The sequence below is a fragment of the Lolium perenne genome, chromosome 2, assembly GCF_019359855.2.
Source record: "Lolium perenne isolate Kyuss_39 chromosome 2, Kyuss_2.0, whole genome shotgun sequence".
NCBI lineage: Eukaryota > Viridiplantae > Streptophyta > Magnoliopsida > Poales > Poaceae > Lolium > Lolium perenne.
This window is the reverse complement of record NC_067245.2, coordinates 25453857-25524459: the sequence shown is the minus strand read 5'-3', so window position 1 is coordinate 25524459 and position 70603 is coordinate 25453857. Positions and strand designations below refer to the sequence as shown.

The 70603-nt window shown below is 51.5% G+C and overlaps 3 protein-coding genes and 2 long non-coding RNA genes across 37 annotated transcripts in view; 2 read left to right on the top strand and 3 right to left on the bottom strand.

Moving 5' to 3' along the window:
• LOC127331516 (uncharacterized) overlaps window positions 1–751 on the bottom strand; it is an 11102-nt gene extending 10351 nt beyond the window's left edge. For 5 of the 17 annotated variants that reach the window (XR_011751456.1, XR_011751453.1, XR_011751454.1 and 2 more), the window contains exons 1-2: window positions 431–751; window positions 134–341 (exon numbers count right to left, since the gene is read on the bottom strand). This is a non-coding gene — a long non-coding RNA (uncharacterized lncRNA). The remainder of the gene's footprint in view (window positions 1–133; window positions 342–430) is intronic. The other 12 variants (XR_011751445.1, XR_011751446.1, XR_011751447.1 and 9 more) reach the window with 5 other exon arrangements.
• A 405-nt stretch (window positions 752–1156) lies between these two features.
• Window positions 1157–3637, top strand: LOC127328295 (peroxidase-like). Its single transcript, XM_051354904.1, has 2 exons — window positions 1157–1174; window positions 2667–3637. Exons 1-2 carry the CDS (start codon window positions 1157–1159, stop codon window positions 3420–3422), a joined length of 774 nt encoding a protein of 257 aa, XP_051210864.1. The 3' UTR covers window positions 3423–3637.
• Window positions 3638–11432: 7795 nt separating this feature from the next.
• On the bottom strand, window positions 11433–22112 carry LOC127331517 (uncharacterized). Of its 17 annotated transcripts, none has more exons than XR_007869820.2 (15): window positions 21919–22112; window positions 21039–21130; window positions 20807–20959; window positions 18479–19685; window positions 18304–18383; window positions 17642–17749; window positions 17365–17536; window positions 17134–17248; window positions 16724–17026; window positions 15804–15917; window positions 15027–15363; window positions 14120–14220; window positions 13380–13555; window positions 12737–12875; window positions 11433–12458 (listed from the first exon to the last, which is right to left on the bottom strand). It is a non-coding gene; the product is annotated as an uncharacterized lncRNA (long non-coding RNA). The 17 variants fall into 17 exon arrangements; XR_007869823.2 differs by having other exon boundaries at window positions 12737–12872; XR_007869829.2 differs by having other exon boundaries at window positions 13433–13555.
• An 829-nt stretch (window positions 22113–22941) lies between these two features.
• LOC127328293 (peroxidase-like) lies at window positions 22942–25422 on the top strand. The gene is made up of 2 exons (XM_051354903.1): window positions 22942–22959; window positions 24452–25422. The coding sequence occupies exons 1-2, from the start codon at window positions 22942–22944 to the stop codon at window positions 25205–25207; spliced, it is 774 nt and encodes a 257-aa protein (XP_051210863.1). The 3' UTR covers window positions 25208–25422.
• A 2291-nt stretch (window positions 25423–27713) lies between these two features.
• LOC127329809 (uncharacterized) lies at window positions 27714–38369 on the bottom strand. Its single transcript, XM_071825276.1, has 4 exons — window positions 38060–38369; window positions 37838–37943; window positions 37648–37754; window positions 27714–27782 (listed from the first exon to the last, which is right to left on the bottom strand). Exons 1-4 carry the CDS (start codon window positions 38360–38362, stop codon window positions 27714–27716), a joined length of 585 nt encoding a protein of 194 aa, XP_071681377.1. The 5' UTR covers window positions 38363–38369.
• Window positions 38370–70603: the final 32234 nt, after the last annotated feature.

Below are 70603 nucleotides of genomic sequence, written 5' to 3'. Positions count from 1 at the left end.
TCAGGATCCAAATCGTAAATATCAGTAGAAGCTGAGCAAGATGGTATTTCTCTTATTACACTCCGGGCAGCGTCCTGCAATAATTGGTCTGGCCTAGTAATAGGGAGAAAAAGAGGGGTGAGAGATGGCTCACCGGCTGTGGCGGTTGCGGCCTTTTTCCGGCGAGTTGGTCAGAGGAGACGGCCAGGACGGAGCGGCCTCGTGGTGGATGGCGCCGGATATGGCGGCCAAGGAGATGCCTCGCGTGGAAGACGAGGGGATGTGTCCTAATGTCTCCCTCTGTCCGCCGGCGAGGTTGAGGGAGTGGCAAGCCAGCCGCCTGTCTTGGGGAGCAGGCAGAGCTGGGATAGAAAGGAGAAAATTGGGGGTTAGGGTTTGTTTTCTGACTGTGCGGAGGGAGACGAAGCGTATTAGGAGGAGGAGGACTGACCGAGGATGTAGAGGTCGTCGGCTGCGTGGACCTTGGAGGCGGCCGGTGACCGGGGAGTTGGAGGGACCCCACGGCTGGTGCATCGCCGGCACAGATAGGGTTAGCGGCGGCGCATCGATAAATCATTTGCAGGGGAGGCGCGTGGATGCATCTTTGGCGAGGTGCGCCGGCGGCGGCGCCGGCGCCGGGGAAGACAGGGATGCATGCGATGCGAGGGGAAGCAACCCAACAGTGTCAGTGTGGTAGAACTCACTCACAATTAACGCACTACTAGTACTAAACTGTGCGTCTCTCTCACTCACAATTAACGCAGCACCAAAATTTCATTGGAAATGTAAAAATCACTTGGACTTCTGCCGCCGTGATTACTCCCTTTCAATGAAAAAGAGAGTGCCCCGTTCCGAGTTAACTATTCGCGGCGCCCAAGACGAATAATTCCTCCTTTTCATCCTCATCATATGTAAATATATATAGCATTCACATGATATAATCGATGGGCAGAAGTATAGTCCATGCTAAAATACATTTTTTTAAAGAGAAAAGGAAAAAGCCAACAACGGTAGACTAATGAGGCGAAAACAAACCGTAACGGTTGCATCCTCCGTATTTGTCCCACCACGGTCTAATGCTTTTGAACCGTCACGTACTAAGCAACAGTTTCAAGAAAGAATGCGATGACGACATCGTTTTTGCCCAGACTGGTCTTAGGGTTTCCCCCGGTACTCGATGGGGAGTGAAGAAGGGGTACACCGTACACCCAAAGCCCTTCTGGAAAGACCGGCAGCACCCGCATCTATCGAGCCGACGGGGATTTCTCCCGACCCCCAAGAAACCACTACCACGGCCGCTCCGAAGCGGTGCATCCAACTTGCCACCCACCATCATGCGCCACCACGATCTTGCCGCCACCTTTGATGGTCTCCCTGTGGTCACGAGGCCTAGAAGGCGGAATAGGAGAGCACAACAGTAGTTGGAGACGGCAACGATGCAGTCGCACGGGAGGGAACTGCCTCCACCGCCGTCGCGGTAGCCAACCGGACGCGGCAGTATGGGCACATTAGGCCCCGATGGGCCAGGCCGAGCCTAGATTAGGTCCACAAAGCCCCCGTCGCCCCACTATAGCAAGCTAACTGTTAGCGCCGCCGTCCTAGTGAATGTGGCTGCTCCACCTCCACCTCTAGGGCAGCATTATGTCGACGGTAGGAGAGCCACCGGCCCAGCCTAGATCTGGAACAAGCGGGCACCGTCGTCGCCTTAATTCTTCCCTAGCAAGCACCGAGAAACCCCATCGGTGCTTGGGAGCACCACCTTGCAGGAGCTCCTCCGAGAGTGGAAAGTCGAGGAGCCGGCGACGCACGCCAAGTTTCTTGCGGGGGGAGGCGACGCGGATAGCGAGAGGGGCTTTGTGTTTCGTCAAAAGTTGGGTTGATCGTCCGACTCATGTTACCTCTTCTTTCCAATATTTGCATGATCGATCATCAAATACAAGAAGTGCTCCATCCGCTTCATAAAAGGATATATGTCGGGGTTACCTAAATTCGGATGTGTATCTATATGATAATTTGAAGATGCATCTAAATTTAAACAAAGTTTGGGATGTCGTTTTGTAGACAGAGGTAATATTAGTTTAAGGAAGGAAATTGTGCCATACTACTCGTGACATGTGGGGGCGAGCTCACGGTAGAAACAATTTGACTTTCTTCCCATCGAAAGGAGAAGTTGTTATTTTGTTGTTGTTGCTTGAAATTACCTTTCGCCTACGCATCGGTGGAGGTCGTACCCGGAGCAAGTAGGTCCGGCTAGCTTGTTTTTTATTTATTTTTCGAGCCGACTGTGTAAATTTTGTTTTCTTAAAAAAAATCGCGCGTGTGGTAAAGAAAGAAAGTAAAAAAGGAGGCGATGGAACAAAGAAAGGAGCTAATTAATCCATCCATCCATCCATCGGAATGCGCGCGCGGAGCCGTCGGGTCGCTTCGGTTATATTGAGTCATTGATGAGCAGCGAAGGAGCCAAATTCAAGTACGTACTACTAGTACTACTAGTAGTCATGCATGCAGGGAAAAAAAAAATCCTCAACTTAATTTACCGATGAAATTCTTAGCAAGAGGGAAAATAAAAGGATCGATGGTGGAGAGAGAAGAATCGATCTGAATGAGCAAATCAAAGGCAGCCATTTATTCATTCGTTCCGATCGATTTCATACTCCCGGAGCGTTAATTAAATTGGCTGGTGCCAGCCTGGCGCGCGAAATATCCGGGAGCGTGCGTCCGTGCGTGCAGAGGTATGGTGCGACGCGTCTTCTCATCCATGCGCGCGTCGCCCACACCGTACCGTACGTACCTGGGACGCGTACGTGGAACGGTTCTTCCGGGGAGGAGGGACTCTACCACTTGCAAGCAAGACGCGGCGTGACTGCCGGCTGCACTTCCACCACTGCTTTGTTGACTGTCATGGACAGTACGTTCCTCTCGGCAGACGGGACTCGACGAGCGCAACCGGGAATACCGGGGACCTCCCGGGCCCTGGCTCCAGCCTCGCACAGCTCCAGGCCGCGTTCGCCAAGAAGAACCTCAACACCGTGGACATGGTGGCGCTCTCCGGCGCGCACACCATCGGCCGGGCGCAGTGCCAGAACTTCCGCTCGCGGATCTACGGCGGCGACACCAACATCAACGCCGCCTTCGCCACCTCGCTCAAGGCCAACTGCCCGCAGTCCGGCGGCAACGGCAACCTGGCGGCGCTCGACGCCACCACCGCCAACGCCTTCGACAACGCCTACTACACCAACCTGCTCTCCCAGAAGGGGCTCCTCCACTCCGACCAGGTGCTCTTCAACAACGCCACCACCGACAACACCGTCAGGAACTTCGCGTCCAGCGGGGCGGCCTTCAGCAGCGCCTTCGCCACGGCCATGGTCAAGATGGGCAACATCTCGCCGCTCACAGGGACGCAGGGCCAGATCAGGCTCAGCTGCTCCAAGGTGAACTCGTGATCAGCGTACGAGGATTATACGTCACGTGAATGAATAAGGCCACAAAACCGACGGCCAATTCCACTCTACTATTAGCAGTTCAGCACTAGCTAGAACCGTGTATATATATACGTGGTGCAGCTCAAAATTATGCATGCACCTCTACACATGTAACTATCGAATTCTCTCATGCAAAGGCATAAAGAATTATACTACTTTAATATGTACAACTACAACTACCATTATTGTTCTACTAAACGTTGGCACATCTTATCTTGAAGCAGAGTTTTTTTTTTCTTTCGAAAACGAGGTCGAAACCTCTAGCCTCTACATCGAAATGATCCATAACTCAACTCAACATGACATGTATAGTTTCGCGCGTTGACAATTAGACGCAGGTCCCATCATCAGCCCGGATGGAACTAATAACAGAAATCTACACTCCATCAACTCGTGTGCCACACAAAATATTAAATCTAGAAGTAGATCTGAAGTATGAACCCCCCTGTTCCTCCTGCGTAGCAGGGAGTTCAAAAGCCATTGGACAAGAAATTAGAGGCCAACACATTGTTTTATTATAACATGGGACAACGGATACATGTGCTTTTAGTAAACTGGGCTTGGCTCTAGTGGTCAGGTTTCTTGTGGTGGAACCATTCAGATTCAAGTCCTAGACTTGGCATGGGTATTTGCATTTACCTGGATTTATTCTATGATTTGATTGTCGTTATGCTTTCAGTGGTAGGTGACGTACCCGTCAACAGCGAGACACCAATGGTGACTTCGTTAACCTCAAAATCTGACGGCTCAGTCCCTCGAAGGTGCTCATAGGGGTGAGTGTACATGCGTGTTTGTAAGTGTTTGTGTTGTACTATGTACTACTAGGAAAAGGCTTATTGTTGGCGCACCAAAAAGGCAATTGCCGGCGCACTAGAGCCCGCCGGTGGGAACATGCCGGTGGTAATTGCTTATTGCCGGCGAACCGAGTAGGTGCGCCGGCGGTAACTGCGTTATCCCGACGCACCTGTCTAGTGCGGCGGCGGTAAGTTATACAAGAAAACAAAAAAAATCCTATATCTAGATCTAGCTCATCAACTGTGGTTGTCTTCTCTGCGCCGGTGTAGGAGGTGCAGGAGGATGCCGAAAGATCCCGAGGTTGCCACGCCGGTGTAGGAGGATTAGCCGGAGGTGGTGGAGGAGCCCGGAGGTGGTGGAGGAGGCCAGAGGTGGTGGAGGAGGCCGAAGGACGTCGAGGAGGCCGGAGATGGTGGAGGAGGCCGGAAGACGTCATGGCCATCGGTGCAGGAGGAGGCCATGCAGATGAGTTTGTCGCGGGAGTAGCTCGCCGCAGCAGCCGGAGAAGGTTGTGGGTGTAGAAGAGGAGGAGGAGGAGGAGGATGAGGAGGAAAAGAGGAAAGTGAGGACCACGGGCTGGTTTGGAGTATATATAGCATAGGTTACCGCCGACGCACCAAATATGGTGGTGCGCCAACAATAAATTTTTTCTTTTTTTATCCAAATCTAAAACCTGAAAAAGTCATGTTTCTGTTTTGAATTTGCCGAATCCAACTTTTGTGTTCGTTGAATTCGGATAGAAAATTTCGCGTAGATACATTTTGATATAAAAAAAAGTTTTTCAGTCATATGCAACCAGAAATCCCATTTTTCCGAAAGATGATGCCGTTCTCCATGATATATCAAAATTCATGTTTTTGAATTTTCACTAAAACTAGATGACATAATACATGGGAATTTCAAAGAATTTATTTTTTGAATTTTCTATCATTTTCTTTCATTTTTTCAAAAACTGAAAAAGCAGTCCACGGGAGGGGGGTGTGGGGAGGAAAAGTCACAGCAAATACCACCGACGCACCGACATGGTGGTGTGCCAGTGGTAAGGGGGCTCCTATTTTCAGCTTTGCCCGGACCTGGTTGACACTTATCCCCGTCGCATTAAATTTTTTCTGCGCCGGCGGTATTGGGTCATCACCAGCGCGGCGGAAATATGGTGCGCTAGTACTATTTAGCACCGGCATGCACAGTTTTTGGTGCGCCGGCAATAATGTTTGCGGCTATGTGCCTTTTCCTAATAGTGGTGTTCTAAAGAAAAAAAAATACATCTGCTTTTAGAGTTTGCTTCGATAAATTTTCATGTGCTGATGGAAATAGACATGAACATGTACAAACCTGTTTTTGTTTTTGCAACTTAACAGGGAAATTTTGTCCCAAATTTTACTTTTGCGAGTGGTCTGATTTTATCAAAAATTGAGTACGTAGTTCCTGTAAAATAAGCTGAGACATAAAATAACATTATAAATGCTGATGAAACTATCAATATGTATGAATATGTATATAACTTTACATTTGCATATCTCAGTGTTTTAGGTTGTATGCAGCTTTTCGATGCAGAGGCTGATAGAATTTTTAACGGGCACGACCAAGTTCTTTTTTTTTTCCTTTGAGGGGGCGCCAAGTAAGTGGAATTAGATTTTTTGTACGACGGATCAAAAATAGTCTTCAGGTCAGCTCACATATCAGCCCAAAGGGCCGTCATCTCATGTCCCATGCGGCCATTCGGACAGTGGATCGGCTTGCACTAGCAAGTGAAACCAAAGTTGTCACCGTACACAGTTTTAAAGAAAACGCTAAAAAGTTAAAGAAACTGTCAACGTCGCTTTGTCTTGCCAACGATTTATCTTACCGAAGACGACTGAAATGCAAAATGACTGCGAAGCGGTCAAAACGAGATTGAATATTCGTGGACGGCTGCAGATGATCAAATCCTTGCAGATTTTCTCTGAAAAAAAGTGATGCCACGTTGCTTTCTTTCATTATCTCACTGAAGTCAAAATGGATGTATTTGCATTGTTTGTTCGGTTTTCTAGTGGCGGTGTATTTTTTGATAACGGAAATATTAATATCAAGAAGATAAAATAATATCAAGGTATTAGCTGGCTGAGGCATCATGTGTGCACACAACTAAAAGGAAAGGAAAACAAAAAAGCCCGCCAATGAGATTGGTAACCCGTAGCAGTACTAAACATCCACCACCATGACAACTCTCCGATTACAAAAGTGGTTCTACAATGGCAACATCTTTAGGAATAGTCAGTGGCGGAGCCAGAGCAAAACTAATCAGGGTGCACAACTTTTGGCTAACCTAAAATTATAGCAAATTTAAGACACATGGGTGCACATGTGAGTATGGAGAGGGGTGCACGCACTAATTTTTAGATTAATTGCAGGCTTAAATTTTTTTCTACCCGGGTGCATGTGCACCCTGGTAGCTTCAAGTAGCTCCACCGCTGGGAACAGTACACAAGTGTTGTTGTTCCTCGATGCATTGGGTTGAGTACTAGGATGATATAGTCATTCTGTTGATCTTTGATAACACACAAGCAAGACGAGTGACCGGACCGTGTGACAACGTGAGGCAACCTTTGATCCCACCAAAGGAAGTGTGAGGAGATCTCTGATCTCTCTATTTTCTTGCCCTTCAAACATTGTAGTGATAATGGTCCACAAAGACATCGTTCGAGTTGGGAACGTGTATCCTCGAGAGTTGCAACAAGTGTAACGAGTACTGTCACAACTTAAGTTGGATGCCAGCATAACTCTGGTGTGAGAGGCATTTTTGGAGTGCACATTCACGATAATACATTCACATCATGAAACATGAGAGGGATCCAAATTATCGTTCTATGATGTGCCTCACAATAAGGACATGAAAAAAAAATGAGGATGGAAAGGTTGGGAGGGTACGCATTACTGGCGGCTCGATGAGTATTCAACAATTAATTATGGAGTTTGAATGGTTAGTTCTGGGTGATCATCAGTGGGATATTACTCCAGCTGGTCATGATGTTTTCCGTGTGGTTTTTCAAACAAAAGCAGATTTGGTGAGGATGAGAAGGCTCAAACCAGTGTACGTATAAGGTACAACCATTACTATGCATTTTGAGGATTGGACATCTAGGAAGTTAGACAAATGGGAAATCTATGATATCTGGATAAGAGTTTTCGGATGCCTGGATACTTTATGCAGAGATTTCTTAGGCTTACTTGATGTTGGGTCTCTAGTAGGGAAAACAAAAGAGGTAGATATGAAATTCACTTGGGAGCATGGGATCGCTCGTATGCGCATTGGCTGTACCAATCCACATCTTATTCCAAGATATTTGGACCACTTCTATGATGGTAAAGGTTTTGGTATCGAGTTCATGTGGAGGCTCTCGATGGGTCAGTGGTGCCCGCTGGTTTTGCTGATCAAGACGAGAATGATGCCGGTGATAGTATAGATAATGAGGAAGATGCTAATGGAGATGATGATTCTCTTAGTAAGAACAAGGGAGAAGATGAAGAGAAAGAAAATCATAACAATGTAGATGAACAACTAAAAGACAATAGTTATTCTAAAGAAATGGTGGAGATGGTGGAGCACATTCAGTTTGGGTCTGGTCTGGACCACCACTGTGGGTCTCCAGTTTGTCCAAGCTTGTCTCCTTCTCTTAGAGGCTCTAAGTTAGCTCCCTCCAAGAGATGGTATGAGATCGTTGAGGAGGAGGAGGAGCCTGAGATGGCGCGGTCGGTGCCTCAGCGTGACAACAGTTCATTGGGCAAGAGGATGTCAAACCGAGAGAATGGGCATATTCCTAGATCAACTACCGCTACAAATTCCGCTGCCATGGCAGGCTACCGCAGTGGAGTCTCTAGCAGTCGATGCCACGACAGGATATCGCAGCAAAAGTTCTGGAAGTTTCGCTGCCAAGCCCGGAGGCATCTCTTTCTCATGTTTCAACTTCATTTAAGATCACTGTGGATCACCGATGGCTTCACAGGTCTCGCAGAAGGTTGAAAGTGCCAAGCAAGTGGATGGGTCTGTTACACCGGTGCGAGCGTCTCCATCACATTCGGAGACCCTAATTTCTTTGAATAATTGGTTCGACTCATACTCCACAAGGGAGCATGCATAATCGGGTTGTTTCTGTATCGTCGTCCCATGTTGTTAATACTGACAAAGAGTCTGAGTCCACAAGGGGCACTGGGGTTTTTCTTGGCGGAAGATATTCGAGGGAAGAAGTGACCTCTTTTGGAGGAATTCTGGAGTCGGCGGTGCTTGGTGTGCGTATAAGTGAGCGTATCAAGGCCCAATCAAATGCCGACGCAACCCAGCTGGAGCGTGCTCAACAACATGTGCAGGCTCGTGATGATATCTTATACTCAAGTAATAAAATAACATCTCATTTTACTATTGTTGCCATTCCTAATGAACTTCTACTTGCCCGGTCTTGTTTTGGACATTTAGAAAGGTTAGACATAAATCGTGGTAGTGAGAAAAGTGATTTAGATGGATTTTTTTTTGGTAAGAGGAGTCGAAGTAGAAGCATGATAGACCACAGACCACCCCTTAATTATTAGATATGGAATGTAGAAGTTGTATTAATATGAGTACACAAAAAAATCTTGAGCCGAGGCCCCTAGGGATGGGAGGATGCATGGAGTGGTGGACACCTCATGTTGGACATGCTCAGCGACCTGTACCGAGCACCATACCTTGCCATGGGAAGCCCGACCCGGCCCGAAATTTCCGGGCTTGGGCTAGCCCAAGCATGCCAGTGGGCCGGGCATGGGCCAAAATATTGTATCCTCCTATTTGCGCCTCAACTACCAAGGCAGCATGACCTGGCTTTGGGATGGTCATCGTATACATTGTACTGGACGGGGCAAAGCTGAGCCATCGTATCAACAGAACACCACGGTTAGTTCTCAAGACGCGGCAGGCTGCACTCAGGAACCTCGTTGTGGCGTTCATGAGGCCATGAAGAATGCAAGAGATGAGTAAAAATGAAACAGCTCGTTCATACGTACATATTGGACCGGCCGGATAGATCGGAAGAAGACCGCAATCGCGCCAAGAACCACGCCTTGCCCCTCCATCACCAAGGCACCACCCCTTCTACTTCCGCCGATCTACCAACTTCGTCTTTTTCTACGCGGGGAAAGCCATGACATCAGATAAGTTTGTACAGGATTCATCAATCAGAAAAGAAAAGAAAAAAGCTCAATCTGGAGTGTGTCGCACCTCAGTTTCCTTGCTCCTCCCTCGCGGGCCAGTGTAACCAGAGATGGTGCTTGGCTCCATAGTGATGCATAACAGCATGTCCTCTCCTCTCCTCTCCTCGCCAAAGTCCAAAGTCACAAGTCACGCACGCGTTCCCGCCCGCGGATTTGCCATGGCCTCATATTTGTAGACTCGACTTGGAGGGAAAAGAAACTCGAGTTTTGAGGGAAGCAAGCAGAATTTCAATCCATCGGTTCTCCTCCTCTCGTGGCAGCTTCCACCGACGGATGTGATGGATGTGATGAATAGCCCACGGATCACTGACTTGGCTAATTGGAGCGTTGAGCTGATCAATGGTGTGCTTAATTATTATGGGATGGAATCCTAGTAGTCAATCAAACACATGCGGGCGTCTTGTTTTCTGCATTAAACATGAGCTGGCTGGAGGTCATTCATCTTCCCTTAATTCCGCTCTGCATGCATACACCTACCCAGTCAATCGGGTCAAGCTGGGTGAGGAAGTACATGGAAATAATGCCTGGAACATTAGAAAGAACATGGGGCATTATCATTGAATTCTTACATCATATGACTGGAGATTTTACAAGTTCTTTAAAATTGATTGATATATCTACTTTTTTGCATCAGATTTTGATTGTTGGTTTTGCAAATTTTGGTGGCGGTGCCGGCGCTGGCTAGGCACTATGCACCCCGAGGAGGATCCAACCGACACACGCCTCAGAATGGCCTTGTAGGTGTGTGCCGACAAGGGCGGTGGCGTGGCACGGCGGCGGCACGGCAAGGCAAGGAAATGCAAGGCACGTTGACGCGAAGGATAGTCCGGATACATGTCAGGCGAAGTAGTTGCCTAACTTGCTGTCGCACAAGTATGACGACAAAAACAATTGCCGGACTTGTTGCCGGACATGTCCGGCTGCTTGTCGGGCCGGCGGCGATGGGCGATGACGATGCGGCTAAGGAGACGCCAACCTGCTCGCAGTGAAGAAGCACGGCGATCGACAGCGGCGAGGTTGGGCGGCTCAGGGTTGTGTGCGGGACATAGATTGAAGGCTACATCACGCCTGTACATGGATATAGATAGTTTTGAATATGGGCTTGGATGGGCTCTGCAAGTTTAGGGGGAGGGGGATGTACCGAAGAAGCGTTGTAAGTTTATCCTTAGAAGTTTCAGCCGAGACAGAGCAAATTAATAGTCCCATATGTGGTTATGGACAATAATTATTTGCTCTATACGGTTGGAGCTAGTTTTATGAATGGCATTGCCTTTTCAGCAGTGTTTTGAGCTAGCTAGTGTCATTCAAACAAGGTGCATGGACAGAAATCTCCGTATAACAGCATCACATTTCAAGCAGTCTGAATTTCCGTACAAAAACTTGATCTTAAAATTTGAAATTTCTATACTTGTTGGTGGACTCATGTAGGTGTAGTTTGGAGTGAAATAGGAAACGTTCGTTTCTCTCTTTGATCTGCTTGCTAGGAGGAAGAGATCTGATAAGAATGAATGCTTGCACTGGCAGTTCAATAGGTTGTTTCTTTCTACACAACCTGAAGAGAATAACATTAATAAATTTCTAGAAGCCTGGCCAAAAATGCCTAGAATGATTTTTTTAGCCAACAGCATGTGTGCTACAAGGCGTCCCACCGCCAGCAAGCCCGAGAGGCCACCTTGGCTGGAGGAATGGTGGATCCCGCCTATGGAGAAGACCAAGCCCTGTGATTCGTCAATACACCAAAATGTTTCGTTTTTAACTATGTGGACTCCTTGATGCTGTCAGGTTTGTAATACAAGGACATCAAGAGGCCAGATCAAAACGAAGCAATTTAATAAAAAAATGTAGAAATGTGATACCAAGATGCCAGGTACAATTAACCATCAAGCAAGAAATATATCGACAAAAAATATATATCTAGGTTCAAATTTCTGCACCAACATTGCACAACAAATTCACTGAACTTGTTCAAATCAACAGCTAACCAAATGCCAGCATCCAACATGCATGTTCTTTTGCAAGACCAACAACAGATAGGCAGCAACAATTCAACACCTGGTGGCATCTAGACAATACAACACTATGCATGCAGGTCCACGACCAGGTTCATTTTATCGAGAAAACGCAAAAACCCTTTGTGTTTCATTTCATTGAAAAGAGAGATAGAGTTGGTTGTTACATGCCTTGTAAAACACAAAATGCAACTGAGTGCATATCCCAAGTCTACGGCAGCATGCCACGAAGGATCTTGCCCAAAGGGCAGCTTCCTCCTTAATGGTGGACACGACTCTGTTTACAGAGGGTTGAGCTCCTCTAGAAACACAGTCATTGTGGTGCTTACATATTAGCCACGGTGTCAGCCGAGTGATGGAGACGAGGCCCTTGCGCAGTGCCAGTCCTGGAGTGTATCGTCCTGCTTTGGTGGTCTGCAAGTTCCCGTAGCCAGGAAAGAACCTCAAACCAGACCTGGCGGCAGAAGCAGCAACCCGTCATCTGGTGTTGGATTTTTTCCATCTCCTGGTCACGGAGGACTCAGCTAGGGTGGTGTTGGAGTCCCTGACGATGCAGGCAGGTGGCGGTCCAGCAGCGGCCCAGCAGCGGCCCATGTTCGCTAGCCCCAGTGGAAAAACATGATAGGCTGTGCAGCTCAGATTTTCCGGATCAGGCACCAAGCACTGCAATAGGTAGAACCCTGGAACGTGGCCTTGTTGCACGATCTCGCAATGTAGGTGCCATCGCTGCTCCACCACCAGGTTCTCAACTTGAATATATAGCATGCCGTTTGCACTCCACATCAACTTGCTCTCTCGCAACACCACAAACGAGTTCCCGGTGAAGCTTCAGACCAGCCAGGTTATCTCCAGCTCATCCTCACTCGGCGCCGCCGCCTCGCCTACAACCATGCGCGAGGCGCACGAGGCCACAACGACCACAACAGCAACACCAACGGAGCGAGCAGGTGCAGATACCCATCATTCCCGTCCCCTGACATCTCATGTACCAAGAGGGAAAACAATCAAACTATTGTAAAATAATCAACAACTCACACAGTTATGCACATTGGATACTTAAATGTGGCATACCATCATGTAGGTATGTTTTTAACTCTCATCATACTAGCAGAGTACGAAACAAAGCTATTTGACATCTGAGCTGGACAACAACACCAAAACAAGGTTCCAACATAGCTCACAGTCCCCGAGGCATGGTACTACATCATTTACAACGTTCATCACCATATATGTTACAGAAAAACGAGGTACCTTTGGGTTGCCGATGCCGTGGAGATCCTGAACAATGGAGTCGAGGTTGCTACGGTGGGCTTCAGGCGACATGGACTCGCCTCACCCAGTATACAGATCCAACAAGTAGTATCAGAATAATAAAATAGTGAACAACCTGCTACAATTCCCAATTGGAATAAACTGGTCATTGGCAGAAATGGATTCACCAGATTCATATAATATTTCCAAGAAAATAATCTCAAATCTCCAATGAAGACGAATTGGGTAGGGATAGCACAAGCAAGTAAGGAACCAACGGGGAATACATCTGGTTAACATCTAGACTCAACCATAATAGCAGTAGTTAAATGTTAACTTAAGCTACAGCTAGATTGCACTACAAGCAACAAGCTTAGTGGCATCGTCTAGCTATATAACAGTCATTCATGTTTAAAAAGCATTTTCTAGAACTGGAACAAGTTACCGTATCTGGATGTTGTTTTCCATCAAGTTTTCATGCATCTTCAACTTTTATGCTAATGGTACCAAACTAAAAAAATTAATTTCTGAAAAGAAAAGCAAGGAGATATTATTATTTTCACTTGCAATCACAATCTCCAAGAGAACCAGCCACTGACTAAGCAAAGCTCCGGTGGAGTGCCTAGTCATAAGCAAGACTCACTAGTCAGTGTTAGCATCCAAGACCAAACAACCGTCCTAACTTCTGGCTGTTACCGGTGGCGATGACCTTGGCATGTGAGGGAAGCACCATGGGCAGTGGGCTTCTCATCACCGCTCTCGTGCAGGCGAAGAGCACATGTCCCCATCATCATGCCGCTTCGCTGGCTTGATCCCTCCCTGGTGAGAGGTGTGGCACCAAAATGCAATCAATAAGCAGCCAGCTCAATACAAGGAACATGTTATATGATTAACTCTCAGCAGCAGCAAAACACTAAAAACATAAAAACTGCAACAACCTTAAATATTTAATTAATAGGTCCTTATGTATAGCAAATATTCTTAACATATCCTGACACATGTAACTTGTTTTGCTGTTACTGAAACTGAAAAGTACTACTACTCATTGGAAAATGCAATTTTCATAAGATCTATCTGCTTGACACGTCTATCACTTAAATGCAATTACTACCAGAAACTTGGCATCAGAGAATGAAACTAGTTAACACATCAAAGTGTTGCCCAAAATAACCATGAATAAATCACTGGAAGCTTGGAATACATTTAGCCAATAGCTTGGAATAACCATGAGAGAAAACAAAATTGTATTGGCATCCTTGATCGAGTACACATTTTTGTTCAGACTCGACAAAAAGACAAGACACAAAGCAGTGTTTATGATGGTATACTGTCTATTGGATAAGCCCTTGGCAGCGTTGATCAGCAAATCAGCAAGGCACTCACCAATGGTCTTGATGTTCCTGAAGGGGGGAGGAGGAGATCCGCACTTTATCTCCTTACAACACAAGTAGACCCAATAAGGGTGAGCATCATCATGTGGCCCGCTGCAACAGGGTGATAAGCACCACATCATGGAAAGTTTGAACTGAATAACAAAACAACAAGAACATGATGTGGCTAAAAATATTACTAATAAATCACTCTTCGAACACTATCATATTCAAAGCTCAACTAACCATTGACTCGCAACTTCAAATAGAAGCTAAGTATGTATATAATGCCAGCGAAAACAAGTGGAGGAAAATATTGTGAAGTTAATTATTCCCTATAATTATCTCACATCAGTGCTCTTAACAATTCAACAGATGATATTTCATGAGATATATCGATTTCCTATTGATACTCCCGTGTATGTGGGTCTGTACAAGAGCTAAACACGACATCCACGTACATCCATTGCAAAAAGACCTAGAAAGAGGTAATAAATTGTTAATCCTAATACACATCAATAGGCAAGAAATAAAGTAGTAAACTAGTTGCCCCTAATACATATCATCGTAGCAATATTTAATTTGAAACATGACAAGAAAGAAAGTAATAGACTCATACATAGCACCAATACATACAACAATGGGCCCCCATGACGTGTAGCTACCATTTCAATCAGACCTATCAAACAAAGCCAATAACAATACTGCCACAAATTAAACTGATGTTGTTCTACTACAACAACGTCCAGGATCATGGCATAGCAACAAATAGTGCAATAAACTTCACCGCAACACATTATCCTGAAGATATCCATTAATACAACTGACATGATCTAATAATACTAATCTACAAGTGCGCGAAACAAGCATCACCAGGCAAGTAGGATTGCAGAGAAAATCTCGGAACTGAGAGAGGCTACCAGCGCAGCTACCGATGATGGCATCGACGATGATCTGGGTGTAGTGGATGATCTCTATGGTCTTTTCCCGTTGTTGCAGCCATGCATCATGAGAAAGTTGGCGAGATGCTCGATGATGGGGAACTGCACCTTGCGGAAGCGCTTCGCCGAGTAGCATCAGCCATGTGCAGAAGGAATATGTGGTGGTTAGTCGACATTACTGCGAGACCGAAGAGGTATTCGAAACCTAGGACCAGCCGAGCCTACCACCACAGCGAGCCTCGGGAGGCCATCCCAGCTGTAGCACGGCTACAACCACACCAGATCATGCCAGACCGATACACCTAGGGCCATTGGTCTGCACAAGAACAACATAAACAACCATCTGTTTAGCTTGTAAGAAGACAATACAAGGAAAAGTAACTATCCACGATTCTGACAAGAACCACGTCTCGATCATAGTACTTTTCCGAATCTCAAATCTTGATGGCACATTAAAAATTCAACATAGACTACAGAAAATGGAATGAACAAGAAACATTGGGATTTTTACGACCATTGCCTAATGGTATCCAAATTGTCATGGCAGTCAACTAACGTAGCTATACACTAGCTAAACAGTAAAATGGAAAATTGGATCATGCCATCATGTTTTAAACTCTTATCATACAAGCATCGAATATGAAACAAAGCTAGATACACCAATACAAAAACAAGGTTCCAACACGCAGTATTCACTGCACAACACTACAGCACTGAAACTAACGTCACCATATATGTTACAGAAAAAAGAGGTACCTTTGGATGCCAGTGTTGACAAGCTATGAAGCTACTGAACGGCGGCGGCTTCAATGTTGCCTCGTTGGTCCTTGAGGACGAGTTCATGGATGACATGTACTACCCCCACTCAGCCTACAGATCCAACAAGTATGTGTTAGAATAAAAAAATTGTAAACAGCCTGGTGATTCTCAATTGGAATAAAATAGCCATCAGAAAAAATTGAACTGGGATATGCCAGATCCATAGAAATCTCAAATCTTCAATAAGAATGAAATGGATTCAATATACAATGGCCTTGATAAATCTCTTTGATAATTGGAGATGGCATCCAAATTTTGGAACAAGAATCAGGATATCTAGAATAAAAGTAACATAATTTTTCTAATGCAAACTTTACAAATGTGCGCTTCATGCTTAGTAAAAATTAATTTAGTTACTTTCTGGAACTTTTTTTTGGTTACTATCTGAACTATTTTCTTAGTTAGTTTCACATCACCAGTACAATAGAACACTAGAATGGATCATGACAAAAGAACTACATGATGTATTTGTCAAACATAATTTAAAACGAGAAAACGCAAAAAAAAACATGTGTTTCATTTCATTGAAAAGATAGGACAATGTTGTAACCTCTTTAAAGGCGTGTAAAACAAACCCTTCTGTCTGTCGAACATAATCTGGATACATGACAAGGCTTTAAGTAAACCTAGAAATGAGTGGTGTTCTAAACACTGTATCTTACATAGCAAAGGAACAACTATTCTAGTTTATTTGTCAATGATTATACGGTAATACTATGATGAGTCATATTTTAACATAAGGTAATAAACAACACAAGGGGAAAATATTGTAGCACGGGTAAGATAAAGCATTTGACTGACTCAAAAAAGAGAGCTTTTAATTTACATAGTCCAAACCTAGCAGAAAGTAGTCTCACCAGTGACAATTGCAATGTCTTGAAGAAGAGCCTTGCACCTTACACCAAAACAAAGAGCTTTAGTAGCAACTATATTCATGATCCCTTAGAGCTTGTTGACAACTTAAGTTGCCAAAGCCTCGCCAGATATGTCCTCTGCAATTGTGAGAAATGCCAATCTCAACTGCTGATTTTCTCCAACGGAGCTTGGATTTCTTCAACTGAGGAGATATTCTAATCAATGACAGGAATTCGGGTATTTTCAAACACAACAATGGACTTCTCAAGGAGTGTTACAAACTGAGAAAGTTATCCTCTATCAATCTGCACAAATGGTTCAAACGAGTTACCACCTCAGGTCATCATCCCGTAACACTTACTCAACCACAAAATGGAATTGGAAAGAGAGCAGTCCTAGTTAGGCTGCTTACCTACATTGCTTTCCTCCAATCAAGAGAACACCATTGGGATCAATTTTTTTAATAACCACCATGAACCTGGTCTGAACAAAGTCATTGTTGTTTCCAGTAGATGTAGCCACAATAGCTGAAATAGAAGAGCAAAGTCTTTTATGCCATATTCCTTCCTTATTTTAGATCTTCAATAAGAATGCATTACTTATTTTGGATAAAATCCACATATATAGCATCACACTTTCTCACCTTTAATATCCCTCCTAAACTTCACAGGTTTACGATGCACCATTCTTATCTATGCCCTCTTTGATAGATACTGGTTTTTCCCATTAGTTACACTCATCAGTCCTAGTTTCATGATATTATGAGCAAGAACGGATGCCTTCATGGTTACATCGCCTGCTGAGTCATGGTCTTGCTAGCGACCCCAAAAATGCGATGAACTAATTAATATATGCCTAGAAAATATGTCTAGTTTGTGCATGACAACATACAATATTAGCTCGGAGACCACTATGCTTACTTCACAAATTAAAGCATTCTTCATGGGATCAGCGAGCTCGATTCACCTGGCGTTCATAGCTCCACTTGTCTTTACGGCAGCCAAACTCGTCCAACGCAACATTCCTTCCTGCAAAATCAAGTAATGAGAAAGAGAGGTCAAGAGAAGAAGAAGCCTTGTATACGAAAGAGAGAAAAGAGCTCATCAGAACATATACAAGTCATCCTACTCTCTCTCAGATGGTGGTTGTTAACTGTGGTTAGCCTAAAAAACTTAACATTTTAAATCTAGAGAAAACCCTAGTACCATAAATAAATCAGATTAAGTGTAGATGAAGCGTTTATTTATTTCTCACAATGCATTAGACTTGCACATAATCAAGCAAGTGTAAATCTTGGGGCAAGCTGGTCTAATCTGATGGAGTGTAGGGGTAGGTGCTCCCTTCGTTCCATATTAATTATCGCGGATTTGATTGTATCTAGACACATTTTTTTGTATAGATACATCCGAATTTGCAACAACTAATATGGAACAGAGGGAGAAGAAACTAGAGAAGCATCATTCATTCACATTTGCACATCACACAATACATTAGTACAGAGTGATACAACTAAGTAAGCAATCCCATTCCCACGTCACAAAAACACTAAGTAAAGAAATTAGTTGGTAGGAGCTAGGCTTACAAGTTTCTCCTGAATGTTCTGAGGATGCTGACGTTCAGGAACCCCCTCCACCCAGAAGAAATTGGTAGACACACTCCTACCTAAAAAGTAAACAAGTTTCACATCGGATGTTGTTTTTTCAAAGCACCAAGCAATGCCAAGAATATTATAGTAGACCACAAAAATAGGAGAGTACCGGAAACGCAAACGAGTGAGGCTCCTCATGCCGCAACAGATTGCTGGACAAGTCCCCGTAGTTAACAGAAACCCGTGTTTTGATAAGCAGCAAAGGCATATGCATCAATGAGAAGGCAACAACATAACTCGCCTTTATATTGCAGCAGCATTGCATTTGTTGAATCACATTGTAGTACAAGTATCAATAAGTACCAGATTAGAGAACAGATGTACACAAAACATTCAAGCAACTTGAAAAGGCCCCTATAATTAACAAAACAACTGATAATTAGTAAATGTAAAATATGTTATTTCCATGCTTCATTAACACACTGGCATCACTTGCATTGCATCATTACCACCACAGCACCGGCACCAACTTCATTTCATTGAAATGATCAATAGGCAATCGAAACTACGAGTGACCCAGATTTTTCAAAAATAAAACCAAAATGTTCCTTTGCAGGGTCAAAATCAAAGGTTGAGAGACCGACGAGGCATATGGCAAAGAAAATGGCAGCCACAATAAAAAAAGACCTTGTGGATTAATTAGAAAGGAAGAGTGCTTAAATATGGCAACTCAAGTAAATCATACAGAAGCACATTTAGGTACTAGCTAGAGAACATTATAAAATAGAATATTGGTAGTTTGGTTACCTTAAGGTAGATAGAATTCCAAGCTATGTATCAAATAAATTGTTTTCCACAACATGTTCTCAATCAAATTTACATTTCTTATAATGGAGCATAAAAATTGAATAAATATTCACCTCTCCTGGACTGGATCATAGAAACAAATACGTAAATCTACTCCCAGCAAGACATATCTGACTAGTAACAATTAATTATTCCACTACTAATAGAACTGGCCGGCATAAATACATTTAACGCCACATATCCGAGTTGAATACAAACCTATTGGTCATGCAAGCACGTGAGGAGACAACGGATACCATAGACTGTAGACATGCATCATCTACAAATTAAGCAGCATCCCACTGAATCGCACTAACCATCAGATAGTCGCAGAGCAAACCGCCATTCGTAATACCGGATTTAACATGACAAAACATGTATAAACAGAATATGCTAACTCAAATGTCTTTCACAGCAATGGCTTCTTTCAGTGCATTTTAGCTTCCACGTACAAACTAACATATGTGAACTAGACATCTTAGGCATACTTACTGAGACCTTGTCTGTAGTAGAAAATACTCATGTTTCATCTGCATGAGGAGATGATAAACAAGAACTAAGAAGTGATTCATGAGAATAACAAGAGAAGGTGCCAAAGAAAGACACTGGCAATGGATTTTTTAACTTAACATCCAAAACAGCAATACAAGATGTGGAAGTCGAGATACAACAGAATGATAATTCCCTAAATATCACTCAAAACAGCCAGCAATAAAGGGACTTCAGAAACATGTTGTGCTACTGAGTCAAGCAAAAGAGCACCTCTAAAAATAGTCCGAACCCAAGGAGAACAGAGGACCAAAGGGTTGTTCAAATATCTCCAGACGAAAGAGCCAATAGATATCAACAGTATAAAAGAGGTTTTACACTAGCATTACGGTAGATTCCTAGTACATCATCAAGATGGCGTGCTTTAGTTCTTCAAGAAAGTAAGCTTTTATCCTATGCCATACCACAATCTTGGCTCAAAACATTTAATAGCAGGCCGTAACTGATAATATCCAAAACACAATTTCTAGCAATCAAAACCAAGCAGAGTATGACAGAAGCATTTCATCGTCATCATCATCATCAATATCAAGAGAGAAGAGTTCAGAGCATGTTTATATTTTTTATGTTTGACTTAAGCCATTCAACCTTAGAGGATGGCATGGACCTTATTTTCCATCTTGATGTCAAATATCTACGCGCAGAAAAAAAGTGGTAATCAAACTTGACCAATACGATTTCAAAATTTGCGACCAAATGCAGAAAAACATGACCATTCCACTGCTATCATGAACTCCCACGGAAAGCATGCCACTCTAAAACCAGTGGTTTGCATCACATTGCATGATTACAAGACATTGTGACTATGAACATCATAGTTCGCGTGGTGTTTTGGAGTGGGTCCTGATAAAGACCATACCAGCACTACGTCTCATACTATGGAAAATATGGGTTAATTCTGGATATTATCATAGACAAGTACTCTCTTTGAGCACTACAGAGACACCCAGCCTTAAGAGACAAACTCCATATCCTAATTTCTGACAGCTGGACTGAACAATTGGTCTTCCATATATAATTCCTTGCATTGAGCAATAACATGATGCTGCAACCAGACAACAACATTATGGGTGTAGGGATTAGAATTATCTCAACTCCATACTTGAAGCTGATGCGCGCGAGCGTGTCCATCCTGGTCAGCTCGTGCTTGAGGTTGTCCATGGCCAAGCAGCACAACTGCAGCGGCGACCTCTCCAATGACATCAGCAGCGTGGTGGCTGCCAGGGACGTGGTCCTGAGCTATACCCCTCATATCCTGAAACAAAATAGGACTTACTAGAGAAAATGTGAATATGTTGTCAGTACGTAACCAGAAAATAAGGCTACAAACAGACCTGAAGTACTCATTTGGATCATCACAATTACACCATGATGAATGTGGTGTTTAGGATGCTCGTCTGCATGGGATGTGAATAAAATCATTGACCTGCAAAACACACACAAGCAGATGAGCTCCTTAGTAAGCTAGCTATTCTATTTACAAATAGGCAAGCAAATACAGAAAAGATTCACTTCAAGCTCTCATAAGACTCCCACGGAAATCATGGCGTTTGATGTCAAAACTCAGTGGTTTACATCGCACTACACATTGTTTAATCAATATTCATTACTACAGATTCATATCTAATAAACAGAATGACTTCTGATCACATGGATCATTTTATTAAAATCAGTATTAAGCAGGATCTTGACTTTGAATTTATCAGTTTTGCATGACATAACGGTTTTCCTTCAGCATCGGCAGCTCCAAATCAACAAAAGTAAACATTTATAGTTGTATGAACATAAGGTATAACTAGTCAGGGAATGCTCTTTAACTTGCCAAAGCTAACATGGTCATTATTCACAAACCAGATGCATCTGTCCACATGAGAAAGTAAGCTAACATGGCCTGCTATCGAATTTTGGCATGTCGAAATCGTAAATCGCAGCAGCTGCTCTGAATCATAATAGGATACATGGATCAACAGAGCATAACTGAATTAGTATTGTCCAGCGGCCTTGGGCAAGGAAATTGCAGAAGCTACTACACTGAAACCAATCTGAACCAAGTAAAGCTACGAAACTACACACAGGATCTCTCAGGATCCAAATCGTAAATATCAGTAGAAGCTGAGCAAGATGGTATTTCTCTTATTACACTCCGGGCAGCGTCCTGCAATAATTGGTCTGGCCTAGTAATAGGGAGAAAAAGAGGGGTGAGAGATGGCTCACCGGCTGTGGCGGTTGCGGCCTTTTTCCGGCGAGTTGGTCAGAGGAGACGGCCAGGACGGAGCGGCCTCGTGGTGGATGGCGCCGGATATGGCGGCCAAGGAGATGCCTCGCGTGGAAGACGAGGGGATGTGTCCTAATGTCTCCCTCTGTCCGCCGGCGAGGTTGAGGGAGTGGCAAGCCAGCCGCCTGTCGTTGGGAGCAGGCAGAGCTGGGATAGAAAGGAGACCATTGGGGGTTAGGGTTTGTTTTCTGACTGTGCGGAGGGAGCCGCATCGTATTAGGAGGAGGAGGACTGACCGAGGATGTAGAGGTCGTCGGCTGCGTGGACCTTGGAGGCGGCCGGTGACCGGGGAGTTGGAGGGACCCCACGGCTGGTGCATCGCCGGCACAGATAGGGTTAGCGGCGGCGCATCGATAAATCATTTGCAGGGGAGGCGCGTGGATGCATCTTTGGCGAGGTGCGCCGGCGGCGGCGCCGGCGCCGGGGAAGACAGGGATGCATGCGATGCGAGGGGAAGCAACCCAACAGTGTCAGTGTGGTAGAACTCACTCACAATTAACGCACTACTAGTACTAAACTGTGCGTCTCTCTCACTCACAATTAACGCAGCACCAAAATTTCATTGGAAATGTAAAAATCACTTGGACTTCTGCCGCCGTGATTACTCCCTTTCAATGAAAAAGAGAGTGCCCCGTTCCGAGTTAACTATTCGCGGCGCCCAAGACGAATAATTCCTCCTTTTCATCCTCATCATATGTAAATATATATAGCATTCACATGATATAATCGATGGGCAGAAGTATAGTCCATGCTAAAATACATTTTTTTAAAGAGAAAAGGAAAAAGCCAACAACGGTAGACTAATGAGGCGAAAACAAACCGTAACGGTTGCATCCTCCGTATTTGTCCCACCACGGTCTAATGCTTTTGAACCGTCACGTACTAAGCAACAGTTTCAAGAAAGAATGCGATGACGACATCGTTTTTGCCCAGACTGGTCTTAGGGTTTCCCCCGGTACTCGATGGGGAGTGAAGAAGGGGTACACCGTACACCCAAAGCCCTTCTGGAAAGACCGGCAGCACCCGCATCTATCGAGCCGACGGGGATTTCTCCCGACCCCCAAGAAACCACTACCACGGCCGCTCCGAAGCGGTGCATCCAACTTGCCACCCACCATCATGCGCCACCACGATCTTGCCGCCACCTTTGATGGTCTCCCTGTGGTCACGAGGCCTAGAAGGCGGAATAGGAGAGCACAACAGTAGTTGGAGACGGCAACGATGCAGTCGCACGGGAGGGAACTGCCTCCACCGCCGTCGCGGTAGCCAACCGGACGCGGCAGTATGGGCACATTAGGCCCCGATGGGCCAGGCCGAGCCTAGATTAGGTCCACAAAGCCCCCGTCGCCCCACTATAGCAAGCTAACTGTTAGCGCCGCCGTCCTAGTGAATGTGGCTGCTCCACCTCCACCTCTAGGGCAGCATTATGTCGACGGTAGGAGAGCCACCGGCCCAGCCTAGATCTGGAACAAGCGGGCACCGTCGTCGCCTTAATTCTTCCCTAGCAAGCACCGAGAAACCCCATCGGTGCTTGGGAGCACCACCTTGCAGGAGCTCCTCCGAGAGTGGAAAGTCGAGGAGCCGGCGACGCACGCCAAGTTTCTTGCGGGGGGAGGCGACGCGGATAGCGAGAGGGGCTTTGTGTTTCGTCAAAAGTTGGGTTGATCGTCCGACTCATGTTACCTCTTCTTTCCAATATTTGCATGATCGATCATCAAATACAAGAAGTGCTCCATCCGCTTCATAAAAGGATATATGTCGGGGTTACCTAAATTCGGATGTGTATCTATATGATAATTTGAAGATGCATCTAAATTTAAACAAAGTTTGGGATGTCGTTTTGTAGACAGAGGTAATATTAGTTTAAGGAAGGAAATTGTGCCATACTACTCGTGACATGTGGGGGCGAGCTCACGGTAGAAACAATTTGACTTTCTTCCCATCGAAAGGAGAAGTTGTTATTTTGTTGTTGTTGCTTGAAATTACCTTTCGCCTACGCATCGGTGGAGGTCGTACCCGGAGCAAGTAGGTCCGGCTAGCTTGTTTTTTATTTATTTTTCGAGCCGACTGTGTAAATTTTGTTTTCTTAAAAAAAATCGCGCGTGTGGTAAAGAAAGAAAGTAAAAAAGGAGGCGATGGAACAAAGAAAGGAGCTAATTAATCCATCCATCCATCCATCGGAATGCGCGCGCGGAGCCGTCGGGTCGCTTCGGTTATATTGAGTCATTGATGAGCAGCGAAGGAGCCAAATTCAAGTACGTACTACTAGTACTACTAGTAGTCATGCATGCAGGGAAAAAAAAAATCCTCAACTTAATTTACCGATGAAATTCTTAGCAAGAGGGAAAATAAAAGGATCGATGGTGGAGAGAGAAGAATCGATCTGAATGAGCAAATCAAAGGCAGCCATTTATTCATTCGTTCCGATCGATTTCATACTCCCGGAGCGTTAATTAAATTGGCTGGTGCCAGCCTGGCGCGCGAAATATCCGGGAGCGTGCGTCCGTGCGTGCAGAGGTATGGTGCGACGCGTCTTCTCATCCATGCGCGCGTCGCCCACACCGTACCGTACGTACCTGGGACGCGTACGTGGAACGGTTCTTCCGGGGAGGAGGGACTCTACCACTTGCAAGCAAGACGCGGCGTGACTGCCGGCTGCACTTCCACCACTGCTTTGTTGACTGTCATGGACAGTACGTTCCTCTCGGCAGACGGGACTCGACGAGCGCAACCGGGAATACCGGGGACCTCCCGGGCCCTGGCTCCAGCCTCGCACAGCTCCAGGCCGCGTTCGCCAAGAAGAACCTCAACACCGTGGACATGGTGGCGCTCTCCGGCGCGCACACCATCGGCCGGGCGCAGTGCCAGAACTTCCGCTCGCGGATCTACGGCGGCGACACCAACATCAACGCCGCCTTCGCCACCTCGCTCAAGGCCAACTGCCCGCAGTCCGGCGGCAACGGCAACCTGGCGGCGCTCGACGCCACCACCGCCAACGCCTTCGACAACGCCTACTACACCAACCTGCTCTCCCAGAAGGGGCTCCTCCACTCCGACCAGGTGCTCTTCAACAACGCCACCACCGACAACACCGTCAGGAACTTCGCGTCCAGCGGGGCGGCCTTCAGCAGCGCCTTCGCCACGGCCATGGTCAAGATGGGCAACATCTCGCCGCTCACAGGGACGCAGGGCCAGATCAGGCTCAGCTGCTCCAAGGTGAACTCGTGATCAGCGTACGAGGATTATACGTCACGTGAATGAATAAGGCCACAAAACCGACGGCCAATTCCACTCTACTATTAGCAGTTCAGCACTAGCTAGAACCGTGTATATATATACGTGGTGCAGCTCAAAATTATGCATGCACCTCTACACATGTAACTATCGAATTCTCTCATGCAAAGGCATAAAGAATTATACTACTTTAATATGTACAACTACAACTACCATTATTGTTCTACTAAACGTTGGCACATCTTATCTTGAAGCAGAGTTTTTTTTTTCTTTCGAAAACGAGGTCGAAACCTCTAGCCTCTACATCGAAATGATCCATAACTCAACTCAACATGACATGTATAGTTTCGCGCGTTGACAATTAGACGCAGGTCCCATCATCAGCCCGGATGGAACTAATAACAGAAATCTACACTCCATCAACTCGTGTGCCACACAAAATATTAAATCTAGAAGTAGATCTGAAGTATGAACCCCCTGTTCCTCCTCGTAGCAGGGAGTTCAAAAGCCGCTGGACAAGAAATTAGAGGCCAACACATTGTTTTATTATAACATGGGACAACGGATACATGTGCTTTTAGTAAACTGGGCTTGGCTCTAGTGGTCAGGTTTCTTGTGGTGGAACCATTCAGATTCAAGTCCTAGACTTGGCATGGGTATTTGCATTTACCTGGATTTATTCTATGATTTGATTGTCGTTATGCTTTCAGTGGTAGGTGACGTACCCGTCAACAGCGAGACACCAATGGTGACTTCGTTAACCTCAAAATCTGACGGCTCAGTCCCTCGAAGGTGCTCATAGGGGTGAGTGTACATGCGTGTTTGTAAGTGTTTGTGTTGTACTATGTACTACTAGGAAAAGGCTTATTGTTGGCGCACCAAAAAAGGCAATTGCCGGCGCACTAGAGCCCGCCGGTGGGAACATGCCGGTGGTAATTGCTTATTGCCGGCGAACCAGTAGGTGCGCCGGCGGTAACTCGCGTTATCCCCGACGCACCTGTCTAGTGCGGCGGCGGTAAGTTATACAAGAAAACAAAAAAAATCCTATATCTAGATCTAGCTCATCAACTGTGGTTGTCTTCTCTGCGCCGGTGTAGGAGGTGCAGGAGGATGCCGAAAGATCCCGAGGTTGCCACGCCGGTGTAGGAGGATTAGCCGGAGGTGGTGGAGGAGCCCGGAGGTGGTGGAGGAGGCCAGAGGTGGTGGAGGAGGCCGAAGGACGTCGAGGAGGCCGGAGATGGTGGAGGAGGCCGGAAGACGTCATGGCCATCGGTGCAGGAGGAGGCCATGCAGATGAGTTTGTCGCGGGAGTAGCTCGCCGCAGCAGCCGGAGAAGGTTGTGGGTGTAGAAGAGGAGGAGGAGGAGGAGGATGAGGAGGAAAAGAGGAAAGTGAGGACCACGGGCTGGTTTGGAGTATATATAGCATAGGTTACCGCCGACGCACCAAATATGGTGGTGCGCCAACAATAAATTTTTTCTTTTTTTATCCAAATCTAAAACCTGAAAAAGTCATGTTTCTGTTTTGAATTTGCCGAATCCAACTTTTGTGTTCGTTGAATTCGGATAGAAAATTTCGCGTAGATACATTTTGATATAAAAAAAAGTTTTTCAGTCATATGCAACCAGAAATCCCATTTTTCCGAAAGATGATGCCGTTCTCCATGATATATCAAAATTCATGTTTTTGAATTTTCACTAAAACTAGATGACATAATACATGGGAATTTCAAAGAATTTATTTTTTGAATTTTCTATCATTTTCTTTCATTTTTTCAAAAACTGAAAAAGCAGTCCACGGGAGGGGGGTGTGGGGAGGAAAAGTCACAGCAAATACCACCGACGCACCGACATGGTGGTGTGCCAGTGGTAAGGGGGCTCCTATTTTCAGCTTTGCCCGGACCTGGTTGACACTTATCCCCGTCGCATTAAATTTTTTCTGCGCCGGCGGTATTGGGTCATCACCAGCGCGGCGGAAATATGGTGCGCTAGTACTATTTAGCACCGGCATGCACAGTTTTTGGTGCGCCGGCAATAATGTTTGCGGCTATGTGCCTTTTCCTAATAGTGGTGTTCTAAAGAAAAAAAAATACATCTGCTTTTAGAGTTTGCTTCGATAAATTTTCATGTGCTGATGGAAATAGACATGAACATGTACAAACCTGTTTTTGTTTTTGCAACTTAACAGGGAAATTTTGTCCCAAATTTTACTTTTGCGAGTGGTCTGATTTTATCAAAAATTGAGTACGTAGTTCCTGTAAAATAAGCTGAGACATAAAATAACATTATAAATGCTGATGAAACTATCAATATGTATGAATATGTATATAACTTTACATTTGCATATCTCAGTGTTTTAGGTTGTATGCAGCTTTTCGATGCAGAGGCTGATAGAATTTTTAACGGGCACGACCAAGTTCTTTTTTTTTTCCTTTGAGGGGGCGCCAAGTAAGTGGAATTAGATTTTTTGTACGACGGATCAAAAATAGTCTTCAGGTCAGCTCACATATCAGCCCAAAGGGCCGTCATCTCATGTCCCATGCGGCCATTCGGACAGTGGATCGGCTTGCACTAGCAAGTGAAACCAAAGTTGTCACCGTACACAGTTTTAAAGAAAACGCTAAAAAGTTAAAGAAACTGTCAACGTCGCTTTGTCTTGCCAACGATTTATCTTACCGAAGACGACTGAAATGCAAAATGACTGCGAAGCGGTCAAAACGAGATTGAATATTCGTGGACGGCTGCAGATGATCAAATCCTTGCAGATTTTCTCTGAAAAAAAGTGATGCCACGTTGCTTTCTTTCATTATCTCACTGAAGTCAAAATGGATGTATTTGCATTGTTTGTTCGGTTTTCTAGTGGCGGTGTATTTTTTGATAACGGAAATATTAATATCAAGAAGATAAAATAATATCAAGGTATTAGCTGGCTGAGGCATCATGTGTGCACACAACTAAAAGGAAAGGAAAACAAAAAAGCCCGCCAATGAGATTGGTAACCCGTAGCAGTACTAAACATCCACCACCATGACAACTCTCCGATTACAAAAGTGGTTCTACAATGGCAACATCTTTAGGAATAGTCAGTGGCGGAGCCAGAGCAAAACTAATCAGGGTGCACAACTTTTGGCTAACCTAAAATTATAGCAAATTTAAGACACATGGGTGCACATGTGAGTATGGAGAGGGGTGCACGCACTAATTTTTAGATTAATTGCAGGCTTAAATTTTTTTCTACCCGGGTGCATGTGCACCCTGGTAGCTTCAAGTAGCTCCACCGCTGGGAACAGTATACAAGTGTTGTTGTTCCTCGATGCATTGGGTTGAGTACTAGGATGATATAGTCATTCTGTTGATCTTTGATAACACACAAGCAAGACGAGTGACCGGACCGTGTGACAACGTGAGGCAACCTTTGATCCCACCAAAGTGTCGGGGGGAAGACCCCGGATAGGGCAATGGACGCGGAGCAGCCGGCTGGCCGCTGGCCGGCTCGCGGCAAAGGCCGGCTGAGGAGCAGCCGGCTGGCGCCGTGGCCGGCTGGTCCGGAAGCCGGCTGGCTCTAGGTCCTAGTCGGTCTGGCTACGGCCACCAATGCTGTAGCTGGGCCGGCTTCTACAAGCCATATCCGACTGGGGTTCGTACCTCAGACCGACTCGAGGCTGGCGAGTCTTGCACTGGAAGGAACCGGGTTGGTGGTCCGGGTTCCTAAAAGTCCACGCTGACTCCATCTTCCGTAAAGCGCGGGGCACTGTGGAGCAATAGTGCCACACGCCGGACAGGCCGTCAGAGCTTACGACAACCCGTACTGGCTACAGTAGCTGACGGCGACAGGGACACCTCCTCTCCATACCGCTGACCGCATGCGACCGGATGGGACAGGCCACGATGCCTCAACGGCTCCTGACGTCACCGCCTCGGGAAGGAGCGGAAGCCGGAGCCGGCCAAGCCGGCCAGTAAACTATAGGGTCTTATATGCAAAGTGCCGGCGCCTATATAAGCCGCACTACCCCCTCTCGTGCAGGGGATCGATCATTTATTGCTTCCTCCCACCTACAGAGCTGCCCTGTGAGAGAGACCATCGTCTCCCTTAGCCTCTCAGGAGCAGCCGGACACAGCTCTAGGAGCACCGTTGTATTGTGTGATCATCATATACACTCATAGCAGGAGTAGAGGTTTTACCTCCATCGGAGGGCCTCGAACCTGGGTACGTCGCCGTGTCGCTCGTGCCCATACCCGCATCCGGATACCGCCGTGAGATCCCTCAGGAACCACTTCGATTAGCCACCCTATGGCATATGCCGTGACGATACCACGACATTTGGCGCCCACCGTGGGGCCTTCAGCATCCTCGGCCGGTGTCTTCATCCGGACGGGCCTCACCATCACCACCGGCGAGCGAGTCGTTTCAGGCTTGATCTGGAGATTCGGCTCCCTCGACTGCGTCAGCGACAACGCTGGCTGCTTCGCTGACCGGCCCTTCCCAGCCGGCGGCAGCGTCATCTCCTTCGGCGGCCACGACGTCTACGTCGTCACCGTCGCGCCGCCGCGCTACCCGCGGCAGGTGCTGCGCTGCGCTAGCCCTCCTCCGCGAGCCGGCAGCAGCGCTCCCGCCAGCCCCGCCGTCGTGCAAGTCATGATGGCTGGCGAGGAGCCCCCCGTCAAGAACCCGCACACCCGTGGCCCCGGCCTGGAGCGCAACATCGACCCCAACGCCTCCGGCTCAGGCGCCAGGCCGCCACCGCCACCGTCCCGGCTGGACGAAGTCCGGGCAAAGCTGAGCACGCCGCTCACGCCTGGCGGAGACCCCACCACTATCGAGGCGGATTTGGAGGCGCACCGCCAGCTCCTCCTCAAGCAAACCGAAGAAGCCGCTGCGCTAAGCGCCGGATGGAGATCACCCGGCGCGAGTACAACCGCGCCCACGGCCTCACTCCCGGGCGGCGACGAGCCAAGCCGAGCCGGTCACGTCCGCCGCAGGGCCGCGACCTTGGCGCCGAGATCGCCCGCGACGGCGCTCCTTCGCCGGCTCCATCCGCAGAGCTGCCCGTCTACAACACCCCCGACAAGAACATGCGCGCGGCAGAAGCCGCCGCAGAAGAGCTGAACCGCCTTGAAGGCGAAGAGTTACGCCGCCAGACCAAGCGGGTGGTGAGCTGCTCAACGCAGCCAACAGCAGATCGCCGACCCCGGGTATGTCAATGCCCCCGCAGCTTCTCACGCTCGTGGCGCCGCAGTAACGACAGGAAGGCGCCGGGGACACGGCCGAGTCCGCCTCCCCGGCACCAAGCCGGCGCCATGATTCCCGGGCCACGCATGCAAGTTCGGGCCGGTCGAGCCACCAGCCGGCGGCGGCCGCAGCCGGCCTCCACCAAGCCGATACCAGGAGCAAGACTCCGAGCCCCGCCGCCGGCACCGGCCGGCTCCGTAAGCAGCCGGCACACGCCAGCCGGCACGTTCCGGCCGGGCCCCCGCATCGAGCCCACCGACGCCAGAGACCGCCTCGACCGGCTGGTCGAATCCCGCATCGCGGAAGAGGAGGCGCCGGCTTGCCCCAAGTGCTTCGGGCCCCGCATCGCCAACGAGCCCGTGCTCGACGGCTTCCAGCTCCCCCGCGACACGCCCAAGTACGACGGCACCGCCAAGCCGGAGGACTGGCTGCTGGACTACTCCACCGCAGTCGGCATCTCGCGGGGCAACAAGCGGTGGGCGGTACGCTACTCCCCACGATGCTAGTCGGCTCCGCCCGCACACAGCTCAACAACCTGCCGGCCGGCAGCATTAACGGCTGGCTGGATTTCGAAGAGGCCTTCGTCGGCAACTTCACCGGCACCTACCGCCGGCCGGGTCGCCTCAGCAGCTGGAGATGTGTAAGCGAGGCCCGGACGAGACGGATCGCGCGTACCGACGCGCTGGTGCGAGATGCGCAACTCCTGCGAGGGCGTGCACGAGATCCAGGCCATCAGCTTCTTCATGGGAGGCTGCCGGCCAAACACCATGCTATGGCACAAGCTGCGCCGCAGTGACCCCAAGTCGATGGCCGCCTTGATGGCCATCGCGGACATATACGCGCTGGCTGAAGAAGCCGGCAAGGCGCCGGCTGACCCAGACCGGCTCCCTCCAAGCGGGACCATCACAAGTCGGCTGAGCACAAGCCGGCAGACGGCGCCTCTCATGGCAGCCGGCGGGATAACTACCGCGGCAAGCGTCACAGCGACCAGCCGGACCGCCGGTGCGGCTCCGCCCACGTAGCCGCCGTGGCGGACAACGCGGCGGCGGCAGCCGCCGCCAGCAAGACCGGCAGTGGAAGCCGAAGTACACCTTTGAGCAGATACTCGACTCGCCGTGCAAGTACCACAGCGGCAAGAACCCTTCCAACCACACCACCCGCGATCGCCACTTCATGAAGCGGGCGACAAGCGGTGAACCCCTCCCGCCTCCCCCCGCCCCCACCACCGGTGGCGGGCCGGGTGGCCAAGCCGGCGCAGAGAACGCCAACCTCGAGCACCACGAGGCTAACCAAGTGCACCATGGCGGCCGATATCTGGCCGAAGACGCCACCTACATCATCTTCACCTCCGAGCCCGAGGACAGACGAGCCAAGAGCGCCGTTCCCTTGAGGTCAACGCGGTCATACCGCCGGTCCCCCAATACCTAAACCGGTCGAGCAGGCCATCACCTTTGATCGCCGCGATACACCGGCTGTCTGCCGAAGCCGGGCAGCTACGCCATGGTCCTCGACCCCACCATCGGCACAACCCGGCGCAGCGTGCGTTTTCGCGCGTCCTCATCGACGGCGGCAGCATCAACATCCTCTACCGCGACACCGCCCGCAAGCTGGGCATCCGGGAGGCAGAGTTGCGCCCACCCCCACCGTTTTCCATGGCATCGTGCCGGGCCATTGCTGCCAGCCGATCGGCCGGATCACGCCGAGGTGATGTTCGGGAAGCCGGACCACTTCCGCACGAGAGAGAATCGAGTTCGAGGTGGTGGACCTCGTGAGTCCCTACCACGCGCTCCTGGGCAGGCCGGCCCGACCAAGTTCATGGCGGTGCCCCACTATGGGTACCTGAAGATGAAGCTGCCTGGCCCCAAGGGGTCATCACCGTAGCCGGCGACTATCGCCGCTCCATGGACTGCGCCACCCAGAGCTCCAAGATGGCCCGGACGCTGGTCATCGCCACTGAGAAGCAGCTCATCCACGACGCCGTCGCCCTCGCCAAAGCCGCGCAGACAGACATGCCGGCTGCGGGCAACCCGGCTGGGACGACTCACTTCCAGCCGGCCGACAACACCAAGAAGATCCTGCTGGACCCGGTGCAGCCGGACAAGTTCGTCACCATCGGTGCCGGCTTGAGCAAGAAATAGGAAAGCGAGCTCACCAGCTTCCTCCGTGAGAATCGGGACATCTTCGCATGGACTCCAAGAGACATGCCGGGTGTGCCGAGGGAGTTGGCTGAGCACCACCTCCACGTCCGGCCTGAAGCCAAGCCGGTGAAGCAGCCTCTCAGGCGCTTCGCCGAAGAACGAAGGAAGGCCATCGGTGAAGAAATCGCCCGGCTCCTAGCTGCCGGCTTCATCATGGAAGTGCTGCACCCGGACTGGTTGGCGAACCCGGTCCTGGTCTTGAAGAAGAACGGCTCCTGGCGCATGTGTATCGACTACACCAGCCTGAACAAGGCGTGCCCGAAGGACCCTTTCCCCCTGCCGCGCATAGATCAAGTTATAGACTCGACTGCCGGCTGTGAACTGTTGTCTTTCCTAGATGCCTATTCAGGCTACCACCAGATTCCTTTGAATCCGGATGATCAAATAAAGACTTCGTTTATTACCCCGTATGGGGCTTACTGCTACACGACTATGCCGTTCGGCTTGAAAAATGCAGGCGCCACCTACCAAAGGTGCATGCAAAAATGCTTGCAGGATCAAATCGGCAGAAACGTTCACGCATATGTGGATGATGTCGTTGTAAAGACCAAGGAGACGACTACCCTCCTTGATGACCTGAGAGAAACCTTCACCAATCTGAGAAGATTCCGGATGAAGCTCAACCCGGCCAAGTGCACATTCGGCGTGCCGTCTGGCCAGCTCCTTGGCTACCTCGTCTCTCAGCGAGGGATCGAAGCCAACCCGGACAAGATCAGTGCCCTCGAGAAGATGGAACTGCCGCAGTGCCTCAAGGACGTCCAGAAGTTTGCGGGCTGCCTGGCTTCCTTGAGCCGCTTCGTCAGCCGGCTGGGGGAGAAGGCACTGCCCCTGTATCAACTAATGAAGAAGGCGGACAAATTCGTCTGGTCACCGCAGGCGGACGAGGCCTTCCGTGACTTGAAGCGCGTGCTCTCAACCGCACCAATCCTTGCAACGCCAGCTTCAATGGAGCCGATGCTGTTGTACATCGCAGCCACCAACCGAGTGGTTAGCGTTGTCCTGGTGGTGGAGCGCAAAGAAGCCGGCAGGGAGCAGCTGGTCCAACGCCCAGTCTACTACCTTAGCGAAGTGCTCTCCCAGTCGAAGCAAAACTACCCCCACTACCAGAAGGTCACCTACGGCGTGTACATGGCGGCCAAGAAGCTCAAACATTACTTCCAAGAGCACCCCATCAAGGTGGTTGCCACAGCGCCCTTGGCGGAAATCATAGGCAGCAAGGATGCCAACGGCCGGGTTGCCAAGTGTGCCCTGGAGCTAGCCGCCCACACCATCCTCTACGAGCCACGCACAGCCATCAAGTCGCAGATCCTCGCGGACTTCTTCGTCGACTGGGCTGAGATGCAGTACCTGCCGCCTGTGCCGGATTCCACACACTGGAAGATGCACTTCGACGGCTCGAAGATGCGCAACGGCGTGGGAGCCGGCATCGTCATCACCTCTCCCAAGGGAGACCGGCTGGACTACGTCCTGCAGATCCACTTCGCCGCATCCAACAATGTGGCGGAGTATGAAGCGCTCATTCATGGGCTGAAGCTGGCCAAGGAGATTGGCGTGCGTCGCATACTTTGCTTCGGCGACTCCGACTTGGTCATACAGCAAGCATCTGGCGACAGGGACGCGAAGGACGCCAACATGGCCTCATACCGCTTCCATGTCCAGCAGTTATCCGGCTTCTTCGACGGCTGCGAATTCCACCACGTGCCACGGGCAAACAACGAGGCGGCTGACGCCTTGTCCAAGATTGGCTCAACCCGGCAAGCCATTCCGCCGGGTGTCGCCTTGGCGGTCCTCAAGAAGCCGTCCATTATACCGTCACCGGACTCGGATTCAATATTCGTGCCGGCTGACCCGGGGGCTGCTCAGCCGAACCCGGGGGCTTCATCGCCCAAGTCGGGGGCTAACAAGCCGAACCCGCCGGCTACCACGCCGAACCCGGGGACTTCTCAGTCCAACCCGGGGGCTTCATCGCCAAACTCGGGGGCTAGCAAGCCGAACCCGCCGGCTAGCAAGCCGAGCTCGGCGACCATACAGTTGAATCCGGAAGCTCCCACGCAGGAGGCCCTGTTGGTCAGCGTATTCGAGATAAGATGCGTACCTTCATGGGCACAAGAATTCCTCTCCTACCTCACCGACGGTGTGCTGCCTGATGATAGAGTCCAGGCCAGGCAGATTGAGAGAAGGGCCAAGGCCTATACCATCATCAACCACCAGCTGTACAAACGCAGCGTAAGTGGGGTGTTCCAGCGGTGCGTCGAGCCGGCTGAAGGGATTGAACTCCTACGGGAAATCCATCAAGGAGAGTGCGGACATCACGCCTCATCCAGAGCCATAGTGGCCAAAGCCTTCCGCACGGTTTTTACTGGCCGACTGCGCTCAGAGACGCAGAAGAGTTGGTGAAGAAGTGCAACGGCTGTCAGCGCTTCGCAAAGCAGAGGCACCAGCCGGCTTCCGCCTTGAAAACCATCCCCATCACATGGCCATTTGCCGTATGGGGCTTGGATATGGTAGGCCCATTCAGAACGGCGCGAGGCGGCATGACACATCTCTTGGTGATGATTGACAAATTCACCAAGTGGATCGAAGCCAAGCCAATCAAGAAACTGGACGGGTCCACAGCCGTCACATTCCTCAAGGAAATCATTGTAAGATTCGGCTACCCCCACACCATCATCACTGACAATGGCAGCAACTTCTCCCAAGGCATCTTCTCTCGCTATTGCGGGGAAATGGGGATCCGGATGGCCCTATCTTCTGTGGCGCACCCAGAGTCCAACGGACAAGTGGAAAAGGCTAACGGCTTAGTCCTAGCCGGCATCCGGCCCCGGCTGGTGGAGCCGCTCGAGCGAACAGCCGGCTGCTGGATTGAAGAGTTGCCCAATGTCTTTGTGGAGCCTGCGCACAACGACAAACCGCTCAGTCGGCTTCACACCATTCTTCCTCGTATACGGGGCCGAAGCCGTCCTGCCGACTGATATCGAGCACGACGCGCCAAGGATCAAGCTCTACACAGAAGCCGAAGCCAAAGAAGCTCGCGAAGATGGAGTTGACCTGGTCGAAGAGGCCCGGCTGCTGGCTACTTCTAGATCTACTATCTACCAGCAAAGCCTCCGACGCTATCACAGCCGGAAGGTCCAGCCCTTAGCATTCCGAGAAGGAGACCTAGTGCTCCGGCTGATCCAGCGGACAGCCGGACAGCATAAGCTGTCATCCCCATGGGAGGGTCCCTTCATCGTGAGCAAGGCAGTAGGCAATGATTCCTACTATCTCATAGATGCCCAAGAGGCTAGAGAAAACAAGCCGGACAAGGCTGACGAGGAGACTAAACGTCCCTGGAATGTCAGGTTACTCCGCCCATTTTACACATGAGAGCAGGAATGTATGTATCCCTTGTATCCCTTGTGTAAGCTATGAAAAAGCATGCGCCAAGAGCGCCGTTTCCGACAAGTTTTTCGCACACTTTACCTTGTTTCGCCAATTGGCTTGAACCCTCTCACGCGGTCGGCTCAGTAACGTGATCCGGTTTCCGACAGCCGGCTTCCGATCCAGCTACAGACCGCAACCCGGCTGTCCGGCTGGCGGGAGTAAGGCCTAGGGAGCCGGCACGCGAAAAACGACTAAGGGAAAGAGTAAGAGCGAGTTGACTTGCAACTTTTCATATAAGTGCCGGATTGCCGAATTCAGCTCGTTCGACCGAAATACTGTCGGCCTCACCCAGCGGCCCGCTCTTGATCCGGCGACGGATCGCAAGTCGGACGTATGACCGGCAAGAGCACAGCCAAAGAGTGGGGCAGATGGGAAAAAGCGAACGAGCCGAAAGAAAGCAACTCGGCACACAAATGAATAACCAACACATTAAAGTGTGACATAATTAAAGGGCGATAATATTCATACATCTGCACCCGGCATCCCGGGGATTTAATAAATTGTCTTGGCAAAAGAACAACTGAAAAGCAGGTAATCTAAGCCGGAGGGGCATCAGCGGAGCCGGCTGCCGGGTCGTCCTCGGGCGCGTCTTCCGCCTCCTCATCTTCCATGTAATCTTCATCGGATGGAGGAGGATTCGGGTCCGCGACAAAGGCGCCCTTGTCGACGAAGTCGGCGATGGCGCTGGCTCGGGCAAGACGGGCGGCCTTGAGATCGGCTGGGAGCTTGTCCTCCACGCCGGCTCGCCGGAACTGGAGCTGCCCCAGGTCCACCTCGTTGTACCAGGAGAGGACGAAGGACAGCGCCATGTCGGCACCAGCGCGCGTGGCCGACTCCTTCCAGTCGAGGAAGCGGTCCGGCGCCCGCTCCATCGAGGAGATGAGGCCGGAGATATCTTGCGGCACCGCCTCTTCAGGCCACAGCATCGGCACCAGCTCTTCAGCCGCCTTCCGAAGCTCCCAGCCGAGTTTGGTGATGGGCTCGATGCGGGCAGCCATGGACGCCATGTGGTCCTCCATGGAGAAGTACTCTGAGCTGCCCTCGCCAGTCTCCCGCCTCCTGGAGTCGCGCGCGACGCCAACGGCTGCTAAGGCCGCGTCCTGCGTCTCCGGGAAGGCCGCTGCAAGAAGGAGCAAGTCAGAAACCATCAAAGCCGAAATAAGCTGAAAAATGCAATTTTTCGAAGTCCTAAGCCAAAAGGAAAAAGCCTGGCGGCAGCCGGCAAGAACCGACTGCCACCAGCCCGAAGATGGCGATAGCGAAGAAAGAAGTTTCTGCTGCCGACTGCCAACGAAAGCCGGCAGCCGACAGCCGAAAGCCGGCAAAGGGGAAAGGAACATAGGGATGCACTCACCCGCCAAGCCGCGATCAAGCGCACTAAACTCGTCGGTCCAGCGCTTGGCGGTAGCGTCAGTTCCGTGGACTTAGCGGTGACCTCCTCCTGCAGCACAAGATGCTGCTTCTCCACCTCCGTCAGCCGCCGGCTCAGATCATCCACCTTCTCCTTCTCCGCCGTCCTGAGGGAGTTGAGCTCGGCGAGATGGTTCTGCTCCAGCAGGCGCAGCCGCGTCAACTCCTGCTCAGCCAGCTTGAGCTTGCCGGCGGCGGATCGGCCCGCCTCCTCGCTCTCGGCGCACTGGGCGCGAGTGGCTCGGAGATCCGACTCCAGCTGCGGGACCTTGGCGGCTTCAACTGCGAGGCGGCCAGAAAGAAATGTCAGCCAACCAAAACTAAAAAGAAAATAAGACATCGAGTCGAAAGAAGCAAGAGCTTACCCTTGGCGGCTTCCAGCTCGCGGGCCAAGTCGGCCCGGTCCAGCTTGGCCTTGTGGTAATGGGTGACGGCGCGATTATACAGAGTGGTGCGCCGGTCCATCACAGCCTAAGGAAAAGAGAAAGTCAGTCGCACAGGCGAAACCCGTGCCGGCTTCAAGCAGCCGGCCCATGCCTCGGAGGGCTACCAGGATAATAATCAGATAAAAAACGGACGAAGCTTACCTTGCCGGCTTCCTCCACCTTGGCAACATTAGCCGCGGCCTCGGCTGCCCTGGCCTTGAGGTTGGCCTGCAGGCTGGAGAAGAACATCTCCACCGACGCCTGGCCGGGGTTCCCCTCCCGGCTGGTCACCTCGTAGGAGTCGGCGCGGAGCCACGCCTGCTCCATGGTGGCAGCCGAGCCGAGGCTGGAGTCGGAGGCGGACGGCACCTGAAGAAGAAGTGCGCCCTTGGCCACATGCAGGCCCTGCGGCGACGCCGATGGGGTCTCCGTCCTCACCAGCGCACGCGAGTCGGCGCCCTCCATGCGCGCCGGCTCGTCCCTCGCCCGATTCTGCTGGCCGGCTCCTCTGTCGTCGGCTGCGGCGGTGGCGTCGCTCCGGCGCAGCGGATGGCCCAGCCCGGCGCAGCCATCTCCGGCGCACGGGGCGCCCTCCGGCTCTCATCCAGCTCCACCACGCTGGGCCGGGTGCCGGCTCCGGCCGCAGCGGCGCAGCCCTGCCAGCTCCGGTTCCAGGAGCAGCCCCACGGGCTCCGGCTCCGGTTGAAGGCGGCATGCCCCGCCCGGCCCCAGCGGCTGGGTCCAGAAGACGTGTCCGGCGCGGGAACATATCGTCCAGCGTCGGCTGCCGCGGCGGGTCGGCCCGCGTGCCGCGATCAGGCGCTGAGGCCAGCGGCACGGCAAAGGAAGGTGCCCCTGCGGGAGGCGGAGTACCCGCAGGCGGCGGCGGCGTAGGTGCGCGCGAGGAAGGCTGCGGCGTCTGCTCCCTCCTCTGGCGCGGAAGCGGCGACACAACGCGTGGAGCTTGCCGGGAGCCGCCGCCCTGGGCAAACTTGATAGGGGCCCTAGCCGGATAAACAGAGAAAAGATAAGCATAAAAGTAAGGAAAGAAAAGGAATCAAACAAGAAAAAGAAGGAGAAGTCACCCGGCCTGCTCCGGAACCTTCTTCGGCTGCAGCCGGCGCTGCTTCTTCGCCTTCGCCTCCCAGGCGGCGGTGGAGCCGGCTCGCTTTGTGCCCTTGGGCGCCGAAGTCGCCGTGGTGCTGGGTGGCCTCGTGCGAAGGGGCACGGCGGGGATTGGCCCCGTGGCGGACGTCGCCGGCTCCTCCTCCTCCTGCTGCTCTGGTGAAGGGGGCGGATTGTGCTCCCCCTGGCCGCCTAGATCAGGCGCCTGCAGCAGGTCATCGTCGCCGGCCTGGTCGCCAGCTTGGTCAGCCGGATCGACGTGATCCGGCGTCCACCTCCTCGTCGCCAGGTCGCCGTCCTCGGCGTTCTGGCGCTCAAAGAGCTAGAAAGACAGAAAAAGCATGAGCAAATAACAAGCCGGAAGTCGGCAGAAGAAAAAGGAAGTCGGCCTCGCAGCCGCAAGCCGGAAATTGGCAAAGACACGAGGCTTACCCGCTCCGGCGGATGGTCCCTGTCGTGGGGTGCCAGCCCGTAGTTCCAGTCTTCCGACAGGTTCGCCTTGGTGATGTTATTCACCCGGCTGGCCACCTGGGCCTTGGTGAGCACCGCCTTGGACGTCCGGTTCGGATCGAACCGGCCGGACATGTGCCCGATTTTGTGGGTCCGCATCTGGAGCGGCAGCACCCGACGCTCGGCGATGGTGCAGAGGAGGTCTTCGGCTGTCAGCCCATTGTGAACGGCTGTCGCCAGGAGGTCCCAGAGCAGGTTCACCTCAGCGTCCGGATCCGTCGAGCGGGCGTTATAGCTCCAGTTGATCCGGCCGACTGGAGGGGCCGGGTTGAACTCCGGCAAGTTGATCCGGTCGACGAGCTGCCCCTCGTTGCGCACATAGAAGAACGACATTTGCCAGTTCTTCACCGAGTCAACGGTGGGGATTTTGGGGAAAGGCGTACCGGGCCGAGTGTAGATCGAGGCGGCGCCGCAGGCTCGCAGGTGGCCGTCGGTGGTTTGTGCCTTCAAGTAGAAGAGCCGGCTCCAAAAGTCGATGTCGGGCCACAAGCCGGCGTAAGCCTCCATGAACGCTACGAAGCAGCTCAGGAGGACGCACGCGTTGGCCGGCAGGTGGTGCGGCTGCAGGCCAAAGTTGTCGAGGAACTGCCGGAAGAATGTCGAAGCCGGCAGGCCCAGCCCGCGATCGAGGTGCGCGCCGAAGACGACGCGCTCGCCAGGCTCTGGCGCGGGCTCCGTCTCCTCGCCGGGCACCCGCGTGACCACCGCTGCGGGATCCGCCGGAGGCGCACCCGATCGTTCGATGTCGTCCTCCCGCATATACGAGCCCCTCCACGATCCGCTGGGAGACGCCATTGTCGAGGTTGAGGAAGAAGATGACCAAGAGAGGCGAAACGGCGAGGAAGAGCCTTGCGACCGCGGCGGCGACAACGGCGGCTGAGGACGCTCCGTCGAAACGCGGCCCCGTGGCGCCGGATTGATGGAGTGGCGGCGGCGGCCCGGCGGAAGATCGTCGGGGCAGCGGCTCGCCGGAGTTCGCCAGGAGGTTGCTGGAGGAGAAGCGTGGGCGTGCGACGGAGAAAGTTTGAGCGAGAGAGCAAAGAACGCGAGGAAGAAGAAGGGCGCCTCGGTACCGCTACCGGGGGCATTTATAGCCGCCTGGCGCGCCCGTTACGCGGCCACGTGGCGATCGTGGGCCACGATCAGGATTTACTGCGCCGTAACTCCTCCCACGACCACGACGGTTACCGAAAACGGCCACACCACGTCGCCCACTACCGCACCGGATCCGGAGGAACATTGATGTGACCAGACGAACCGACCGCCAGGCCAGGCGTCAGACCAGTCAAGTCGGGCGCAGGGCCCGAGGCGGCGGAGACTCCGGCGCGCCGCAAGCCGGAGTCGGACAACAAGTTCCACTCAAACCAAAATTCATCAGCGAGGCGGAGACGCCATCAGATCTTGCGAGAAAGCAAAAACTGTACAAGTATAAAAAGCGGCCGGCTAGAAGCAGCCGGCAGGAACGAGCCGGATGAGGGCGCAGCCGGCTGAATGGAAATTCTCAGTCGGCCCCTCCAAGTGCCGTCAAATATATTCGAGAAGCCAGGAAAACCTGCCTAGGTCCTTCTAAACGCAGGACCTTGCCAGCTTCGGGGGCTAATGTCGGGGGGAAGACCCCGGATAGGGCAATGGACGCGGAGCAGCCGGCTGGCCGCTGGCCGGCTCGCGGCAAAGGCCGGCTGAGGAGCAGCCGGCTGGCGCCGTGGCCGGCTGGTCCGGAAGCCGGCTGGCTCTAGGTCCTAGTCGGCCTGGCTACGGCCACCAATGCTGTAGCTGGGCCGGCTTCTACAAGCCATATCCGACTGGGGTTCGTACCTCAGACCGACTCGAGGCTGGCGAGTCTTGCACTGGAAGGAACCGGGTTGGTGGTCCGGGTTCCTAAAAGTCCACGCTGACTCCATCTTCCGTAAAGCGCGGGGCACTGTGGAGCAATAGTGCCACGCGCCGGACAGGCCGTCAGAGCTTACGACAACCCGTACTGGCTACAGTAGCTGACGGCGACAGGGACACCTCCTCTCCATACCGCTGACCGCAGGCGACCGGATGGGACAGGCCACGATGCCTCAACGGCTCCTGACGTCACCGCCTCGGGAAGGAGCGGAAGCCGGAGCCGGCCAAGCCGGCCAGTAAACTATAGGGTCTTATATGCAAAGTGCCGGCGCCTATATAAGCCGCACTACCCCCTCTCGTGCAGGGGATCGATCATTTATTGCTTCCTCCCACCTACAGAGCTGCCCTGTGAGAGAGACCATCGTCTCCCTTAGCCTCTCAGGAGCAGCCGGACACAGCTCTAGGAGCACCGTTGTATTGTGTGATCATCATATACACTCATAGCAGGAGTAGAGGTTTTACCTCCATCGGAGGGCCTCGAACCTGGGTACGTCGCCGTGTCGCTCGTGCCCATACCCGCATCCGGATACCGCCGTGAGATCCCTCAGGAACCACTTCGATTAGCCACCCTATGGCATATGCCGTGACGATACCACGACACAAAGGAAGTGTGAGGAGATCTCTGATCTCTCTATTTTCTTGCCCTTCAAACATTGTAGTGATAATGGTCCACAAAGACATCGTTCGAGTTGGGAACGTGTATCCTCGAGAGTTGCAACAAGTGTAACGAGTACTGTCACAACTTAAGTTGGATGCCAGCATAACTCTGGTGTGAGAGGCATTTTTGGAGTGCACATTCACGATAATACATTCACATCATGAAACATGAGAGGGATCCAAATTATCGTTTTGTTGGAATGCTCCTTTCATTAGAACGCGGCCCCATCGTCGTCCACGATGATAAGAGGGGCGCCTAGATCCACATCCCATTTGGACTCCTAGGTAGTTGATGATGTCCTTAAAGAAAACATTGATAAATAAATTGGTAGATGTAAGAAAACATTGATAGATAAAACCTGAATGTTGAGCAACAAGGTGTTCAACAAGGTAATGGGGCAGGAGGAGCAAATGCTCAATCTGGACCGATAGTGCATGCTGCTCGAAGCTCTGGACAGGCTATGACTCCTCGCCAAGTGGCACCTTTGGTTGGTAGTCCATCACAAGCTACGGCTGCCAAAAGTACAAAATCCGTTGATGGTATTATCTGTTTTAGATGTGATACAAAAGGTCACATTGCAATAGATTGCAAGGTGGTTCTTTGCATATACTGTGACTATGCTAAGCATCAAGATAAGGACTGCCACCTTTTGACAATGCCAAAGCCTACTGCTGTGTTGTATGGCTTATGTAGAGAGAGCTTGAATTCTATGATGTGCCTCATAATAAGGACATGAAAAAAAAAGAATGATGATGGAAAGGTTGGGAGGGTACACATTACTGGCGGCTCGATGAGTATTCAACAATTAATTATGGAGTTCGAATGGTTAGTTCTGGGTGATCATCAGTGGGCTGGTCATGATGTTTTCCGTGTGGTTTTTCAAACAAAAGCAGATTTGGTGAGGATGAGAAGGCTCAACCAGTGTACGTACAAGGTACAACCATTACTATGCATTTTGAGGATTGGACATCTAGGAAGTTAGACAAATGGAAAATCTATGATATCTGGATAAGAGTTTTCGGATGCCTGGATACTTTAGGCAGAGATTTCTTAGGCTTACTTGATGTTGGGTCTCTAGTAGGGAAAACAAAAGAGGTAGATATGAAATTCACTTGGGAGCATGGGATCGCTCGTATGCGCATTGGCTGTACCAATCCACATCTTATTCCAAGATATTTGGACCACTTCTATGATGGTGAAGGTTTTGGTATTGAGTTCATGTGGAGGCTCTCGATGGGTCAGTGGTGCCCGCTGGTTTTGCTGATCAAGACGAGAATGATGCCGGTGATAGTATAGATAATGAGGAAGATGCTAATGGAGATGATGATTCTCTTAGTAAGAACAAGGGAGAAGATGAAGAGAAAGCAAATCATAACAATGTAGATGAACAACTAAAAGACAATAGTTATTCTAAAGAAATGGTGGAGATGCTGGAGCACATACAGTTTGGGTCTGGTCTGGACCACCACTGTGGGTCTCCAATTTGTGCAAGCTTGTCTCCTTCTCTTAGAGGCTCTAAGTTAGCTCCCTCCAAGAGATGGTATGAGATCGTTGAGGAGGAGGAGGAGCCTGAGATGGTGCGGTCGGCGCCTCAGCGTGACAACAGTTCGTTGGGCAAGAGGATGTCAAACCGAGAGAATGGGCATATTCCTAGATCAACTACCGCTAGAAATTTCGCTGCCATGGCAGGCTACCGCAGTGGAGTCTCTGGCAGTTTCGATGCCACGGCAGGATATCGCAGCAAAAGTTCTGGAAGTTTCGCTGCCAAGCCCGGAGGCGTCTCTTTCTCATGTTTAAACTTCATTTAAGATCACTGTGGATCACCGATGGCTTCACAGGTCTCGCAGAAGGTTGAAAGTGCCAAGCAAGTGGATGGGTCTGTTACACCGGTGCGAGCGTCTCCATCACATTCGGAGACCCTAATTTCTTTGAATAATTGGTTCGACTCATACTCCACAAGGGAGCATGCATAATCGGGTTGTTTCTGTACCGTCGTCCCATGTTGTTAATACTGACAAAGAGTCTGAGTCCACAAGGGGCACTGGGGTTTTTCTTGGCGGAAGATATTCGAGGGAAGAAGTGACCTCTTTTGGAGGAATTCTGGAGTCGGCGGTGCTTGGTGTGCGTATAAGTGAGCGTATCAAGGCCCAATCAAATGCCGACGCAACCCAGCTGGAGCGTGCTCAACAACATGTGCAGGCTCGTGATGATATCTTATACTCAAGTAATAAAATAACATCTCATTTTACTATTGTTGCCATTCCTAATGATGTTGTACTTGCCCGAGCATCTAAGTTAGGCATTTATCAAGTAATAAAATACCTTGCAAATTCTTCTTGTCTCTTATCATCCTTGGGTTTTTTCTTGTCAAACCTAGCTTGCAACCTAAGAAGTTCTTGTCGTATTTCCGCCGGAGTTTGACCATGCATACATGCGTGCCTACAAAAAAGCCTACCTACCTCGACGAGGAGGGTCACATTCGTGACGAGATCCTCGATATTTTCTATGTTATTGGCACTCATAACTGAAGAAGCGGAGGAGAGAAGAGGAGTAGCCATAAATCTAGTAAAACTATGATTTCCAGGAGGAGCCATCTTGGAGCGACTACGATTGTCTTGAACAAATGAGTGCCCGAGGAGGGATTTTATAGCACGCGACTCAGAGAAAAGGCGGGAAATCTTAGCGGGAATTCCTGGTGGGAAATATTGGCGGGAAAAATATAGCAGGAACTTTAGGCGGGAAAAATTAGACACGAACTTTTTCCGGGAAATCAACATTTATTTATTAATACATCTGACGAAATAAAATGCAAATATAACTAAAATTAAAGTAGGGCTAATCACTACAACAAAATTTAAGATACAATGAGAAAGTAAAACTGAAATTAACATACATAGCTACTACGCAACAGATCACTTATTTGCGTGTTCTTCTGGTACCTGCGCCTCAGCATCTGTTTCTCTTAATTTCTTCCTTTCCTCTTCACGGGCCTCCATGGGCACCTCTTCCTCTGCATACCTACGTGCAGCCTCATCATCCATCCTCTTCGGATTTACCTCACGATTTCGAGCTTGCTCCGCCCATAATTTTTGTATCTCTCTCCCTGTGTGTGCTTTATAATTAGCAGCATCCTTTTCCCTACACTCCTCCTCATGGAACCTTGCCCATGCACGCCGATGTTTTTCCTCCACATCACGGCGTGCCCAATCCGACTGCTCCTGGTCTATCAAGTGAAATCACTTGCAAAGGGGCGGACGAGACTACAAAACAAATAATACAGTCAATAGAAAAAAATTAATGACATACAAATATGATTTTTAATCATGCTATTGGAACATATCGTAGGCCTCGAGGACGATGAACTTGTTTGTCTGGGTGGGATCATGATCGTAGTTCGCGCAGATGAAATATTTCATGTTGAACTTATCAGAAAAATCCACCACCTCCTTCACCTTCGCAAGGCGGCCGCACCAACACCTCTCTGATATCACCCCCGTTGGCAAGCTTGCATTCTTCCCCTTCATCAGCCTAAAATCTTGCCGAGCAAAGCACACTCATACTCACTCGAATATTTTGCGCACGAAAGAGAGACGTGGTGTTGGGGGGATGACCCCCGGTATGCCAAAGGCATGCCAAACCGGATGGTTTGAGCCATCAAGATACCGGTTTAATATTTATACCGGAGCACGAAGATAAGAGTTTGGCTAAGTAAAGCTAAGTCGGTATCCCCAAGAGGGGTATACCGGAACCGGATAAAGAAGATACCGGGCTACCGGAAAGAAGAGCATGTCGGCAAGACTGGTCAAAGATTCTCTTCAGAACTAGAAGACAAGGATGAGCTAAGCAAAGTGGCTTTAATCGAAGCCCTGGCGCCAAAGAGAGGGATGACACTGAAAGAAGCCGGAGGACGTCAGCGTTCCTGATTAAAGAAGACCCCGGCATCACCCATGATTAAAGTTACTTTGTAAAGTAGTTTGTCCAGTCAAAGATGCCATTAGGGTTTCTTGTTCTGTAAGACACCCTCTCCCCTATATAAGGAGAGGGGGCACTGTCCTTCACGGGCACGCCCAGATGATCAGTCTCTAGGTGAACCTGGTATCCAGAAACCTATAACCATGTTGAGATCAATGAAGACAGCGATCTAGAGCAGAGTTCTTCCTCTTGTGTTTCTTCTTTGCATACCTGCCTTTGGTTGTGTTCTTGAGGAAAGCATCCGGAAGTTCATCCCATCTAGTCGCAAACCCTCCCCCGAATCCTCTAGCGCCCATTCGGCCCAACTTAAGCCATCCCATGGCATCTGCTCGTTCGCCACGACGACAGTTGGCGCCCACCGTGGGGCATGAAGTGGCGCTTGCTGGAGTTCACATTCGGGCGGGCATCCTTGACGTCGCCGGACAGCGTACGGTGTCCGCGCTGGTGCAGTGCATCTACGCCATGGACTTCATCAACGACAACGCGGGCTGCTTCGCCAACGGCGGCATCTTCCCCAAGAACGGTCGCATCATCGAGTTCGGCAGCCACCGCATCTACTTCGGCACTGTCCCCGTGCGCCAGTGCCCCTCACCGGTGCTGGTGGCGCCGGATCCGCCAAGGTGGCTACATGCTGGCCACGCTCCTGGCAGCGTGGAGGTGATGATGGCAGGCGCGGTCGACGCCGGCAAAGAAGCTGTGGAAGAAGGTGCTGGGCGTGCGGTTTCAACCCGTGCGGCCAAGCCACCGCTGGAGCGCGGCGTAGGCGCTGCGGGAGCATCATCTGCACCACCGGAAACACCGCTCCAAGCGGCGATAAACGTCCTCGCCACCCCCATCGCGCAGAACATCGACCCGGCAGCGGCTCAGGCGGAGCTGGAGGCGCAGCGCCAGAAGATACTCGAGAGCGGCAAGGACGTCGTCAGGGCGCAGCGCGAGCTGAACCTAACCGTACGTGAGTATAACGCTGCCCATGGCTTTGCTTCTGTTAGCGCTCATGCTGCTAGGATACCGGAGAACCGGCTTAAGGCTCGCAATCTAGATCAGGATCTGCGTAAAGAAATTCTTACCGGTAAAAGTACCTCTGCATCTGTGAGCATTGTAGAGAAACCTAAGTACAGTAGCCCGGATAAAACTATAAAAGCTGCTAAAGCTGCTGTACAGCTGTGTGAGTCGCTTTCCGGGGACGCTCTGGCAAAACAACAAGAGCGTGTCCGGGAGCTTCTTGAGACTATCGAGCAGCAGAACGCTGAGCAGCTTGACAAGCTGAACAAGGCTGTGGCTTCAAAATCCGCGCGTTCAACAAGGAATGCCGGTAGCAAGTCCCATGGGCAGGCCTCGTCCCCCCATCCGGACAGAAGAAGAGAAAAAGAAATGAATGCGCAACAGATGACTGTGTATGATCCGGTTCTTGCCGGAAAACAACAAGCCGGGCAACACGATGCCGGTAGAAAAAGCCAAGGGGCAAACAGAGGCTACACCAAAGAAGGCAATGCCGGATACAATCATGCCGGTAGACAAGAAACCGGGCAAAATTATCGAGCTGCAAGGGCGGCGTATGATGAGGAGGAAATGGATCCTCCAAGGTATCGGCAGGAAAGGGCCGCGGTACCGGAATGTTATGATGAGGCTGATTCCACAAGACCGGCAGCATACCGGAACCCGTTGGGAGAACGCTTGGGAGAAAGATACCTGCCAGAACGGGATGCGAGACACCGTCTAGATAGAGTATACTTGTCAGAAATGATTGAGGCAGAAGGTCCTCCGGGCCCAAAGTGTTTTGGTCCAAGGATCATGAAAGAGGGGCCACCGGTTCGCAACTTCCAGTTGCCCCGTGACACAAAAACATACGATGGCACCACGAAGCCGGAAGACTGGCTCGCGGATTACGTAACCGCGGTATACGTCGCAGGCGGCGGAGGAAGCGTAGCAGGAGGAGGAAACCGGCGTTGGGCCGTGAGAATCATACCATCATTCTTGGTGGGACCGGCAAGAATCTGGCTGAACAACTTGTCGGCAGGAAGCATAAACGGATGGTTGGACTTTGAGGAAGCTTTTGTGAGCAACTTCAGCAGCACGTACCGGAGGCCAAATAGGCCGCAGCAGCTCGCTCTGTGCATACAGCGCCAGAATGAAACAGACCGGGACTACCTGGCCCGGTGGAACACCACAAGGAACTCCTGTGAAGGGGTGATAGAGGCGCAAGCCATTGCTTGGTTTAGCAGTGGGTGCAGAAGAGGTTCACCGTTGTGGCAAAAGCTGCAGCGAAACATGCCGACAACGTTGGCGGAGATGATACGTGTGGCGGATAGCTATGCGTTGGGAAACCCAACGCAGCCGGCGGTGCAACTTGAGCCGGAACAGTCAAACCCGCCCCAGCAGCGCCAAGAGCAGCACTGGGATAACCGGAGCAACAAAAGAAGGGAAGATTTCCCGCATCGAAGGTACGGTCCGCAGCAAGTTGCTGCTGTGCAAGAGAACTCTGAGGCCAGCGGCAGTCAGAGGCAAAGAACCGGATCGCAGCCATGGGCGGGTCCAAAGAAACAGTGGGTCGAAAAGAAACCCTGGGGCCAGAAAAAGAACTGGCAAGAACCCGCGAAGTACACCATGGAAGCTGCCATGGACCAACCTTGCCGCTGGCACACACCGAATCCGGCACACCCGTCAAACCATCTGACGAAGGATTGTACCTGGACCAAGTACTTGATGCAAAAGGGAGCGGTAAAAGATGCGCCACCTCCACAGGACATGCCGCGGCAGCAACAGCTACCACCACCACCACCGCTTACCGGGGCAAACGCCTTACCGGTACAGCCAAACCGGCAGCAGTACCAGCAAGTTAACCAGGTGGGAGAAGGCAATGGCCAACCACCTCCACCGGCACCTTTGGGCCGGAATGTTTACCATGACCCAGATATGTGCTGCGTTGTGTTCGTAACTGAGCCAACCGACAGACAGAGCCTGCATCGCCGTTCTATGGAAGTGAACGCGGTGATGTCGGCAGTGCCAAAATACATGCTGTGGTCTGATCAAGAGATCTCGTGGTCGTTCAAGGATCACCCCAAGATCATGCCTAACCCGGGTGGCTATGCTCTTGTCTTGGACCCAATCATGCAAGGGCCAAATGCTCGAGTCAAATTCAGCAAGGTGTTGATAGACAATGGGAGCAGCATAAACATCATGTACCGGCACACCATGAACATGCTGGGCATAACAGAAAACATGCTTCAGCCAACTCGTACAACTTTCCATGGAATCATTCCGGGCCTGTCCTGTGCACCGGTTGGAAAAGTCCGGGTGGATGTGTCGTTTGGAGGACGTGACAATTGCCGGGTTGAGAACCTTGAGTTTGAGGTGGTGGACTTAGAGAGCCCTTACCATGCATTGCTGGGGATACCGGCGTTGGCTGCTTTCATGGCCTCAACTCACACGGCGTATCTCAAGATGAAGATGCCGGCACCTCGTGGACCCTTAACTGTGGTGGCAAACTACAAAGTCTCACTGGAAACAGCTTCCGCCGGATCAAACCTGGCAGAATCGCTGGTGATCGCAGAGGAAAAGAGGAGAATGCAAACTGCGGTTGCGCTGGCTCAGTCCTCACAGCTGAGCTTAGCGGCAATGAGTGCAAACTTGGGCACACCGGCACTCAAGCCGACAAAAGAAACAAAGGATATTGTGCTGGACCCGGCTTACCCTGAGCACACCGTCTGTATCGGTGCCGGCATGAATGAGGCATAGGAAAGCGCGCTCGTCAGCTTCCTCCGTGAGAATCGGAATATCTTTGCCTGGTCTACTGATGACTTGGTAGGTGTTCCGAGGGAGCTGGCTGAGCACTCATTAAATGTCCGGAAAGATGCGAAGCCGGTAAGGCAGCCGCTGCGCCGGTTTGCTGAAGACAGGAGAAAGATCATTGGAGAAGAAGTGACAAAGTTACTCGTTGCCGGTTTCATCGTGGAAGTACTGCACACTGAGTGGCTAGCCAATCCGGTGTTGGTCGAGAAGAAGAAAGAAGAGAACATGGAAGCAAAAGCTCCAAAGGTGTGGCGCATGTGCATCGACTACACCAACTTGAACAAAGCTTGCCCGAAAGACCCTTTCCCTTTACCTCGGATCGATCAAGTGATTGATTCCACTGCAGGATGTGAGCTGTTGTCTTTCTTGGATGCTTATTCCGGTTTCCATCAAATCCCCTTGAAAAAGGAAGATCAAATAAAAACTGCGTTCATTACCCCCGCACGGGGCTTATTGCTATGTCACTATGCCTTTCGGTTTGCGCAACGCTGGTGCAACGTACCAGCGCTGTATGCAAAAATGCTTGTTTAACCAGATCGGAAAAAACGTGCAAATCTATGTGGACGATGTCGTGGTAAAAACCAAGGTAAAAGAAACCTTAATCGATGACCTCCGGCAAACGTTTGATAACTTGAGAAGATTCCGGATGAAACTCAACCCGGCAAAATGCACCTTCGGTGTTCCTGCCGGCAAGCTGCTTGGCTTTCTCGTATCAAGCCTAGGCATTGAGGTCAATTCGGTAAAAATCCGGGCAATTGAAAGAATGACTATACCACGCGATCTCAAGGACGTGCAAAAATTCACTGGTAGCTTGGCATCGCTAAGCCGGTTCATAAGCAGGTTGGGAGAAAAATCTCTACCACTCTATGCTCTCATGAAAAAATCCAATACGTTCGTCTGGACCCCTCAGGCAGACGCGGCGTTTAAAGAGCTAAAAACAATGCTGGCTACAGCGCCTATACTGGCTTCACCTCTAGAGAGAGAGCCTATGCTATTGTATATAGCAGCAACAAACCGGGTTGTGAGTGTAGTGGTTGTGGTTGAAAGAGAAGAGGAAGGAAAAACCGTCCAGAGGCCGGTATACTACCTGAGCGAGGTGCTCTCCCTCTCAAAACAAAACTACCCTCACTTCCAGAAAATGACTTATGGCGTGTACATGGCCGCCACCAAGCTTAAGCATTACTTTGAAGAGCACCCCATGAAGGTGGTGAGCGAGGCACCCATTTCCGATATCATGTGCAACAAAGATGCTAGCGGAAGGATTGCAAAATGGGCAATTCAGATATCACCATACATACCGGTGTACGAAAGGAGAGACGCCATAAAATCACAAGCTTTGGCTGATTTCCTTGTTGATTGGGCGGAAATGCAATACAAGCCGCCAGATCAAAGAATAGAATACTGGAAAATGCACTTTGACGGATCCAAACTCAAAGAGGGTCTAGGTGCCGGTGTGGTGCTTACCTCACCCAAGGGAGATCATCTCCGGTATGTTTTGCAAGTGCATTTCAGGGCATCAAACAATGTTGCTGAGTACGAGGCTCTGATTCATGGGCTAAAAGTCGCAAAAGAAATCGGTGTGCACCGGATCATTTGCTATGGGGATTCAGATCTCGTGGTGCAACAGAGTTCCGGAGATTGGGACGCAAAAGATACAAACATGGCCTCGTACCGGTTTCATGTGCAAAAGATTGCCGGCTTCTTTGAGGGCTGTGAGCTTCACCATGTGCCACGAGCGGAAAATGAAGCCGCGGATGCTTTGTCTAAGTTGGGCTCATTTAGGCAAGAAATTCCTCCCGGAATAGCCTTGGCGCACTTAAGGGTACCATCGATCAAACCGAACCCGGAGTCGGAATCAATTTTCGTACCGGAATCACACATAGTACCCATGGACATCGATGAAGGGAACCCGGGGACTGCTCCGGTAAACTCGGGGACTGCTCCGGTAAACTCGGGGACTGTTGCAGCTATACCGGAAGAGACAATGCTGGTGGATATCATGGAGATAGATGCACCGGTGTTTCTGGTTCGAGAGGCACCATCATGGGCTAAACCTATTAAGAAATTCCTGATCAACGGCACCTTGCCGGATGACGAAAATGAATCCAGAAGGATCCAGAGGAGGTCCAAAGCATACACCATCATCAATGGCGAGGTGTACAAGAGAAGTGTAACCGGTGTCCTTCAAAGGTGTGTGGAACCGGAAGAAGGAAAAGAAATGCTTGAGGAGATTCACCAAGGAGAATGTGGGCACCACGTTTCATCAAGGGCGCTGGTAGCAAAAGTATTCCGGCATGGGTTCTACTGGCCCACTGCTTTGGAGAATGCTGAGGATTTGGTATGAAAATGCAATGGGTGCCAGAGGTACGCCAAGCAAAATCATACCCCAGCGTCCGGTTTAAAAACAATACCGCTAACATGGCCATTTGCTGTTTGGTGCCTTGATATGGTTGGCCCATTCAAGACTGCAAGGAGCAGCATGACTCACATCTTGGTCATGGTGGATAAATTCACCAAGTGGCTAGAAGTGAAAGCTATCGCAAAGTGTGATGGGCGCACAGCGGTGAAGTTCTTAAAAGATGTCATTTTGCGGTATGGCTACCCGCATAGCATCATAACAGACAATGGAACCAACTTTGCTCAAGGTGAGTTCAAGAGATTTTGTGAGGATAACAACATCCGGTTGGATTTGTGCTCGGTAGCACACCCACAAGGCAATGGCCAGGTGGAAAGAACGAATGCTTTGGTACTTTCCGGTATCAAACCAAGACTCATTGAAGCGGTGGAAAAGTCACCGGGGTGTTGGCTCGATGAGCTACCATCAGTGCTGTGGAGTATAAGAACAACTCCAAACCGGTCCACCGGATACACTCCATTCTTCATGGTTTACGGAGCAGAAGCGGTCATACCAACCGACATTATCCATGATTCACCAAGGGTACAACTCTATACCGAGCAAGAGGTCAAAGAGGCCAGAGAAAACGATGTGGACTTGCTAGAAGAAGCAAGAGAATTGGCACTGGCAAGAACAGCCATTTACCAGCAAAACCTCAGACGCTATCATAGCCGGAAGGTTAACCCGAGAGTATTCCGGGAAGGAGATCTGGTGCTACGCCTGGTGCAGCGCACTGAAGGCCGGCATAAGCTTTCACCTCCATGGGAAGGTCCCTTCGTTGTGAGCAAAGCTCTCCACAATGATGCTTATTACTTGATCGATGCACAGGAATGGAAAAAAGGAAAGGCGGACAGGTCCGGAGAGGAGAGCAAGCGTCCATGGAACATAGCTCTGTTGCGTCCTTTCTACTCTTGAAGTTGTGGAGTAAGAAGTTTCTTTTTTGTACCTTATATGCAATGAATAAAAGATGTCGGAACCTCGAATGGATCTCGGGGACTACCCCTAAAGTTGCATGCAATATGTTTATTTTTTCAGTTCGCCGGTTGCCTAGTGAACATTTTTTCTTTCCGGTTTAGTAGCGTGGTAAACCTACCGGAGTCTTCGACTCTGCTGCTGTCCGCAACCCGGCTTCATGGCAAGCAAGATAAACCGGTAGCAATTAAGCACGCGAACTGCGAAAAGAGAGAGTGGGAACGAACAATCCGGAAAAGCTTAACTAACCCCGGTTAAACCGGTTTTTTGCAAAAATTTCGAGTTATTTCTAAGTTCAAGAAAATGCTTGCTTGGCAAAAGAACCTTGTGCTCATACGCCAAAGAACGCCCAGAGAAGGCAGGCAGAGCCAAGGTAAAAGAACCAAGTGTGCATCAAATTGGATGCGGAAACAATTCCGAAATCTTTGCAGTGCAGGATAAAATCAAAACGATAAGCAAATATGCTAAGGCAAACATAAGTTAATTAACTACCGGTATGGTATACCGGCATGAACTGTTGTACCACAGCCAAAAGGGAGATTAAGTTTTACATCACGAACCCCGGCATACCGGGGTAGAATTTAACCAGCAGTGTTTTAAGTCAAACAGGATAAACAAGCATGTCACAGGCAAACAGATAGCAGCAAATGTTCAGGCAACAGGGGCTTCGGGAGGAGCGTCGTTGGCGTCAGGACCCTCTGGAGGCGCGTCACCGGCTCCGGCCTCCTCATCAGCTTCACCTTCCTCCTCGTCGCTGAGATAGTCCTTGACGTCTGGAGGAGGGGGATGAAGGTGCGCATATCAGCGTACTCCGCGATGTGGTACGCTCAATCCTGCCGCTTAGCGGTGAGGACCGAGTCCAAATCGGTTTCAGCTCCTTCGCGCACTCCGATGAGGGCGTCCAGGTCCAGCTCCGGGTACCAGGAGCAGGCCACGCGAAGCGCGGAGTCTGCTCCGGCACGGGCAGCAGAGCACTGCCACTCCCGGATCCTTCTGCCGGCACCCTTCAGGCGGTCGCTGATGAGGGAGAAGGTGTCTGGCACCACTTCTGCAGGCCAGAGAGTCCGGAAGAGCTGGGTGGCCACATCGGGGATGTCGGAGAGGTTCCGGTCTATGGCACGCATGTGCGAGACCCGCGCGTTCAGCACAACCAGGTGGTCATAAGGATCCCAGGGCGCACCCAGGTTCTCATATGCCTGTGCCACCCGGCGCTCTCCAACCCTCTTCACGACAAACGCCTAGGAGTCCGGGAAGAGCCCTATAAGGCGAAGGAAAGAAGTTAAGCAAATGCTACCGGAAGAGATAAGTTTGTAAGCAGAAACCGGAAAAAGGAAAAAGGAAGAAACTTACGAAGGGCAAGCGCATCAGTTTGCGTGACCAGAAGGTCGTACTCCTTCTGCTCCACCTCCAGCCGCGCGGCCTTGTCCTCAGCAGCTTTCCGCGCCTTAGCGGCCTCCTCCAGCTCAGCCTGCAACACCACATTGGCATTGCCGGCATCCTCCAGCGCCTCATGCAGCTTGGCCTCCGCAGCGGATTCTGTTGGGGGATGACCCCCGGTATGCCAAAGGCATGCCAAACCGGATGGTTTGGGCCATCAAGATACCGGTTTAATATTCTTACCGGAGCACAAAGATAAGAATTTGGCTAAGTGAAGCTAAGCCGGTATCCCCAAGAGGGGTATACCGGAACCAGATAAAGAAGATACCGGAAAGAAGGGCCTGTCGGCAAGACTGGTCAAAGATTCTCTTCAGAGCTAGAAGACAAGGATGAGCTAAGAAAAGTGACTTTAATCGGAGTCCTGTCGCCAAAGAGAGGGGTGACGCTGAAAGAAGCCGGAGGACGTCAGCGTCCCTGATTAAAGAAGACCCCGGCATCATCCATGATTAAAGTAGCTTTGTAAAGTAGTTTGTCCAGTCAAAGATGCCATTAGGGTTTCTTGCTCTGTAAGCCACCCTCTCCCCTATATAAGGAGAGGGGGCACAGTCTCTTACAGGTGCGTGCAGATAGAAGAGATTAGACGATAGACCTTGTATCCAAGAACCTGTAACCACGTTGAGATCAATGAAGCTAGCGATCTAGTGCTGAGTTCTTCCTCTTGTCTCTCTTCTTGCATACCGGCCTTTGGTTGTGTTCTTGAGGAAAGCATCCGGAAGTTCGTCCCATCTAGTCGCAAACCCTCCCCCGAATCCTCTAGCGCCCATTCGGCCCCAACTTAAGCCATCCCATGGCATCTGCTCGTTTGCCACGACGACAGTTGGCGCCCACCGTGGGGCATGAAGTGGCGCTTGCTGGAGTTCACATTCGGGCGGGCATCCTCGACGTCGCCGGCCAGCGTACGGTCTCCGCGTTGGTGCAGCGCATCTACGCCATGGACTTCATCAACGACAACGCGGGTTGCTTCGCCAACGGCGGCATCTTCCCCAAGAACGGCCGCATCATCGAGTTCGGCAGGCACCGCATCTACTTCAGCACCGTTCCGGTGCGCCAGTGCCTCTCGCCGGTACTGGTGGCGCCGGATCCGCCAAGGTGGCTACATGCTGGCCGCGCTCCAGGCAGCGTGGAGGTGATGGTGGCAGGTGCGGTCGACGCCGGCAAAGAAGCTGCGGAAGAAGGCGCTGGGCGTGCGGTTTCGACCCGTGCGGCCAAGCCACCGCTGGAACGCGGCGCAGGCGCAGCGGGAGCATCATCCGCGCCACCGGAAACACCACTCCAAGCGGCGTTGAACGTCCTCGCCACCCCCATCGCGCAGAACATCGACCCGGCAGCGGCTCAGGCGGAGCTGGAGGCGCAGCGCCAGAAGATGCTCGAGAGTGGCAAGGACATCATCAGGGCGCAGCGCGAGCTGAACCTAACCGTACGTGAGTATAACGCTGCCCATGGCTTTGCTTCTGTTAGCGCTCATGCTGCTAGGATACCGGAAAACCGGCTTAAGGCTCGCAATCTAGATCAGGATCTGCGCAAAGAAATTGCTGCCGGCAAAAGCACGTCTGCATCTGTGAGCATTGTAGAGAAACCTAAGTACAGTAGCCCGGATAAAACAATAAAAGCTGCTAAAGCTGCTGTAGCGCTGTGTGATTCGCTTTCCGGGGACGCTCTGGCAAAACAACAAGAGCGTGTCCGGGAACTTCTTGAGACTATCGAGCAGCAAAATGCTGAACAGCTTGATAAGCTGAACAAGGTTGTGGCTTCAAAATCCGCGCGTTCAACCAGGAATGCCGGTAGCAAGTCCCATGGGCAGGCTTCGTCCCCCCATCCGGACAGAAGAAGAGAAAAAGAGGTGAATGCGCAGCAGATGACTGTGTATGATCCGGTTCTTGCCGGAAAGCAACAAGCCGGGCAATTTGATGCCGGCAGAAAAGGCCAAGGGGCAAACAGAGGCTATGCCAGAGAGGGCTATGCCGGAAACAATCATGCCGGTAGGCAAGAAACTGGGTAAAATTATCGAGCTGCAAGGGCGGCGTATGATGAGGAGGAAATAGATCCCCCAAGGTACCGGCAGGCAAGGGCCGCGGTACCGGAATGTTATGATGAGGCTGATTCCGCAAGACCGGCAGCATACCGGAACCCGTTGGGAGAACGCTTGGGAGAAAGATACCTACCGGAACGGGATGCGAGGCACCGTCTGGATAAAGTATACTTGTCAGAAATGATCAAGGAAGAAGGTCCCCCGGGCCCAAAGTGTTTTGGTCCAAGGATCATGAAAGAAAAGCCACCAGTTCGCAACTTTATGTTGCCTCGTGACACAAAAACATATGATGGCACCACGAAGCCGGAAGACTGGCTCGCGGACTACGTGACCGCGGTATACGTCGCAGGCGGCGGAGGAACCGTAGCTGGAGGAGGAAACCGGTGATGGGCCGTGAGAATCATACCATCGTTTTTGGTTGGACCGGCAAGAATCTGGCTAAATAACTTGCCGGCAGGAAGCATAAATGGCTGGTTGGATTTTGAGGAAGCTTTCGTGAGCAATTTCAGCAGCACCTATCAGAGGCCAAACAGGCCGCAACAGCTTGCTTTGTGCATACAGCGCCAGAACGAAACAAACCGGGATTATCTGGCCCGGTGGAACACTACAAGGAACTCCTGTGAAGGGGTAATCGAGGCGCAGGCCATTGCTTGGTTTAGCAGTGGGTGCAGGAGAGGTTCACCGTTGTGGCAAAAGCTGCAGCGGAACATGCCGACAACGTTGGCAGAGATGATACGTGTGGCGGATAGCTATGCGTTGGGAGACCCAACGCAGCTGGCAGTGCAACCTGAGCCGGAACAACAACGCCAAGAGCAACACCGGGATAACCGGAACAACAAAAGATGGGAAGATTTTCCGGATCGAAGGTACGGTCCGCAGCAGGTTGCTGCAGTGCAAGAAAACTCTGAGGCCAGCGGCAGTCAGAGGCAGAGAACCGGATCGCAGCCATGGGCGGGTCCTAAAAAACAGTGGGTAGAAAAGAAGCCTTGGGTTCAGAAAAAAACTGGCAAGAACCCGCGAAGTACACCATGGAAGCTGCCATAGACCAACCATGCCCGTGGCACACACCGAATCCGGCACACCCGTCAAACCATCTGACGAAGGATTGTACCTGGACCAAGTACTTGATGCAAAAGGGAACGGTAAAAGATGCACAACCGCCGCAAGACATGCCGCGGCAACAACAGCTACCACCACCACCACCGCTTACCGGGGCAAACGCCTTACCGGTGCAGCCAAACCGGCAGCAGTATCAGCAAGTTAACCAGGTGGTGGAAGGCAATGGCCAACCGCCTCCACCGGCACCTTTGGGTCGGAATGTTTACAAAGATCCAGATATGTGCTGCATTGTGTTCGTAACTGAGCCAACCGACAGAAAGCCTATATCGCCGTTTTATGGAAGTGAACGCGGTGATGCCGGCAGTACCAAAATATATGCTGTGGTCTGATCAAGAGATCTCGTGGTCATTCAAGGATCACCCTAAGATCATGCCTAACCCGGGTGGCTACGCTCTTGTCTTGGACCCAATCATGCAAGGGCCAAATGCTCGAGTCAAATTCAGCAAGGTGCTGATAGACAATGGGAGCAGCATAAACATCATGTACCGGCACACCATGAACATGCTGGGCATAACAGAAAATATGCTTCAGCCAACGCGCACAACGTTCCATGGAATCGTTCCGGGACTGTCCTGCGCACCGGTTGGAAAAGTCCGGGTGGATGTATCGTTTGGAGGACGTGACAATTGCCGGGTTGAAAACCTTGAGTTTGAGGTGGTGGACTTAGATAGTCCTTACCATGCTTTGCTGGGGAGACCAGCGTTGGCTGCTTTCATGGCCTCAACTCATACGGCGTATCTCAAGATGAAGATGCCGGCACCTCGTGGACCCTTGACTGTGGTGGGAAACTACAACGTCTCACTGGAAACAGCTTCCGCCGGATCAAACCTGGCAGAATCGCTGGTGATTGCTGAAGAAAAGAGGAGGATGCAAACCGCGGTTGTGCTGGCTTAGTCCTCACAGCTGAGCTTAGCGGCAATGAGTGCAAACCTGGGCACACCGGCATTCAAGCCAACAAAAGAAACAAAGGACATTGTGCTGGATCCGGCTTACCCTGAGCGCACCGTTCGTATCGGTGCCGGCATGAATGAGGCATAGGAAAGCGCGCTCGTCAGCTTCCTCCGTGAGAATCGGAATATCTTTGCCTGGTCAACTGATGACTTGGTAGGTGTTCCGAGGGAGCTAGCTGAGCACTCATTAAATGTCCGGAAAGATGCAAAGCCGGTAAGGCAGCCGCTGCGCCGGTTTCCTGAAGACAGGAGAAAGATCATTGGAGAAGAAGTGACAAAGTTGTTGGTTGCCGGTTTCATTGTGGAAGTACTGCACACTGAGTGGTTAGCCAATCCGGTGCTGGTCGAGAAGAAAAAAGAAGAGAACATGGAAGCAAAAGCTCCAAAGGTGTGGCGCATGTGCATCGACTACACCAACTTGAACAAAGCTTGCCCAAAAGACCCTTTTCCTTTACCTAGGATCGATCAAGTGATTGATTCCACTGCAGGATGTGAGCTGTTGTCTTTCTTGGATGCTTATTCCGGTTTCCACCAAATCCCCTTGAAAAAGGAAGATCAAATAAAAACCGCGTTCATTACCCCGCACGGGGCTTATTGCTATGTCACTATGCCTTTTGGTTTGCGCAACGCTGGTGCAACGTACCAGCGCTGTATGCAAAAATGCTTGTTTGATCAAATCGGAAAAAATGTGCAAGTCTATGTGGACGATGTTGTGGTAAAAACTAAGGTAAAAGAAACCTTAATCGATGACCTCCGGCAAACATTTGACAATTTGAGAAGATTCCGGATGAAACTCAATCCGGCAAAATGTACCTTCGGAGTCCCTGCCGGCAAGTTGCTCGGTTTTCTCGTATCAAGCCGGGGCATTGAGGTCAATCCGGTAAAAATCCGGGCAATTGAAAGAATGACCATACCGCGCGATCTAAAAGACGTGCAGGAGTTTACCGGAAGCTTGGCATCGCTAAGCCGGTTCATAAGTAGGTTGGGAGAAAAATCTCTGCCGCTCTATGCTCTCATGAAAAAATCCGACACGTTCGTCTGGACCTCTCAGGCAGACGCAGCGTTTAAAGAGCTGAAAACAATGTTGGCCACAACGCCTATACTAGCTTCACCTCTAGAGAGAGAGCCTATGCTATTATACATAGCAGCAACAAACCGGGTTGTGAGCGTAGTAGTTGTGGTTGAAAGAGAAGAGGAAGGAAAAAACCGTCCAGAGGCCGGTATACTACCTGAGCGAGGTGCTCTCCCTCTCAAAACAAAACTACCCTCACTTCCAAAAGATGACTTATGGCGTGTACATGGCCGCCACCAAGCTCAAGCACTACTTTGAAGAGCATCCCATGAAAGTGGTGAGCGAAGCACCCATTTTCGATATCATGTGCAACAAGGACGCTGGCGGAAGGATTGCAAAATGGGCAATTCAGATATCACCGTATGTGCCTGTGTATGAAAGGAGAGATGCCATAAAGTCACAAGCTTTGGCTGATTTCCTCGTGGATTGGGCGGAAATGCAATGCAAGCCGCCAGATCAAAGAATAGAGTACTGGAAGATGCACTTCGACGGATCCAAATTGAAAGAGGGTCTAGGTGCTGGTGTGGTGCTTACCTCGCCTAAGGAAGATCATCTCCGGTATGTTCTGCAAGTGCATTTCAGGGCATCAAATAATGTCGCTGAGTATGAGGCTCTGATCCATGGGCTCAAGGTAGCAAAAGAAATCGGTGTGCACCGGATCATTTGCTATGGAGATTCAGATCTTGTGGTGCAGCAATGTTCTGGAGATTGGGACGCAAAAGATGCTAACATGGCTTTGTACCGGTTTCACGTGCAAAAGATTGCCGGCTTCTTTGAGGGCTGTGAGTTTCACCATGTACCACGAGCGGAAAACGAAGCCGCGGATGCTTTGTCCAAACTGGGCTCATCTAGGCAGGAAATTCCTCCCGGAATAGCCTTGGAACACTTAAGAGTACCATCAATCAAACCATGCCCGGAATCGGAATCAATTTTCTTACCAGAATCGCACATAGTACCCATGGACATCGATGAAGGGAACCCGGGGACTGCTCCGGTAAACTCGGGGACTGCTCCGGCAAGCTCGGGGACTGTTGCAGTTGTACCGGAAGAAACAATGCTGGTGGATAACATGGAGATAGACGCACCGGTGTTTCTGGTTCGAGAGACACCGTCATGGGTTAAACCTATTAAGGAATTCCTGATCAACGGCACCTTGCCGGATGATGAAAATGAATCAAGAAGAATCCAAAGAAGGTCCAAGGCATACACATTCATCAATGGTGAGGTGTACAAAAGAAGCGTCACCGGTGTCCTTCAAAGATGTGTGGAGCCGGAAGAAGGAAAAGAAATGCTTGAGGAGATTCACCAAGGAGAATGTGGGCACCACGCTTCATCAAGGGCGCTGGTAGCAAAAGTATTCCGGCATGGCTTCTACTGGCCTACAGCTTTGGAAAACGCTGAGGATTTGGTAAGAAAATGCAATGGGTGCCAGAGGTACGCCAAGCAAAATCATACCCCAGCGTCCGGTTTAAAAACAATACCGCTAACATGGCCATTTGCTGTTTGGTGCCTTGATATGGTTGGCCCATTCAAAACTGCAAGGAGCAGCATGACTCACATCTTGGTTATGGTGGATAAATTCACCAAGTGGCTAGAAGTGAAACCTATCGCAAAGTGTGATGGGCACACAGCGGTGAAGTTCTTAAAGGATGTCATTTTGCGGTATGGATACCCGCATAGCATCATTACTGACAATGGAACCAACTTTGCTCAAGGTGAGTTCAAAAGGTTTTGTGAGGACAACAACATCCGGTTGGATTTGTGCTCAGTGGCACACCCACAAGGCAATGGCCAAGTGGAAAGAATGAATGCTTTGGTACTTTCCGGTATCAAACCAAGGCTCATCGAAGCAGTAGAAAAGTCACCAGGGTGTTGGCTTGATGAGCTACCATCAGTGTTGTGGAGCATAAGAACAACTCCAAACCGGTCCACCGGATACACTCCATTCTTCATGGTATATGGAGCAGAAACGGTCATTCCAACCGATATCATCCATGACTCACCAAGGGTACAACTCTATACCGAGCAAGAGGTCAAAGAGGCCAGAGAAAATGATGTGGACTTGCTAGAGGAAGCAAGAGAGTTGGCATTGGCAAGAACAGCCATTTACCAGCAAAACCTCAGACGCTATCATAGCCGGAAGGTTAACCCGAGAGTTTTCCGGGAAGGAGATCTGGTGCTACGCCTAGTGCAGCGCACTGAAGGCCGGCATAAGCTTTCACCACCATGGGAAGGTCCCTTCATTGTGAGCAAAGCTCTTCACAATGACTCCTTTTACTTGATCGATGCACAGGAGTGGAAAAAAGGAAAGGCGGACAAATCCGGAGAGGAGAGCAAGCGTCCATGGAACGTAGCCCTGTTGCGTCCTTTCTACTCTTGAAGTTGTGGAGTAAGAAGTTCCTTTTTTGTACCTTATACGCTATGAGTAAAAAGATGTCGGAACCTCGAATGAATCTCGGGGACTACCCCTAAATTTGCATGTAATATGTTTATTTTTTCAGTTCACCGGTTGCTTAGTGAACATTTTTTCTTTCCGGTTTAGTAGCGTGCTAAACCTACCGGAGTCTTCGATTCTGCTGCTGTCCGCAAACCGGCTTCATGGCAAGCAAGATAAACCGGTAGCAACTAAGCACGCGAACTGCGAAAAGAGAAAGTGGGAACAAGCAGTCCGGAAAGATTTAACTAACCCCGGTTAAACCGGTTTTTTGCAAAATTTCGAAGTTATTTCTAAGTTCAAGAAAATGCTTGTTTGGTGAAAGAACCTTGTGCTCATACGCCAAAGAACGCCCAGAGAAGGCAGGCAGAGCCAAGGCAAAAGAACCAAGTGTGCATCGAATTGGATGCGGAAACAATTTGGAAATCTTTGCAGTGCAGGATAAAATCAAAACAATGAGCAAATATGCTAAGGCAAACATAAGATAATTAACTACCGGTATAACTTACCGGCATAAACTGTTGTGCAGCAACCAAAAGGAAACTTAGAGTTTTACATCATAAACCCCGGCATACCGGGGTAGAATTTAACGGGCATTGTTTTGAGACAACCAGGACAAACGAACATATCACAGGCAAACATTTAAAAGAAGATCATCAGGCAGCAGGGGCTTCCGGAGGAGCATCGCCAGCACCAGCATCGTCCAGAGGCTCTTCATCAGCTTCATCCTCCTCCTCGTCGAGATAGTCCTTGACGTCAGGAGGGGGAGGGATGAAGGTGCGCATATCGGCGTACTCCGCGATGTGGTACGCGTGATCTTGCCGCTTAGCGGTGAGGATCGGGTCCAGATCGGTTTCCGCGCCTTCGCGCACTCCGGTGAGGGCGTCCAGGTTCAGCTCCGGATACCAAGAGCAGGCGACGCGGAGTGCGGAGTCTGCCCCAGCGCGGGCAGCGGAGCACTGCAATTCGCGGATCCTCCTGCCGGCACCCTTGAGGCGGTCGCTGATCAAGGTGAAGGTATCTGGCACCACTTCGCCAGGCCACAGAGTCCTGAAGAGCTGGGTGGCTACATCAGGAATATCAGAGAGATTCCGATCAATGGCGCGCATGTGAGACACCCGCGCGTTCAGCGCAACCAGATGGTCATAGGGGGTCCATGGCACGCCAAGATTCTCCTGGGCCTGGCCAACGCGATGCTCCTCAACCCTCTTTATGGCAAAAGCCTGGGAGTCCGGGAAGAGGCCTGCGCAGAGAAAGAAAGAGGCTAAGAAAAGGCAGCCGGAAGAAAATGTAACCGGAAGGAAAGACAACCGAAAGAAAATGCAACCGGAAGAAAAAAGCTTATAAGCAGAAATCGGAAAAGGGAAAAGGGAAGGAACTTACGGAAGGCATGCGCATCATTCTGCGTGATTAGCCGGTCATATTCCTTCCGCTCCGCCTCCAGCCGCGCGGCCTTGTCCTCGACACCTTTCAGCGCCTTGGCGGCCTCCTCCAGCTCAGCCTGCAACACCATATTGGAGTTGCCGGCATCCTCAAGAGCTTCATGCATCTTGGCCGCTGCGTCGGCTTCAGCAGCCTTTAGCGCCTTGGCATGGTCAAGGCCCAGCTGGATGAGCTGAGCCTTGAGCTCCTGATAGCTGGTCTTCTGGGCGCCCAGCTCCTCCTGGTGCTGCCGGATAAGCTGCTCCTTCTCCCCTGAAACCCGGAAAAGAAGATGTTAACAAAGTTGTACTGTTAAGATGGAAAGAAAAGCAAGCCAACCGGAAAACAGGAAAGTCGTACGTTGGGCGGCGGCGAGCTGCTCCTTGAGGGCTTCAATGGAAGCTTCCGGGATCACTGTTGAACAAAAATCATAAGTGTTAGAAGAAAGAAAAATTTCCGGTAAAAAGATGCCGGTGGTACAAAAACTTACCTTGGCACTTATCATGTGCCTCAGCAAGATCCCGGTGCTCCCATAGAAGCTCCTCAAAGAGGACCTTCCGAGCGTCAGCCGTGAGCTGTTCAAGAAAAAGAGATTAGTTAAAGTTTTGCGCTAAGAACAAGGTTCTTAACCTGAAACTCGGGGACTGGCAGTGCTAGTTTCACGCGTTTTTAGTTAAAGTTTTGCGCTAAGAACAAGGTTCTTAACCCGAAACTCGGGGACTAGCAGTGCTAGTTTCACGCGTTTTTAGTTAAAGTTTTGCGCTAAGAACAAGGTTCTTAACCCGAAACTCGGGGACTGGTAGTGCTAGTTTCGCGCGTTTTTAGTTAAAGTTTTGCGCTAAGAACAAGGTTCTTAACCCGAAACTCGGGGACTGACAGTGCTAGTTTCGCGCGTTTTTAGTTAAATTTTTGCGCTAAGAACAAGGTTCTTAACCCGAAACTCGGGGACTGGCAGTGCTAGTTTCGCGCGTTTCTAGACAAGTTTTGCGCTAAGAACAAAGTTCTTAACCCGAAACTCGGGAACTGGCAATGCCGGTTTCGTGCGTCTTTAAGTTAAGTTTCGTGCTAAGAGCTATGCTCTCAACACAAAACTCGGGGACTGGGAACATAGACAAGAGAGAAACCGGCATGAAACTAAAGAAAGGATAGAAAAAATCTGGAAGCAAGGAAATCGGTAAAAGTTGAAAAGAGTTGGTAAAACGTACCATCAAGTTGTTCGTGGCATCGTACCACGCGCTGTCGAGCTCCTTCACGGTGCAGCGAAGCCGCATGAAGTGCTCCTCGGAAGACCGGTGTCGTGGTATCGTCACGGCATATGCCATAGGGTGGCTAACGAAGGTGGTTCCTAAGAGATCTCACGGCGGTATCCGGATGCGGGTATGGGGACGAGCGACACGGCGACGTACCCAGGTTCGAGGCCCTCCGATGGAGGTAACACCTCTACTCCTGCTAGAGATGTATATGATGATCACACAATACAATGTTGCTCCTTGAGCTGTGTCCGGCTGCTCCTGGGAGGCTAAGGAAGACAAGAGTCTCTCTCACAGGGCAGCGCTAAGGGTGGAAGTGAGGTCAGAATGATCGATCCCCTGCTCGAGAGGGGGTAGTGCGGCTTATATAGGCACCGGCACTTTACATATAAGACCCTATAGTCTACTGGCCGGCTTGGCTGGCTCCGGCTTCCGCTCCTTCTCGAGGCACTGACGTCAGGAGCCGTTGAGGCCTCATGGCCTGTCCCATCCGGCTGCCGAAGTCAGCGGTATGGAGAGGAAGTGTCCCTGTCGCCATCAACCACTGTAGCCAGTACGGATCGACGTGGGCCATGATGGCCGGTCCGGCGCGTGGCACTATTGCTCCACAGTGCCCCGCGCTTTACGGAAGATGAAGTCGGCGTGGACTTCGCGAACCCGGATCACCAACCCGGTTCCTTCTAGTGCAAGACTCGCCAGCCTCGAGTCGGTCTGAGGTACAAACCCCCAGTCGGATATGGCTTGTAGAAGCCGGCCCAGCTACAGCATTGGTGGCCGCAGCCAGGCCGACTAGGACCTAGAGCCAGCCGGCTTCCGGACCAGCCGGCCACGGCTCCAGCCGGCTGCTCCTCAGCCGGCCTTTGCCGCGAGCCGGCCAGTGGTCAGTCGGCTGCTCCGCGTCCATTGCCCTACCCGGGGTCTTCCCCCCCCCCCCCCCCCACATTAGCCCCCGAAGCTGGCAAGGTCCTGCGTTTAGAAGGACCTAGGCAGGTTTTCCTGGCTTTTTGATCTCTTGAACATATCTGACGGCACTCGGAGGGGCCGACTGAGAATTTCCATTCAGCTGGCTGCGCCCTCATCCGGCTCGTTCTGGCCGGCTGCTCCTAGCCGGCCGTGATTTTCACTTCTGCAGCTTTTGCTTTTTTTACAAGTCTTGGCGATGTTTCTGCCTTGCTGGGAGAGTTTTGGGCCGGATTGAATTTAATGTCCGGCTCCGGCTTCGGCGCGCCGGAGTCTCCGCCGCCTCGGGTCCTGCGCCCGACTTGACCGGTCTGACGTCAGGCCGCTGCTGCCGGTTCGTCTGGTCACATCAATGTCTCCTCCGGATCCGGTGCGGTCGTGGGCGACGTGGTGTGGCGGTTTCCGGTAACCGCAGCGATCGTGGGGGGAGTTATGGCGCAGAAAATCCGGGCGACGTGGCCACGTCTGCCACTTGGAGGCCAACCATCCGCCGCGGGCGGCTATAAATGCCGCGCGGGGGGGAATCGAGGCGGCACTCCCCGCACTTCTTCTTCCTCGCGCCCCTGCTCCGCTCGCTCTTCCTCGCGCTCTTGCTCCTCGCTGCCCCGGGGAATCGAGGCGGCACTCCCCGCACTTCTTCTTCCTCGCGCCCCTGCTTCGCCTCTCGTGGTCTTCTTCTTCCTCCTCTTCGTCAATGGCCTCCGCCAGCGGGTCTTGGAGGGGATCGTACATGAGGGACGACGACATCGAGCGTCTGGTGCGCCTCCGCCGGATTCCGTCGACGGTGATCATGAGGACGCCCGACGCGGAGGTGGAGCCCAAGCCGGAGCCCGGCGAGCGCGTCGTCTTCGGCGCGCATCTCGACCGCGGGTTGGGCCTGCCGGCGTCCAACTTCTTTCACCACTTCCTCGAGTATTTCGGCTTGCAGCCGCACCACCTGCCGGCCAACGCTTGCGTCCTCCTCAGCTGCTATGTGGCTTTCATGGAGGCGTATGCCGGCTTGTGGCCGGACATAGACTTCTGGAGCCGCCTCTTCTTCATCAAGGCGCAGACGACCGACGGCCACCTGCGGCGCCACCTCGATCTACTCCCGGCCGGGTACGCCCTTCCCCAAGATTCCAACTGTCGACTCGGTGAAGAATTGGTAGATGTCGTTCTTCTACGTGCGCAACGAGAATCCGGGCTTCGACCGGATCAACCTGCCGGAGTACAATCCGGCTCCTCCAGTCGGCCGGATCAACTGGGGCTACAACGCCCGCATGACGGACCCGGACGCGGAGGTGAGCCAGCTCTGGGATTTCCTGGGGGCCGCCGTCACGAACGGGCTGACTGCCGAGGACCTCCTCTGCACCATCGCCGAGCGCCGGGTGCTGCCGCTTCAGATGCGCACCCACAAGATCGGGCACATGTACGGCCGGTTCGATCCGACCCGGACGTCCAAGGCGCCGCTCAACAAGGCCCAGGTGGCCCGCCGGGTGAACAACATCACCAAGGCGAACATGCCTGAGGACTGGAACTACAGGCTGGCGCCCCGCAACCGGGACTTGCCGCCTGATCTGGTAAGTTTTGTTGTCTGGGCCGATTTCCGGCTTGCGGCTGCGTGGCCGACTTCTCTCTTTGCCGACTTCCGGCTTGTTGCTTACTTGTATCTCCTGTTTTCTAGCTCTTCGACCGCCAGAACGCCGAGGACGGCGACCTGGCGACAAGGAGGTGGACGCCGGATCACGCTGATCCGGCTGACCAAGCCGGCGACCAGGCCGGCGACGACGACCTGCTGCAGGCGCCTGACATAGGCGGCCAGGGGGAGCACAATCTGCCTCCTTCGCCAGAGCAGCAGGAGGACGACGAGCCGGTGACGTCCACCACGGGGCCGATCCCCGCAGTGCCCCTGCGCGCGAGGCCGCCTAGCACCACGGCGACTTCGGCGCCCAAGGGGAAGAAATGGGTCGGCGACCCCCGCTCCACCGTCGCCTTGGAGGTGAAGGCGAAGAAGCTGCGCCGGCAGCAGCCGAAGAAGGTTCCGGAGCAGGCCGGGTGAGTTCTCTTTTTCTCTTGTTTGATTCCTTTTCTTTCCTTCCTCTTTATACTTATCTTTTTCTTATTTGCTTGGCTAGGGCACCCATCAAGTTTACTCAGGGCGGCGGCTCCCGGCAGGTTCCGCGTGTCGTGTCGCCGCCTCCGCGACAATGGAGGGAGCCGACGCCACAGCCTTCGGCGCGCGCGCCTACGCCGCCGCCGCCTGCGGGTACTCCGCCTCCCGCGGGGGCGCCTTCCTTCGTCGTGCCTCTGGCTACGGCACCTGGCCGCGGCGCACGTGGCGAGCCAACGAGCCAGCCGACGCTGGACGACATGTTTCCGCGCCGCACTCGTCTTCTGGACCCAGCGGCTGGAGCCGGCAGGGGCATGCCGCCTTCGACCGGAGCCGGAACCAGCGGGGCTGCGCTGCCTGCGACCGGAGCCGGAGCCGGGCCGAGCGTGGTGGTGTTGGTGGAGAGCCCGGAGGGGGCACCTCAAGCGCCGGAGATGGCTGCCCCGACCGGGCCGACTGCTTCGCCCGGAGCGCCTTCGCCTCCGGAGCTGACAAGGGAGGAGCCGCTCGGGAAGGAGCCGGCGAGGGAGGAGCCGGCGCGCCCAGAGGACACCGGCTCGCGCGCGCTGGTGAGGATGGAGGGGCCGTCGGCGCCGCTGGAGGGCCTGCATGTGGCCAAGGGCGCTCGGCTTCTGCACGTGCTGTCCGCCTCCGACTCCAGCCTCGGCTCGGCTGGCACTATGGAGCAGGCGTGGCTTAGCGCGGACTCCTACGAGGTGACCAGCCGGGAGGGGAATCCGGGCCAGGCGTCGGTGAAGATGTTCTTCTCCGGCTTCCAGGCCAACCTCAAGGCCAGGGCTGCTGAGATCGCGGCCAACCTCGCCAAGGTGGAGGAAGCTAGCAAGGTAAGCACTTCATCTGTTTTTCAATCTGGTTATCATCCTGGTAGCCCTCCGAGGCGTGGGCCGGCTGCTTGGAGCCGGTCCGGGTTTCGTCTGTTTGACTAACTCTCTTTTTCCTTAGGCGGTTACGGAGCGGCGCACCAACTTGTACAACCGCGCCGTGACCCACTACCACAAGGCCAAGCTTGACCGGGCCGACTTGGCTCGCGAGCTGGAGGCCGTCAAGGGTAAGATCTTTTTTCGTTTGACTTGGTTTCTTCTTTCTTTAGTCTTGGTTGGCTGATGCTTCTTTCTGGCTGCCTTACAGCTGAAGCCGCCAGAGTCCCGCAGCTGGAGGCGGATCTTCGGGTTGCTCGCGCTCAGTGCGCCGAGAGCGAGGAGGCGGGCCGGGTTGCTGCCGCCAAGCTCAAGGTGGCTGATGGGGAGTTGGCGCGCCTGCGCCGGCTTGAAGCCAACCACCTCCAGGAGCTCGCTGCCCTCAGGAAGACTGAGGAGGACAAGGTGGACGACCTGAGCAAGCGGCTGACTGAGGTTGAGAAGCAGCGGCTTGCGCTTCAGCAGGAGGTGACCGCCAAGTCCGCGGAGCTGTCGGCCACCGCCAAGCACTGGGTGGAGGAGATTGGCACGCTTGATCGCGGCTTGTCAGGTAGACCTTTTTATTTCTTTTTCCTTCCCCTTTGCCGGCTTTCGGCTGTCGGCTGCCAGCTTAGGTTGGCAGCCGGCAGCAGAAACTCTGATCTTTTTGCTATCTCCATCATCATGCTGGGGGCAGTCGGTTCTTGCCGGCTGCCGCCAGGCTTTTTCTTCGAAATCTCCATCTTTGGGCTGGGGGCAGTCGGCTCGTGCCGGCTGCCGCCAGGCTTTCTTTAGAGCTTCGGAATCTCCATCTTCGGGCTGGGGGCAGTCGGCTCATGCCGGCTGCCGCCAGGCCTACTTTAGGACTTCGAAAATTCGCATTTTTCAGCTTTTTTCAGCTTTGACAGATTTCTGACGTGTCTCTTGTTTGCAGCGGCCCTCCCGGAGGTGCAGGACGCGGCGCTAGCAGCCGTTGGTGTTGCGCGCGAGGCTAGGAGGCGGGCGACTGGCGAGGGCAGCGCGGAGTACTTCACCATGGAAGATTACATGGCGTCCATGGTCGCCCGCGTCGAGCCCATCACCAAGCTCGGCTGGGAGCTCCAGAAGGCGGCTGAGGAGCTGGTCCAGATGCTGTGGCCCGTGGAGACGGTGCCACAAGATCTCTCCAACCTCATCTCCTGGCTGGAGCGGGCGCCGGATCGCTTCCTCGACTGGAAGGAGTCTGCCACGCGCGCCGGAGCCGACATGGCGCTGTCCTTCGTCCTCTCCTGGTACAACGAGGTGGATCTTGGGCAGCTCGAGTACCGGCGGGCCAGCGTGGAGGACAAGCTCCCGGCAGAGTACAAGACTGCCCGGCTTGCCCGAGCTTGCGCCATCGCCGACTTCGTCGACAAGGGCCTCTTCATCGCGGACCCGAACCCGCCGTCTGACGACGAGGATGAGGAGATGGAAGACGAGGAGGCGGAAGATGCGCCTGAGGACGACCCGGCAGCCGGCTCCGCTGATGCTCCTCCGGCTGGTCCTCCTCCAGCCGGTGCTTAGTTTACCTGTCTCTAGGTGTTGCTTTTGCCAAGACAATCGTTAAATCCCCGGAATGCCGGGTGCATGTGTATGAATATTATCGTCCTTTTATTATGTCACACTTTAATGTGTTTGTTAATCATTTGTGTGCCGACTTGCTTTCTTTCGACTTGTTCGCTTTTTCCCATCCGCCCC

Bases quoted from the DNA above. Each gene is read 5' to 3' on its own strand.
- LOC127329809 (XM_071825276.1), bottom strand. From the start codon at position 38,362: ATGGAGGGCGCCGACTCGCGTGCGCTGGTGAGGACGGAGACCCCATCG. The intron at 37,944-38,059 runs GTAAGCTTCGTC...TCTTTTCCTTAG, and splicing joins AGGTGGAGGAAGCCGGCAAG to GCTGTGATGGACCGGCGCAC. The intron at 37,755-37,837 runs GTAAGCTCTTGC...GCCGCCTCGCAG, and splicing joins CGAGCTGGAAGCCGCCAAGG to TTGAAGCCGCCAAGGTCCCG.